This window comes from Triticum urartu, chromosome 5 (genome assembly GCF_003073215.2).
Source record: "Triticum urartu cultivar G1812 chromosome 5, Tu2.1, whole genome shotgun sequence".
Taxonomy (NCBI): Eukaryota; Viridiplantae; Streptophyta; class Magnoliopsida; order Poales; family Poaceae; genus Triticum; species Triticum urartu.
In genome coordinates, this window is record NC_053026.1 from 259,966,520 (window position 1) to 260,038,608 (window position 72,089).

The following is a 72,089-nucleotide window of genomic DNA, read 5'->3' on the forward strand; positions in this document are numbered from 1 at the left end:
CAGGCGATCGCGCTCCTGGGCTAGGGCGGCGCACTCGGCCTCCTTGGCGCGAAGGGAGGACTGGGCTCCGCTTAACTGGCCCCTCAAGTCAGCATTGGTCCCTACAAATATGAAGAAAGAAGTCATCAGGAAAAGGTCCGACCCAACTACTCGGCAGTCGGCCCGAATCTCGGGGACTACACCCAGTGGGTGCGCTGACGCGCCCCCACTCAAAAAAAACGAACGAATCACTTACTCTGGCTCTCGGTCAGATCACTGGCTTTCTGATTCAACTCCTGGGCCTGGGAGTTGAAGGCAGCTGCGCGGAGGTTTTGGTACTCCTGTAGATAAGACAAGGGACGCGAGTCAGAACAAGACGGCAATCAAGTTTTCCAAGAAGTTCCAAGCCGCCTGCTCAGCAGCCGGCTCGGAACTCGGGGACTACACCCAGTGGGTGCGCTGACGCGCCCCCACGGAAGAAATCAAGAGCAATCAACGAAGAGTAGGAGGACTCACCCGAATAACCGATCGTGTCGTGAGAAACTCCTGAGTGTACTGCTTCAGCATGGTGGCTTGGGCCTGAAGCCGGTTCCGGACGTCTTGCGCCGCCATGTTCAGCACGGCCGTCCCGCCGCCCGGCGTCCACCCGGACGAGCTATCGCTGGCCACTTCCAGGTCCTGGGCCGACAAGCCGGTGTCCATAGTTTTCTGCGCGTCCGGTGCTGAAGTCGCCTTCCCCGCGCGCCGGCGAGACGGCGACGAGATCACAAGATCCCCTCCCATGACCGGCTCGCCTCCAGCCGGCTACACGGGCGGCGCTTCAGGCCGGCTTCCTCGGTCCGCTCCAGTCGGCAGCGACGGCGCCGCCTCCCTCTCCACCTCCGGCTGGCCGCGGCCGGCCTCCTCCGGCGGGGGCACTGGGATCTCGGGAGCCGCGACACGGAGGGGAATGACGAGCTGCGGAGGCTGGTTCTGCTGGGCCTCCGCCTCCCTCTCTGCGTTTGCGGACTCCTCCTGGGCCTTGGCGGCCGCGCTAGCTCGCGCCTCCGCCGACTTAACCCGCGCCTCCCGAGCCGCCCTCCGCTCTTCCGCCTCCCGCACTTCCCGCGCGTTTCGTTCCGTCGCCTCTAGGAGGTCGGCGCGGGGATCCACATGGCGAGAGCTTGAAGACCCGCCCACGGCCCCGACTATGGAGGCGGCCGGGACCCGCCCAAGGGAAAGGGGGTCCCTGTTTGATAAGTTGAGAAAAAGGCTTGGAAAAACATCAACCGAAGAAGAAGAAAAAAGAAAGGCGTGAGAACAGTGACACTTACGCTGAGACTGCCTGCGGCTGCTTCACCACCTTGCGGAAGCGGGCTGCCTTCGCGGCCGCTTCGTCCCGCTTGGTCGCTGCCGCGGTACTCTTGGGATTCTTTGGCCGACTGCCGAAGTGGGTCGTCGCGGCCCAGCGCTTCTACGCGCCGCCATGGGCAGCCGGCCCGGCAGATGGGCCCGCGCCTTGGTGATCGGGCGCCGGCCGGCGGCGCGGATTAACTTCGGCCTCGTCGTCGTCCGGCCAGTCCTCAAAGGCGGCCCCGAGCCCGGACCCGCCTGCGTCGCCGCCTTCCCCCGCGACGTCGTCTTCCATGGCGGCCGCCCCCAGGTCCGGGTCATCTACGTCGTCCATCGTGTGGTCGGGGAGGAACTGGCGTTCCACCCCCGCGGCCCCGGCTGTTGGCGGAAGCATGGGGTTCTGTCAAAAATAAGCCGGCTGGTCAGGAGTCGGCCATCGAGAACTCGGCAACAAGCAAAGAAAAAAGGAAGAGAAGCTTACCATGGGCGGAGGATTGGCGCGAGAGTATGGCTCCTTGCCATACTGCCACTCCTCGGTGAGCTTGCAGTTGGAAATATAATTCACCATATAAGACACCTCGGCGTGAGGCATCTCCTTGGTGCTTAGCCGGCACGGGTCGAAGCGGCCACTCATCTGGCCGATCATATGAGGTCGGCCCTGAAGCGGGAGCACCCGGCGCTCCACGAAGGCGGCCACCAGGTCGGCCCCGGACAGACCCTCCGACTGGATCATCACCCGGAGCCGGGCAACGGAGGCGGCCCCGCCCGGAGATAGCGACCTGGCCCGGAAGGACCATGAAGGCTGCCTCCCAGCCGGCGGGCCGGCTACGTAAGCCGGCAGGTTGACGAAGTCGCCTTGCGGAGCGATGTTCTTCATGTAGAAGTAAGACTTCTGCCAGAGCTTCACCGACTGGATCACCGGGATGGACGGAAACAGGTTGTTATCGCTCGTCCTCCGCACGGCGATGAAGGCGCCGCATGGGGCGGGCACGCCCGCGACAACAGTGCCAAGCTTGCACTGGAAGAATTCTCCCCACAGTTCGAGGGTGGGGAGGACGCCAAGAAAACCCTCACATAGGGTGACGAAGGCTGACAGCAGCATCACCGCGTTTGGAGTAAGGTGATGCGGTTGGAGATGTTAAAATTCGAGGAAGGAGCGAAAGAACCTGCTCGCCGGCAGGCCAAAGCTGCGCAGGCAATGCGAGCGGAAGATTACCCGCTCGTCTTCCTCCGGTGCGGGCGAGATCTACCTCTCCGACGTGAGACGAACCCGCACGTAGTCCGCGCCCGGCAGCCACCGCGTCCGGCGGAGGAAGTTGACATGGTCGTCGTGGACGTTGGAGCCGTCCCAGGAGCTCGACAACGCCATGAGAACGGCGTGGCAACGAGAAAGCTGCGGCGACGGAGAGACGCGCGACCCTGCCGCGACAAAGCGACAGCGAGCCAAGGAGGTTGGCGGAAGAGCCGGGCGGCGGTGGGGAGTTGTGGCGACAGAGAAGAAGAAAAGGAAGGGGCGGGGCGAGGGCGAGCGTGCGAGCGTTTTCCGCTCCCCCTCCTCCCCCCTACTTATAGCCTCGTGCGGCGAAGCCGAGGAGGCAAGGCGTGGGGGGACGTGGGATTAACTGCGCCCACTCCCCCACGTCCTGCGCTTATTGCGCTTCCACGTCGTGCGGTAACCGCCGCTGGGAGGCACGCGGTCCGCCCAGGCCGCAGAAAATCCGAGCGTGGGCCGTGGCCCGGTAGTGGCGGGCCCCAGACTGTGGCGGCGTCCCATCACGCACGTGGGCTGGCAGGCCCTTCGAGTCACGGAGTGCCACGTGGCGTGCGGGCAACGGGCGGTCAGCCCGCAGCCTGACTCGCGCGCCGCTTGGTCCCCGCCTACAAGCTTCGAAGCCCTCCAGAAGATGGCGTACCTAATCAAAGCCGGCTCCCAATTTCCGGCCCCTCAAGACAGGAAGCTGTTTGAGCTTCTCGACTCTCTTTTTTCTGCCTCGGAGCCCAACCAGCTTCGGAGACTACTGACGGAGTAAATGACCATGGGTAGCCTAGCCGGCTCCCCCTGGCACTTCAGAAAAATTATAGGCCAATCAAGCCTTCAAGCTTCCAAGACACGGGGCCGCCTTCCTCCAGCCGACTGCCCCTCAGGTCGGTTGTGCGAGGGCGGCCCAGGTCTAAAAATCTCTAAGAAGAAAGCCCAGAGAGGGCCGGCTCCACGAAGTTGGCCACAAGAAGGCCGACTCCAAGAAGTCGGCCCCCCTCAGCATGCGGCCCAGATCGTGCCCTCAAAATCTGCACCCACATAACGGCGATGAGACAGGGCGTGGCTACAGTGAAACCTGCCACCCCCGAATCCCGGAGCACGCCTGGCCACAGTACGCCGTACGGGGCGACCATCACCCGTCCGGCGCGACACTGTTGCCATGTTGACCATGATGTCACCCACGGCGAGCCGTCAGTACGACCCGTGGGTGGCGGGCCCCATCCGTCATAGAGACATCCGAAGGTGGCCGGGCCTCCCCAGTCGGCCTGGGGTACGGCCGATTCCCAGTAGCCAGCCAGTCCACTCCCTCGAAGGAGACGCCCCATTAAGGAGATAAGATGAGGTAAGGCTACAGCAACGAGCCGCCCGACGGCAGCACTGTAGCCATGCTTACCAAGATAAAGCCCTCGTCACTAAGGGCGAGGCCACAGTAACCAGCCCCCGACAAGGCCCCCGAGCGGTGGGGCTGACCTGTCGACCAGAGGACTGGCAGCCGGCGGGCCCCACCGGTCGGCGGAGAAGCCGGCGGGTATAGACACAGAAGGCTAGGGCCCACGCCCAGCCGGATTACCATTGTACCCTAGGGGGTAGGCCTATATAAACCCCCAGGGCACCCATGCAGGGGGAGCTCGCTCTCGATAGTTTTAGACACCACAACGAGGAGAGGAACGGGCTAGTTTGGCCCTCCTTCATCCTTTCACCGAACAGCTCAAGGAGCATCCTGTAGCTGCCTGTCGAGCTAGCGATCATGCGGAGACCCCGCAGAGCAGCATTAGGGGTGTTATCTCCACGGAGAGCCCTGAAGCTGGGTAAGATTCGCCAGCGTGCATGTCTTCGCCTTATCCCGTTTCCAGGCACCGGCGATGTTTTATTGGCTCCCACAATGATAAGTCATCCGTTGGCATATGTCGCACCAACCACCCGACACTGCCGCTCCTGCTTCTGCTTTCGGAGTTGGCGCGCCCGCACCTCGGGTTACGAAGCTCTCCGGCTTCAAGCTCCCGAAGCAGAGGGACTATGTCGTGGTGGATCAGTAAGTGTCCCCGTCTTGCCTTGTTCTTGCTGATGATGCTTGTTTCCGACTCCTTTTCCTTGTTGTGTAACCAGGCTGACACCTGCGACGAAGAGGATAAGGGAGAGCGAGCTGGTGCTGCTTGAGTCCAGGTCGCCTCCTGCGACCGCGCCCCTCTCCATGAGCAAAGGTGTGGACAGTGCTCATGCTTCTCCAGCCTGATCATCCTCGTGAGGCTGGGTGGAGCATCCTCGGGAGGAGTCAGCCCCCGAAGCGTCGCTGACTCAGGAGGTGCTAGTGTCTGGCTCGGGTGTTGAGGTCCAAGAGGCTCAGGAGCTTCCTGCCTCCTAGGCCATGGTGACGACGACGCCTCTTCCTCCTTCTTCTGCCATGTTGCTGACCCCAGGTTCCTCCGCTTCTCCTGACATCCTGGAGCGGGCCCTTTTTGAGATGGCCCGGCTGCAAGAAGATCTTCAGTGTCGAACCCCTCCTGGCGGCTGGTCGCCTGGAGCTGGTCTCTGGTTGGCTCCATTCTGACGTGTCCGTTCGGATGGCGCTGAGCCAGGTCGCGGCGACCTCTGAGGGGGAGAAGCGAGCCGCAGCTCAGGCATCGGCTGCTCGTGAGGCGGCGCTGAAGGATGTCGAGGCCGCCCAAGGTCGCTGCCAGGTGCTGGAGGCCGAGCTCAAGATCCCGCGTGACGAGCGTGCTGAAGTTGTCTGTGGCCGTAAGGCGGAGGAAGAGAGGATGAAGGCCCGGGAGAACGCCATCAAGGGTCGCGACGCCGAGCTGGAGCAGCTGGCGCAGGCGCAGGCCGCTGAGCGCGGACGGCTAAAGGAGCTGGAGCAAAAGGTGTAGGTTGAAAAGGCCGAACTCGATGCCAAGGCGAAGGTTCTGGCCGAGGACCGCACGGCCTTCGCGCTTCCGGAGAAGAGGTCTCGCGAGGCCCTGAAGTCACTCTGTGACAAGGGCTTGGAGAAGTCGTTGGCCACCAATGAGGACGGCCCCGCCCAGTTGCTTCCCTACTTGGTCGAGGCGCTTGAGGAAGTCGTGAACAACATCGGCCCCATGGCAGAGGCAGAGGCTCGCGTCCTTTCTTCAGCCGCACTGACGCGCGTCTTCAGCCACCTCCATCTTCGTGATCCTGCTGCCCGCCTTGACGAGCTGCTGGAGCCTCTGGCTGATGAACACCGCGCAACCACCGCCGCAGCCATGAAAGATCAGGTGGAAGCCCTGCTGGAGAAGTTCGACGCCTTCGCCCCCGCTCCTTCGACCGGTGGTGCAGGTGAAGGCGACGCCACCCAGGAGGGGGCACCTCTTGTAGGAGCAAAAAGCAAAGAACAAAAATAAAATTTGGTTGCCTCCCAACAAGCGCTATCGTTTAACGCCCCTAGCTAGGCATAAAAACAAGAATAGATCTAGGCCCCTCTGGTATCTATATAAACCAGAGGGTTTAGTTCATAGAGGCGATCAGAACTAGACGGCTAGGGTTTAGCCATTACGATCTCGAGGTAGATCAACTCTCATAACCCCTATACTCATCAAAGTCAATCAAGCAAGAAGTAGGGTTTTACCTTCATTAAGAGGGCCCGAACCTGGGTAAACATTGTGTCCTCTTTGTCTCCCATTACCTTCAATCCTCAGACGCACAGTTCGGGACCCCCTACCCGAGATCGGCCGGTTTTGACACCGACAGGGGGCTAGGCAGAGCGCTCTAGGCGGAGGAGGCCCTTTCTCCCTCTGAAACTTGTGGATAATGTAATGTTGCTTAATCCTAAAAAGAAGCATTGCATAGGTATCAATAGTTGTTGTGGATCAATTGGCATGGGGCGAGTTTGGTTGCCCGCATCGAGCCCAACTAGGCCCGCGCGGTGCAACATCTTTTCGGACTCCGGTTGTTTGGTTCCTCGCATACACTGTTGAGCCTGCATAGTACAGTTCTTAAAGCACCCCTAGGCCTGGCCCGTTGGTAACGGTCGAATTGACAGTTTCCCGAGAGCCAGGCCCGAGCGATGCTTCGAGGCGCACGTGGGTGGCCCTCCGGAGACGTGTGTCTCGAGTTAATCCCTCTCTCTCTCCCTAATCCTCAATCCCCTCTCGCTCCCTCTACTCCAGTGCGATCCCGTCGATCCCGTCCACCATGGGAGCAGGAACTTCTTTGCACGGAGGTCGCGGAAGTATGTCCGGGGATTACCCTCGAACGCGTCGCGCGACATGAGCGCGCTGCCGCGGCCTGGAGCCACCATTGTTCGCCCGCCGCCGCGGCGGCCGCATCAGCAGCACCGGGCGAGCCAGAGCAGCACAAGCGCGGCGAGCGCGCCCGGGAGCACCACGGTGACGCCGGCATGCACCCACTGCGCGAGCATCTCCGAGCGGGTCTCCGACTGGAAGAGCTCGTCGCCCTTCTTGCCGAGCGCGGCGAGGAGGCCGGCGAGGAAGGCCGCGAGCTCGACGACCTTCTGCTTGATGAGCTCCCACAGGGGGCGAGAAAGCGCCCCGCGTCGTCGAGGTAGAAGCCGAGGCCGGCGTCGCGCAGGGACCGCGTCATGGCTCCGCCGCCCCGCAGCAGGAGCTTCCTCAATGCAGGTGCCTCCAAGAAGAAATCCATGGATCCGCTTCTTTCTTTGCTCAGGGACGTCTACTGGGTTTGGTCTTTGGTGTGAGTGTAGCGGCCGGAGCTGGCGCCGGCGCCATGCCCGAGCTAGACCGCGACGCGGCATCCGCTGTTGTCGGCGACGACGACGACGAGAGCGCGGGGGAGGCAGCGAAGACGAGGCGGTCGACGCAGAGGCTCTCCGAGAGGTGACAGACGCGGCAAGATCCTCAATAACGCCAGCTCAAGCTCATCCACGACCTGCGGCGAGCCGGACGCGACCACGTCCACGGCGGCGAGCCGGGCGCGGCCACGATCACGGCAGCGAGTCGGGCGCGTCCACGGTCGTCGGAAGCCGGTGGTGGGCACGATGAGCAGTGGAAGCTCCGACGCGCTCAAAGTGTTTGACAAAATGTCAAGCCCAATCTGATGGCTGTTAAGTTTTGTTGTTAACGCTGGTAATCATATAATGTATGCAACCAAACGCCAGGTGGAAATTGCATCTTGATAACAAGATTCCAATACAGGCAACCAATCAACTAGTCATCTACATTTTTAACCCTGTTTTTGCTTACTCAGGCCCTGCTCGGTCTAGCTCAGAAGAGCCAGGCCCCGCAGCAACTAAACACGCCCATGGTTACCCTCGGTCTAGGACGCGATGTGCTCCGGGCGCGACGACACTCCCTCTGGTCAGATCCAAACGTTCGGCTTCGAGCTTCGCCTCGCTGACAGCACAAGAGAGCATGACGTGAAAATTTAGAATTTGTCATCCCCTCTTGGTGTGACCTGCTGGGCCCGGGAAATCCCCTCGACCATTTCCCCAAGCTCCTCCCCGTCCGCCGCCTCACGCCGCCCGCCGCCCGCCGCCGCTGCCTGCTCGCGCGCGGCAGCCGCCTCCCGGATCGCTACCCCTTCACCGGCCATCGCCGCCAGCGACGACGGCTCCATGACTATGATGACCCCTTCCCCTCTCGAGGTACGTGCCCTATCTCCTCACTCGCCTGATCTCCCCGGCTCCTCTCGCCCCACTGCTCCGTTCCGATCGGGGGTCTCCTCTTTCTCCATGGGTTTACGCGCACCTCCCGGATCTGAACCCTCCCCCTCCGTGCCCCTCTCAGCAGCAGCAGGAGGATGAAGAGATGCTGGTGCCACACCAGGAGCTCTCCGCCGCAGACGCCGCGCAGCCAATGGAAGGTGAGACTGAGAGCCTCGCGATTTACCCCCCAGCATGCTTGTCCGTCTGTCACGGCGGTGTGATTGCCGGGTGTTTGCATTTCGACCTTTTACTGATCTTGCACGCGTGTTGGTCTCGGTGGTGCTCTTGTTGGCGTTGCTAGTGGTGGCGCAGACGGAGCCTACGAACACGGCGGAGAGCCAAGCACCTGAGGACCCGCAGACTTCCCGGTTCACCTGGACGATAGAGAACTTCACCAGGGTCAGCGGGAAGAAGCACTACTCGGATGTGTTTGTCGTTGGTGGATTTAAATGGTGAGTTTTGGACAACTTGCCATTTTGATTCGCCGTGAAAATGCGTCTAATGTGGGAGATGTTGGACGTTGAAGGTACTGATGGATGTGCTTGTTTTGGACGTAGGCGTGTGCTAATTTTCCCCAAGGGAAATAATGTGGACCATCTCTCGATGTACTTGGATGTTGCAGACTCGGGGAACCTCCCTTACGGATGGAGCCGGTATGCTCAGTTCAGCCTAGCCATTGTAAACCAGATCCATCAGAAGTATACAGCACGCAAAGGTATTGCTTTTCTTGGATTAATGCTGTAATCATATTTTTTAAGCCATCCGTCATGGAAGTTTCAAGGGAATATAACCTTGAAGTCTTGAGCTGACGTGGAACAGGATGAACCCATTGATCAGTTAAAATTCTGTGCATGTACTGCCGCATGTTATCCGTTTGGCTGTGCAACTGAAGCTGTGCACAGTACATGCCTAGGTTATCATGCAATAATGATGCTCGATAACACACAACCCCCTTTTTTCTTTCTTTTGGTGAGATGGAGTACATTCTTGTAGATCAAGATATACAATATTCATAACTGATGTATCACATGCAAAGCAGACATCTTTCTTGTAAAGTTTGATATAAACCTTGTCTAGTCTTTACTTCAATACTTCAATGTCTAAGGATCATTCAACTTTTATACCTGGGAGCTGGATGTTTCTCAACTGTGCATCTCTTTTTTGTGGGTTCTTGGTCAGTGGTCAACATTGTTAAAGTAATTCAATTATTGTGTGGACTCTAGTTTGACATTGTATTTCTATGGTACTGGTGGCGCTGAAATTGTTATATATATATATATATATATATATATATGTATGTATGTATGTATGTATGTATATATACAGGTAACAGTTTGGGAATTAATTTCATGAAACTTCTTTTAGGTTATCCGTAAATCACAAATCACAACATCTGCAGTTGATCGTTTTCTTTCTTTCGAGAAACTTACTGCGATACTTATTATGGATCGGAGGGAGTAGTTGATAATTTTTATAATGCACACCAGATTATGTTCTATCATGAGGAAAAAATCCTTATATTTCCACTCATATTGTTTTAGTACTTCTCGGTCAGTTATTGTTGCTTGAAGCCTGAACCTTCAATTATTTTTTATCATGCATTTAGTAATGGTATAATGATTATTAGTTTTGTTCCATGTCATCCACTCGGTTGTGCCCTCATGCTTTCAAAGACTCTTTTGGCTTGTTATTTTATGTGGTAGCTAATGAAGTTCGGTAGTAGCGGTGCTTCGGTGATATTGTGAGTTTTTAAATATTTCTGCAAAATTTCTCTGGTTAAGGCTGTATGTTGGTCCCATGTTTGGCAGATACTCAACATCAGTTTAATGCACGTGAGAGTGACTGGGGTTTCACATCTTTTATGCCTCTGAGTGAGCTGTATGACCCAAGTAGGGGCTATCTCGTGAATGATACTGTTGTTGTTGAAGCTGAGGTTGCTGTTCGCAAAATGGTTGACTATTGGACTTATGACTCGAAAAAGGAAACAGGTTATGTTGGTCTCAAGAATCAGGGTGCTACCTGTTATATGAACTCTCTTCTGCAAACCCTGTATCATATACCTTACTTTCGGAAGGTGTGAGACCTTGCTTTGTCGTACCGCACATGCTTTGTTGTGAGTTTGAATTTTGAACTAATTTTGAATCAATTCATTGGTTTTCTTCTTAGGCTGTGTATCACATGCCAACTACTGAGAATGACATGCCATCTGGGAGTATTCCTTTAGCCCTGCAGAGCCTTTTTTACAAGCTCCAGTATAGCGACAATAGTGTAGCTACAAAAGAGTTGACTAAATCTTTCGGGTGGGACACCTATGATTCTTTCATGCAGCATGATGTGCAAGAGCTCAATAGAGTTCTATGCGAGAAACTTGAAGACAAAATGAAGGTGGATGTTATACTAACAATTACCTCTATGCCAATTACTTGTCATTAACTTTGCTTTCTCCCCAGGGAACTGTTGTGGAAGGAACAATTGAACAACTATTTGAAGGCCACCACATTAATTACATCGAGTGCATTAATGTTGACTATAAATCTAACAGAAAAGAGTCCTTTTATGGTAGGACCTATAATTTGAATTGTGTTTGCATTTTATGTGCTATATCCATCTATTATTTAATGGTCACTTATGCTGGCCTTGCAGATCTACAACTTGATGTCAAAGGTTGTCATGATGTTTATGCATCATTTGATAAATATGTCGAAGTGGAGCGTCTAGAGGGTGATAACAAATACCAGGCTGAACAACATGGCTTACAGGTTCCTACAAATCATGGCTTTGAACCTGAATCTTAAGTTGCATTATCTTTGTTGTTAAATATTTTGGAATATTGGTGTGGTACATTGTACATATGAATGGCAGGGTACCTTTGCTTGCTCTATTAATGGTTACTTTCTAATGTTTCTAATGTTGCCTTGTGATCATGAGGTCACGGGTTTGAGTCCTGGAAACACCCTCTTTCAGAAATGTAGGGAAAGGCTGTGTACAAAAGACCAAAGTGGTCGAACCCTTCCCCGGACCCTGCGCAAGCGGGAGCTACGTGCACCGGGCTGCCCTGTTTTTTTGCTTGCATTAGTCAATTTTGGATAAAAGAGGTGTTAGTGTTGTAGCTGACGTTGTCTACGGAAGTTGTAGAGTGGGATACTCGGAGGACGCGCGTGCCGTCACCGTGTAGGCGCTGTGGTACAGTAGAAGGGTAGTGGGGAAAGATTGGAGAATTAGAGGGGTAGAAGAGAAGCATAGGCAGGAACTAGATATTTCATTTCTTGCCTTCTTACAAGGGGGAAACATCCTTATATTGACCCTTTAGGTACTTCAACACACGCTGGATACTTCTAGACTAGGCTGGGTCCATCTAAGAGACAACTGGACTCTACCCACAAACAGACTCTTCTACTAGGACATATACACCATGGATAATTCTAGACTAGGCTGGGTTATTCTGGGAGATAACTAGACTCCTCCCACAAACAGATACTTCTACCAGGATACACACACCCTGGATACTTCTAGACTAAGCTTGATAGACAACTGGACTCTAAGATGCCACAACAGTTAGGGTATGCTTGGATGGTGGCCAAAACTTACCCTATGAATATTTTTGACATGGCTAGTTCATTTTTCTTGCTAACGCTGGTCAACATATGGGGCAAACAAAAGGTCACCCAAAAATTTGGCTGGCCAAATATTTGGTAGGGCAAGCATTGGATAGAACCAAACATACCCTTAATTCTCTACTACTCAGAGATCCAGGAAAGCTGCATTGATGGAACCGGTCCTTTCTGTTTAATGAAGGAAATTGGTGTAATGGTTATATTTCTCTGATTTTCTGTTTTTGTTTCCTTGGCACCTGAATTGCAGTCAGTCTTTTTTGCAGGATGCAAGAAAGGGCGTACTCTTTCTTGATTTCCCTCCTGTTTTGCAACTTCAACTGAAGCGTTTCGAATATGATTACATGCGAGACACAATGGTTAAGGTTGGACTGGTTACCCTTTTACCTTTAATTGACATCTTTTGTAGGATTGACCTTTTTGAGTTTGATTCTACAAAATAATGGTTATCATAACATCATGGTGTGCATTTGGATATGGTATGAAGGACTTTTGTGTATTAGATTGATGAAACATAGAATGTCGTGTCGATACACCTGTTGCACTTACTTTTGGGGCTACTAAACCTATTTGTGCATGAATATATGACTGATTTATTTTGTAATTGCATTGAAATAAGCTTAATGTGCCAGCTTTGCTAGAATCATCGTATGCACACTTTTTTTTTCTGGCAGAATCAGGTGGTTTCTCAGGGAAGTAGGCAAATGTTAAATACACCGTTACAGCCGGTGTTTGCTTTATAGAATTTTGGTACAAAGATGATTCTGATGGTTTTCTTAGGTTGACGCTGGTAGCCTAGTACCATGCTGCTTCAATAAGCATTTCAGGGATACTTGGATATCTTTCTGGCTGAAAGTAGTCATTACAGTTCACACCTCATCCTCTTGTCTTGTGTATTAGCCATTTCTAATTGGGATGACTGTAGAAACCAGATTCACTAATTGGTAGTAGAATCCTAGCATGACCTACATGCTGTAACACACTAATACATCCAGCTTGCAGTTCCATGCTTACTTTCTAGATATTCAAATGAGTACTTGTTTTGCTGTACATACTTTTTCTCATGCCAATGCCAATGGGGTCATCTTAACACAAATGTCAAAATATACATGATATAAGGGGATCCAAACATGTAATTTTTATCTTGGGGTGTGTTTGGTTGGTGGCATCAAGTGGAATATAACTGGTCGGTTCCATTGTTGGCACCTATTCCCGCGTTTGGTTGGGCAAGAGCACCGATTGCTCAAAAGGGAATACACCCATCAGATGCGGAATGCGGTGGTTCCTCCAAATCGGCGGAATGACATGGTCCTTGGTGGATTAGTGTGCTCTCTCTCTCTCTCTCTCTCTCTCTCTCCCTCTCTCCCTCTCTCCCTCTCCCTCTCTCTCTCTCTCTCTCTCTCTCTCTCTCTGCGCCGCACCACGGAGCATAGGCGGCGGCGGGGATGGGTAGAGGACTGGTGGCGGGCTAGCACCTACAAGCAGCCCCTCCTCCTGAAATCAACTCCTCCAACGGCGGTAGCCGGGATGGCGCAGACCTGTCTCTCCTTCACCAGGGGCGGGGTGGTGGCAGCCAGGAATGGCTCATCCGAGGTGCTGTGGCGGTACGACGAGACAGCAAGCAGGAAATAGGCGTCCACCTGTGTCCTTTGGATGGCGGGCAGGCAACGGCGCCAAGCAGCAGCAGCATCAGATCGCGTGACGGTTGGCTCGTCTCCCTATCTGTCTTCCGGCGGCGGCGAAAGGGGCAGTAGCCAGCCGGCCGGTGGTGGCCACACCTGGGCAGCAGCAGCATCGGGCAGGGAACGGCTGGGGTGGCAAGCAGCGTAAGTAGCAGAGAGCAAGCAGCGGCGGTGGCAAGCAGCAAAGCTGGATCGAGTGAACTGATTGTTTTTTTCTAGCTTGGCATTGCCCTTCAATGCACGGGCAATTATCTATTGACAGACCAAAGTGGTCCGACCCTTCCCTGGACCCTGCACAAGTGGGAGCTATGTGCACCGGGCTCCCTTTTTTTGGCATTGCTTGATTACTGCTAGATCTGTGTGCTCTATGTTAACATTGATGATTTTTTTTCTGCCACTAGATAATTGCCTGTGCGTTGCAAGGGGGATATAAATATTCTAGTACCTTAGCCGTGATTTACCTGCGCATATAAATGTGATTGTGTAAATAAATGTTTATAAAATCCTGCCCATGATTTACCTACCTAAATAAAAACACTTATTTGTTAAGAATTTATTGGCTTACCAAAGGAAACATAATTTTATTTGGCAAGTCAATAAAAGGTGAGACAATTAAGACGGTTTTCAAGGAAAATTGGTGAAAAAAACCAGCGACAGGAGGGAAAAAAATCACAACGGAGAGAGGGAGAGGAGAACGTACGTAAGGTTGGAAGAAGCACTCTGCCTGGCGGGAAAAGGAACGCTATTCTTTTTTTATTTTTGCTGTCATTAGTACTTGTGTGATCTAGATTTTGTGCTTAATTAAGATTTCTTGTCTATTCTTATAATAGTTGTTGTGATGATACAATTTACATAGACATCAGATTATATACAACAACAACAACAACAACAAAGCCTTTAGTCCCAAACAAGTTGGGGTAGGCTAGAGGTGAAACCCATAAGATCTCGCAACCAACTCATGGCTCTGGCACATGGATAGCAAGCTTCCACGCACCCCTGTCCATAGCTAGCTCTTTGGTGATACTCTAATCCTTCAGGTCTCTCTTAACGGACTCCTCCCATGTCAAATTCGGTCTACCCCGCCCTTTCTTGACATTCTCCGCACGCTTTAGCCGTCCACTATGCACCGGAGCTTCTGGAGGCCTGCGCTGAATATGCCCAAACCATCTCAGACGATGTTGGACAAGCTTCTCTTCAATTGGTGCTACCCCAACTCTATCTCGTATATCATCATTCCGGACTCGATCCTTCCTCGTGTGGCCACACATCCATCTCAACATACGCATCTCCGCTACACCTAACTGTTGAACATGTCGCCTTTTAGTCGGCCAACACTCAGCGCCATACAACATTGCGGGTCGAACCGCCGTCCTGTAGAACTTGCCTTTTAGCTTTTGTGGCACTCTCTTGTCACAGAGAATGCCAGAAGCTTGGCGCCACTTCATCCATCCGGCTTTGATTCGATGGTTTACATCTTCATCAATACCCCCATCCTCCTGCAGCATTGACCCCAAATACCGAAAGGTGTCCTTCTGAGGTACCACCTGGCCATCAAGGCTAACCTCCTCCTCACACCTAGTAGTACTGAAACCGCACATCATGTACTCGGTTTTAGTTCTACTAAGCCTAAACCCTTTCGATTCCAAGGTTTGTCTCCATAACTCTAACTTCCTATTTACCCCCGTCCGACTATCGTCAACTAGCACCACATCATCCGCAAAGAGCATACACCATGGGATATCTCCTTGTATATCCCTTGTGACCTCTCCATCACCAATGCAAAAAGATAAGGGCTCAAAGCTGACCCCTGATGCAGTCCTATCTTAATCGGGAAGTCATCAGTGTCGACATCACTTGTTCGAACACTTGTCACAACATTATCGTACATGTCCTTGATGAGGGTAATGTACTTTGCTGGGACTTTGTGTTTCTCCAAGGCCCACCACATGACATTCCGCGGTATCTTATCATAGGCCTTCTCCAAGTCAATGAACACCATATGCAAGTCCTTTTGCTCCCTATATCTCTCCATAAGTTGTCGTACCAAGAAAATGGCTTCCATGGTCGACCTCCCAGGCATGAAACCAAACTGATTTTTGGTCACGCTTGTCATTCTTCTTAAGCGGTGCTCAATGACTCTCTCCCATAGCTTCATTGTATGGCTCATCAGCTTAATTCCACGGTAATTAGTACAACTCTGAACATCCCCCTTGTTCTTGAAGATTGGTACTAATATACTCCGTCTCCATTCTTCTGGCATCTTGTTTGCCTGAAAAATGAGGTTGAAAAGCTTGGTTAGCCATACTATCGCTATGTCCCCGAGACCTTTCCACACCTCAATGGGGATACAATCAGGGCCCATCGCCTTGCCTCCTTTCATCCTTTTTAAAGCCTCCTTGACCTCAGACTCCTGGATTTGCCGCACAAAACGCATGCTGGTCTCATCAAAGGAGTCGTCCAGTTCAATGGTAGAACTCTCATTCTCCCCATTGAACAGCTTGTCGAAGTACTCCCGCCATCTATGCTTAATCTCCTCGTCCTTCACCAAGAGTTGGCCTGCTCCGTCCTTGATGCATTTGACTTGGCCAATATCCCTCGTCTTCCTCTCTCGGATCTTGGCCATCTTATAGATGTCCCTTTCACCTTCCTTCGTGCCTAACCGTTGGTAGAGGTCCTCATATGCCCGACCCCTTGCTTCACCAACAGCTCGCTTTGCGGCCTTCTTCGCCATCTTGTACTTCTCTATGTTGTCTGCACTCCTATCCAGGTATAGGCGTTTGAAGCAATCTTTCTTCTCTTTAATCGCCTTCTGGACATCATCATTCCACCACCAGGTATCCTTATCTTCGCTTCTCCTTCCCCTGGACACTCCAAGCTCCTCCGAGGCCACCTTACGAATGCAAGTCACCATCTTCGTCCACACATTGTTCGCATCTCCTCCTTCCTCCCAAGGGCCCTCCTTAATGACCCTCTCCTTGAACGCTAGAGCTACCTCCCCCTTGAGCTTCCACCACTTCGTTTTAGCGACTTTGGCACGCTTATCCCGCTGGACACGAATCCGAAAGCGGAAGTCAGCAACCACCAGCTTATGCTGGGGTACAACACTCTCTCCAGGTATCACCTTACAGTCTAGGCACGCACGCCTATCTTCTCTTCTCGAGAGGATGAAATCAATCTGGCTAGAGTGTTGGCCACTACTAAAAGTCACCAGATGTGATTCTCTCTTTCTAAAGAGGGTGTTAGCTACAATCATGTTGTAGGCTAGAGCAACGCTTAAGACATCTTCTCCTTCTTGATTCCTGATGCCATAGCCAAAGCCCCTGTGCGCCCCTTCAAAACCTGTGTTAGATGTACCCACGTGGCCATTGAGGTCTCCTCCTATGAAGAGCTTCTCACCAATCGGTACACTCCTAACCATGTCTTCCAGGCCTTCCCAGAACTCCCTCTTGGTGTTCTCATTGTGGCCTACTTGCGGGGCATACGCGCTGATAACATTGAGAACCAAGTCCTCAACTACCAGCTTGACCAGGATAATCCGGTCCCCACGTCTCTTGACGTCTACCACTCCATACTTGAGGCTCTTGTTGATCAAGATGCCTACGCCATTTCTGTTTGCAGCTGTCCTTGTGTACCACAGCTTGAAGCCGGTATCCTCCACCTCCTTCGCCTTTTGTCCTCTCCATTTGGTTTCTTGGACGCAAACCTCTCCTCACCGCTGCATCAACTAGCTCCCGAAGCTTCCCTGTCAGAGACCCTACGTTCCAGCTACCTAAGCGAATCCTCCTAGGCTCGGCTAGCTTCCTTACCCTTCGCACTCATCGAGTCAAATGCGAAGACCCTTGCCCATTTTCCACTACATCCGGGCGCCGATGTAGCGCGCCACTAAGGATGCGACGACCCGATCCTCGCTCACTTGCCACCGTATCCGGATCAAGATACAGCGCGCCACCTTGGGGGTGACGGCCCGGCCCTTGCCCATTTTCCACCACACCCGGGTTCCGATGTAGCGCGTCGCTGAGAGGGTTACGCCCCAACGAAAATCTTTTGGGTTTCATCTCCATAAGAGTGGCTGAGTTTTTACGTTGGCTCGCCAAGCCTATCACAACCCTCCTCCTTTACCCGGGCTTGGGACCGGCTATGTTGAGACAACATAGGCGGAGTTAGACATCAGATTATATGTGGATGATAAATCATTGTGAAATTGAAATGTATTTTGCATAATTTGTTGTTAAACATAAAAAAGGCTCTAATTGCTCATATTGTACATATGCATGTGAGAGGTAATCTCAGAATCCATTCCATTCCAACTCTCCAACCAAACGTTGAAATATAACCATTCCATTCCACATTTTATCCCCAAACAAACTCAGGAATGGAACCAACCCATTCTGGTGGAATGGAACCATGACATTCCATTCCACTTCGTTCTCAAACCAAACACACCCTTGAGCACAGCCCATATAGTTAATCATATTTGGAACCATTTAATGTGAGATCCATGCCATCCTATCTTTCATTCTGTATGAAATTGGCGACAAGTTACTTACCCATTTTGTTCTCTTTGTAACCTTTCATTAGGAGTTCTCTCTGATTAACATTTTTTGTTTTTGTTCATTTGATCTCTGTTTGCGTTTTGGTTGCTCAAGTAATTAAAATCATATTGTTTGTTCATTTCTTTTTGTAGAAATGTTTGGAAGGATGCTTATGAGTTGCTAATAAAAATAATGCCTACTGCAGATTAATGACCGTTATGAGTTCCCACTACAACTCGATCTTGATAAGGATGATGGAAAATATCTTACTCCAGATGCAGATAGAAGTATTAGGAACCTTTACACTCTTCACAGGTAATAGGTTTTGTCTGACATTTTGGTACACGTTGTGTTGTTCAGTCATTTCTTTGAATGATTTATTATACTAAAGGGAACATCCATGAACAATAATCTTTGATGTATGTAGAAACTATTAATTCCAATAAACAAATCACTATTTTGTGCAGAACAGTTTGAAATGGTACTTTGGAAATTTACCTGTTACTTCTGTAGTTTACTTTCATAGTCACAGTTCCATACGAGTTTAAATGTTACTGCAATAAGTCTCAGATAGATGTGATCTGTATTTTGTTGGTGCTAATGTTGGTCACATGCTTTTATTCAGTGTTCTTGTTCATAGTGGAGGAGTACATGGTGGTCACTACTACGCTTTCATACGGCCTACACTCTCAGACCAGTGGTGAGTTTTATCTTTGGAGTTATCTGTCCTTGCATCTCAGTACTTGTACCTTAGGAAAAGACTATTTTGGGTACTGTTTATTTTTGTTCCTGCTGTTACACATCACCAAATAGTGTGAAGCAGCACAAGGTTGTGGAGGAGCAACTCCACCTTGCTGCTACAAAGTGTACATCACAAGTGTGGAAGGAACTACTTGAACAAGTTGCACTAGATATCGCTCTAGAGGCGGAAATAGGCCAATGTGGTAGCAGGAGTTCAATCCAAAACCCCTAGAGCACAAGATCTAGTCCAAGATTTTAGATAAGAACACCAAATTCTATTATAGGTAGTGGGGTGCATAGCCTGGTTACAAACTAGAGGTGAAGACCTCTTTTTTTGTTGGGCTTTGGGAAGCCTTCACATCTGACCTACTTATAGCTAGAACACTCTAGAAAACATTACTTAAGATTCAACATTCTACTCGTAGGAATTGACAGACTGAAGAGAAGCAACAGATGCTTTATAGGCTGGAGATAATGCTTCATAGAAATATAGTTTCCAACATCAATGACATCGAACCCATACCTTTTCTCTGGTATCTCTGCCGTTGCTCGAGTAGTTCTCCTCAGCAATTTGCCCATCAGTTGACCCTTCTGTAGCTCCTGACCCTTCAGCCTGATCCCCATCAGAGGAGGTGAAAATTACATCAGCACTATCCTGTTGTTCCGTCAGTGGTTGATCTAGTTGTCCTGAGCTGCTCCTCTTGCTCTGCTGTCCACCTCGGCACACTGGCAGGCGCGCTACCAATTTGAGTCGGTGCACCAACCTGCACATCACCAGTGTAGGACTGTAGGTCGAGGCTTGTGTCACATGAGCCAAATGAGTTAATGTACTACTGCTCTCCCCCTCTTGACCAATTTCACCAACTCGAGGAAGAAAAAGAAAGGATAGACACAGGAGAAATTCAGTCCATTTCATTTGCTCCAGGAACAACTTCAGTACATGACACTCAGTTTAACAGTATGGTCTAACCACCCTTATCATTGATGAATAGGACCCGCTTGGCAGCTCCCTGATCCCGCTCGTCATTTCTTTCTTCTCTATGGGTTTGAGATGGGTATACAGTGTACAGTGTTTGAATTAGCTTCTGTGCACACTTCCTATGGGTATACAGTGTTCGAATTAGTTTCTGTGCACATTTCCTATTTTGGCTGAGTATTCAAATTAGCTTCTGCTCACATTTCGTATTTTGGCTGCATCGGCATCTTGTATTTAGTGCAACTGAAGGATGGCTTCTGACAGAGTTACTTGCATGCAGTCTGCTTGCACCGTAACGTGTTCAACGAGCTGTGACACCAAACCACTTTGTGTTCCTTTGCGTACCATTATGTTTCCTCTCTGATTGCTGTACACCTGAAAGCAGTTCAGCAAATGTTGTGTGTTGATTTTTTCTTTCTTTCTGTTTTTTTCAGGTATAAATTTGATGATGAGCGAGTAACAAAAGAAGATACTAAAAAAGCGCTTGAAGAGCAGTACGGGGGCGAGGAAGAGGTAAGTTTTTTTTTATCAACAGTTCATCCAGTATATGACCTGTTGGTTCTAGGGATTTCGCTCATCTTTTATGTGTAATATGGAACCTTCGTCTCTCTTTTGTCTTCTTTTGGAGGGAACAGTTGCCTCAAGTTAACCCTGGTTTCAATAACACCCCATTTAAGTTCACAAAGTATTCAAATGCCTACATGCTTGTATATATTCGTGAGAGTGACAAGGAGAAAATAATGTGTAATGTTGATGAGAAGGACATTGCTGAGCATTTGAGGGTGAGTCATTATATTCTCCTCTCTTTCTAGTCAGTATGGTGTACTCCTTTTGTAATAGTGAGTCAGTTCAATTGTTCTTTTGCAGATAAGGTTGAAGAAAGAACAACAAGAGAAAGAACACAAGAAAAAGGAAAAAGCTGAAGCTCACCTCTACACCATCATAAAGGTCTTGTTAATTGCTAGTGTCAGTCATACCAGTTAGCTCTACTGGTGCACTCCTTTTAATATTTCTCTATTTGGAATAAATCAACCTTAGGTTGCTCGAGATGAAGATTTGAAGGAGCAGATTGGGAAGAATATATATTTTGATCTGGTGGACCACGAAAAAGTCCGTAATTTTCGTATACAGAAACAATTACCCTTTAATTCATTCAAGGTAATATTTCTAAAGCATAGCTCTATTTTCTACCACAAGGTTTATTTTTTTTTTGAGAACATGCAAACCATTGCATGTATGTGCATTAGATAGAAAGAAAAGGTCTTACAACAGTCATGTGGTCTACCACAAGGTTTCATCGCTAAGATTTACACGCGTACTTTTAACATAAGCTCAAGCCCTTGCAAAAACGATCTTTCGGTGAGTGCTCATGATTACGCGCTTGTTGTCCACCTTCCGTCTCGTGGTCGGACTCCACTTCTATATGTCGACTACATGATCATCACTAGCGATGACTCTTGAGTACATTGCCTTTGTGAAGGCTCGTCTTAGTGAGCAATTTCTTAGGTCTGATCTCGATCCTCTTGGCTGCTTTCTTGGGATTGAGGTTTCTTCTATCTCTGATGGCTCCTTGATCTCCCAAGAGAAGTATACCCATGAATCCATGATCTTCTTGCTCGTGCTTCTCTTATTGATGAGCGCATTGTTGAGACCCTGATGTAGATGAACGCCCACCTCCGTGCTTCTTACGGTGAGCCTATATCTGAACCGACGCGCTACCGTGATCTTGTTGGGAGTCTTGTCTATCTAGTTGTGACTCATCCCGAGATTTCCTACGCCGTTCACATTACGCGTCAGTTCGTCTCTGCTCCCACTTCGGTCCACTACAATCACCTCCTTCGTGTTCTACGATATCTTTGTGGGACTCTCTCGCCGTCTCTTCTTCCCATGCTCTAGTTCGTTCTGTCTTCAGACCTATTCGGATGCTACTTGGGCTAGTGATCCTTCAGATTGTCTGTCCCTTTTTACTTTGTGTTTTTCTTGGAGTTTCTCTCATTTCCTGGAAGACGAAGAAACATACTGGAGCCTGTTCGAGTTCAGAGGCTGAGTTGTGGTACTCTCTCGCCGCCTCTTATGACTTGGCTACGGTGGTTGCTTGAGGGTTTTGGTGTTTCTATCACCACACCTGCTCCTCTCTTGTTTGACAGTACATGTGCTATCAGTATTGTGTGTGACCCAGTGAAGCATGAGCTCACCAAGCATATTGGTGTTGATGCTTCCTTTGTGCGCATGATCAGGTGATTGCTCTTCAGCATGTGCCTTTCGAGTTATAGTTGGTGGATTTCTTCACTAAGGCACAAACTAGAGCACAACACGCCTTTTTGTCTCTCCAAACATACTGTTGTTGACCCACCATGAGTTTAGGGCGGGGGGTTCCTGTATATGTATATATACTGCCTATGGCCCCATGGGAATACAAGTTGCTATTTCTCTAACATAATCTACATTAATTTAATCAGTTACGTTTTTGGTTCATTTGGATCTCTTTTTTTCTTTTGCCAAATGTGCTGTTTGATAGGAGGAAGTTGCAAAGGAATATGGCATTCCGGTACAGTCTCAGCGCTTCTGGTTGTGGGCTAAGAGGCAAAATCATACATACCGGCCCAATCGTCCGCTGGCCCCTCATGAAGAAGCACAATCAGTGAGTGATAAACTGTTTTGAAAGATTGAACTTGTAACATTTCAATTATTTTGATGGGTGGAAAACTGTTTGTTTGGTGTTATTTGCTCGATATTTCCTTTTTCATTCTTTCTGGTCTCTTGCCGTCATGTCAATGCAAAATGGTTAATCTGATAGTTCTGTTAGTTGCGAGCACACATAAGTTGCAATTGGATGGTAAGTTGGTAACTTAAATGGAAAGTTGTACCCTTCTTACTGTAAGGGCTGTTTGTGGTCATCTCTCAAGTAAGTATATTGTGGTGCATTGGTGTATTTGGTCTCATAATCCATCAATTCAGTTGAATTGCTAAAATGAGGTGTCAGTGCAGTAAATCACTATGACTTTTTGAGGTATGATTTATTGCTCCTATGTTTGTTGCTCTTTGTATGTTCTTTCATCACAATTCATACCTATACTAGAGCAGTTTGTATGGCCTTCAGGTCTATTTAGGTTGAAGATGGTGGATAATGCCTTGGCCTTTTTACTTTCCGTTCTATTTTATTTGTGTTGTGATTACAATATAGTATCTCATTACTTGTCACGTGCTGCACAGGTGGGGCAACTTAGGGAGGTATCAAACAAGGCACACAATGCTGAGCTGAAGCTATTTCTTGAAGTAGAGCTAGGATTGGTATCGTATAAATCAGTTTCAGTTTATTGTTTCTTTTGTGTACATATTTTGCCTATTTTATCGTTAAATTAGAGATGCCTGACCATGTCTTATTGTTACCTGTGTAGGATTTGCGCCCAATTCGTCCTCCCGAGAAGAGCAAGGAAGATATTTTACTTTTCTTCAAGCTTTATAATCCTGAAAAGGAAGAGCTTCGGTATATCTCCTCTCAAGGATCAACTTCTATTTTTGATACAAAAGACTCAGACACTGACATCATTTTGTTATACAGTTTTGTTGGTAGGCTTTTTGTTAAGGCTTTGGGAAAGCCATCTGATATCCTGACAAAACTTAATGAAATGGCTGGATTTTCCCCAAATGAAGAAATCGAACTTTATGAGGTGAGTGCAATATTCAGTTATGTACAACTATGTTTTATTTCTCTTGCTATGTATGCATTCTTGTACTCATTTCGTTGTGGTTAATTGCTAAATTGTACCTTGGATGGAAGTCAATGATCTTGTGGCATACATGCATATACCTATAGTAATTATCTTCCCTATATGAATATTCTGAGCTTTTTGTCATTGTTATGCTGCAGGAAATTAAGTTCGAGCCTAATGTGATGTGTGAACATATTGACAAGAAACTTAGTTTCCGATCTAGCCAGGTTTGGGAAAAAAAACTCGTTTTCAGATACAAATTTCTTTCAGGTCTGCAGTTATAAAAGATAAACATTGGTTCCTCCACTTACTCTTTCTTGTGTTAGCTTGAAGATGGGGACATAATCAGTTTCCAAAAGCCATCTATACCAGGTGGCGATACTCAAGTGCGCTATAAAGATGTTCCTTCTTTCTTGGAGTATGTTCATAATAGGCAGGTATACTCAGATACAAGTGTAGTATTTTCAACTTGACTCATTTGCTTTGCGCCAGTCTACTCTACCGCACCAAGTGTTGTGTTTTCAACTTGACTCATTTGTTTTGCGCCACTCTATTCTACCATTACGTACTTAAGTACTTATAATCTTCTTGTAAATCTGGTATGATGTTCTTCTCTATGTAGCCGTTTACTTAGTTGGGCAAGAGTTGGGTGTTCATGGTAAGCTTGAATCTCCAAGTCGAAGTACCAAAACAGTTTCAGAACAGAGCTTTTAGAGAATCTATAGACCTTAGGGTGTTTTCATGACACTATATCCCTTACAATAATTTCTTAGATTTTTGCTATATTACGATATATCCATTTTCTGTAATAATATGATGGTATATCCATTAGGTGTGCACTTGTACATAAACAGAAGTGCCGTGTGTTCATACTAAATATGGGCATGGGCCGCCCAGCCCGACGACCCGGCCTGGGCCTAGGCTGGGTTGAGTTGGGGTTGACACCCGAGCTAGGCTCAGTCCTCAATCTGCAGCCTGAAAGACAATTTGGGCCGGGCACAGGCTCAGATTTTCAGCCCAGAATAAACCCGACCTGGCCTGAACTACCTCAGATCTAGATCCGGCCTAGTCCCCAGCTGCCATATAAATCTCCCTCTGTCGCATCACCCCCCCCCCCCCCCCCCCCCCCCCCCCCCCCCCACCCCCATAACCCTAGCCTCCACACCAGATCTGGAGTTCTGGACCACCTCTCCCCCAAACTACCCCAAACTACCGAGCACAATGTTCTCCCTCCCCACACAACCAACCTTGCAGCGGCGTCCCCCTCTGTCACCTTGGCGGTCCTCCTCACCACCTCAACCAGACAAATAGTGGTGGTCGACCTCTTGGCGCTGGGGACACAGGAAAGCCGACGAAGTTGTGCCTCAACCGGAGGGCGGCGGCGGTCGCCATCCTCCCCACCACTCCTGCTAGCCTCACATGCATTGCTGCACAGAGTGCGTTGCCATCCTCCCCACGTGCTCCTACCACTAGCCGATGCTTCCATGAGCAATGGCTTCTCCCATTGGCCTCTGTTGAGTATATGAGCAATTTTCCATTAAGTTTTCCAGAAATGCGGTAGATAAATCATGATTGTTTGGCATGAGAAACAATAAAAATAATGTGGTTATTATATTATTATCTCTCTATGCGCCAGGGGAAATAAACATTGCTGGTGTGCCAGTGTACTAAGTACACAAATAAATATAGGGAAACATGCACTTTATTGATCTCTCATTGGAGAAACAAAATTACAACACCCCTTTACATATGCGCACTCCGTGGCCATCTAGCGCGGCCGAGATGACTTGGGCGATTGTGAAGTTCTGGTTCACGGGGGCTTGGAGAGCAAACGATTAATTACGCCCGCGAGTCAAAGTCGCGGACCACCTCCGATTAAGCTGCTACAATGGTGGTCGTCTTCAAGTCTTGTCTTCTCCAAGTGCTCGGTGTAGAGGATGGTGATGATGTGGTGGACTAGAAGGGTGGAGTGGTGCATCCGTCACTCCGACGATGCTTAGCAGTATCCCTCCGGCTTTGTGGATGTTCGATGATGAAGTTGTCTCTAGCTCAAACAGATGGGCGGCCTTCGCCTTATCGGTGCTCGGCCTAGTGGTGCCCGCCTCGTAGGCTTCGAATATGGTGGCTTGCCTTTGCCGTGTCGGTGCCCGGCAAGATATGGATTACTTCATTGGAAAAAGACATGTTGGTGAAGTGGCTTCACCTCGTCTGAGCTTGGTCGATGTTGGGGATGTGTTGATGTAGAAGCTGAAGTAGACTTGAGCCTCGCCGTGTGGCGACGTTGCTTGATGATAGACGACAATGCAAGCTTGACAATGTAGACCTCGGGGCGTTGGAATTAGGCAAATGACCTCTGCCTGGTGTAGACGGTTGACGTAGAAGAATGGTGGTGTACGGGTGCAGTCGTCCGCGCGGGCGATAAGTCTGTGAATATGACGACATCATGTCGAAGTAGGTGTCTGGCGCGCGCCAATGTAGATGATGTCCTCACTAGATGAAGATTTGACGTAGATGAATGACGCCATGCCAATGTAGACAATGTCCCTGCCAAATGAGGAGTTGATGTAGAAAGATGTCAATTGGTCAGTGTAGACTGATGGTAGTGTGACGATGTCCATGTCAGGTGCGAAGTAGATGAAGATGGCAACACCATGTCGATATAGTCACCTTCGTCGAGCTGAAGGTTGATGACGACGGCACCGACGCGGTTCCGTGCGATGAGCTAACTAGCTCCTGGGTCGGTGAAGATAGGTGTTGATATGTCGAGCGTCACGGTTGGTGATGGCGTTGGCTCATGTGGCAGCTCGGTCGACGACGACATGGTAAAGTCAATATGCAGGCAACATCTTGTACCTGAAAGTATATATGTGCATGTAGTGGAAGAAACATGGTGTAACGAAGCCACGTTCTAGTGCCATCCCCTTGGTGTACTTTGCTGCCTTGTCCTCTCTCGCTTGGCGCATCGCCTCCGCACTTGTGTTGACATAGAAGTAGCATGTTGGTTTAGATGGGAGAAGGCACTGCTGGTCTGCTCGTGGATGTACGTCTGGGCATGGGTGAGAGAAGGCATGCACCGTTGGTCTGTTCCTGGTGCGCATCCGTTAAGGCGGCCATACATCCGTTATGGACGCATGTGCCTGGAGGCAGCGAATGCTTGTATCCAAGGCGAACGACAGTGGCGCCATACCTGTTATGGATGTATGGCTGCCTTAACGGATGCACGCCAAGGATGTATGGTCACCTTAACGGATGCGCGCAAGGAATAGATCGACGGGCAGGCCGCACACGAGAAGCTCCTCTATCTTCGGCTGTTAGGGCCGCGACGAGGCTGGATCGCTCGCCGGCAGCACCGTCGTATGATACATATTTGGCGATGTAGTCTGAGGGCAGAGCTAGCAGTCTGCGGCACATGGGCCAGCTCTTATAATCCCACCATCGTCTCCGTTGCTATTCCCATCGTTTGCTCGCTGGATGTGTTGAAATGAGAGAGATAGTATGGGAGAAATAGAGAGAGAGGATTAATTAGGCAGGCATTCCATTGAAAAAGATGGACGCTGTGTGTGACTTCATTCTTCTCCTTGTTGAGGTAGATGGTGGTGGAGCCTTGACACCGGCCTCCTCCTCCCGGCGCGTGTGCAGCTACGCTTGTTCACCTGATGGATGCTTGTGCTGCTTCACCGGCTGGATGTAATCCCTAGTCGCTGGCGCGTTGTCCGCGGCCACCTTGGACGCGCGCGGACGCTCGCTCAGTCTTCAATTTGTTGGGGCATGCTCTGTGTCGCTGCTCTCGGCTGTATGTGTACGCCTCCCGGCTGTGTGCGTATGCCCTTCCTTGGATGCATGCTTTTCAATTTGTTGGGGCATGCTCTGTGTCGCTGCTCTCAGCTGTATGTGTACGCCTCCCGGCTGTGTGTTTATGCCCCTCCTTGGATGCATGCTTCACTGTCCAGCTAATGGGCTTCGCATCCCTAATCTGCCTAATGAAGAAGGTAAAGAGAACAGTAGAGATATTAATCAATGTGCATGGTTCCTGCATCGACTCGGCCTTGATGCAAGTCTTGACGTCGCTGCCACTGAGGGTCTCATTGACGCCGTGGAGATGGCACCGGGGCTTCTTTTCTGAACGTTTGTTCTTCGGCCGTGTGTGCCATGCCGCAGCCTCCTCTTTGTGTTGTCCCGGCGGTGCCATACAACCATGGATTGGCTTTTGGTTCGGGCACGTGTGCCATGCCGATGTCAGTGCGTCGTCCACGGCTGCTGTGTTCCTTAGCTGCCTCTGTATGCTGCGTGCTCACTGATGGAAAAAGGCACCGTGGGCCTGTTTCAAGCCACATGCTCGTCGCCGTATGGCGTCATTTGCTGCCCCGTGGCTGCATTGTGTGCGAGTGCACCGAGTGCTAGGGCCTTTTCCGCAGGCTCCTCCCCCCTCTCCTCCCTCCGTGTATCTCTTATCCTCCCCCGCTAATCGTTCTGCTCTAGTATTTATAGGCAGATGGTAGGGCACAGGTGAGACCTCATGGTTGCAGATAAGATAAGTACGTACTTGTGAGGGTCATCGTTATCTCTTCCTGCTTATCCGGCTGGTCATTAAGTTGTGATGCGCATGTACGCAACTAAGCATGCGGTGCACCACAACTCCTGATCGGTTGGGCATGCACGAATACGTGGTCATTTGCCTCTGTACCACTTGGCCATTTGGTATATACGTATATACCAGTACTACTTCACATGTATATCTGGCCATGGTGTGCCATGCATGTATACTGATGTGTAGAAACACCACACATTCACGAATGTGATGGATGCCGTAAACAAGTGTGTTGAACTTGATGCACTTTATTTATTTATTCTTATTTGCACGTAATATGTACAAAATCTCGTTGAACAATGATGAACCATATTAATCACGATCAATATCTCATCGAACAATGACGAACATATTAAACATAATGATCGAATGAACAGAAGTACTACGCATGGTAGACATTTGATAAAAGTAACATGTCCAGATCAATTGTAGTGCCAATAGTCCAAACATAATCCCTAACAAAAGGGATAAGAACATATACAGTGAAATGGAAGAAGAGTCGTTCATATCAGTAGTTATGTCGTCTTGACGTCGGGGAAGTAGTTGTTGGGGAAGAACTTGGGTGCAGCCACGTTGAAGAAGAATCCAGCAGTCGCGCAAGAGCGCTCCTCGAAAACTTGATCGCCTCTCTCCCGTGCAGGATCACAAGAGTTGTGGTTTCAGAGGCCTGCACTTCACGGTGCACGCCATGAAGCGGAGTGAGAAAGTCGCAGGCGCAAGGTTTTGGAACTACTCCCTCCGTTTCCAAATATAAGACCTTTTAGATATTCCAATGTGGACTACATACGGATGTATACAGTCGTATTTTAGAGTATAGATTCACTCATTTTGCTCCGTATTTAGTCCATATTGGAATACCTAAAAGGTCTTATATGTAGGAACGGAGGGAGTAGGAGGCATAGGTGTGGTGTCAAATGGCTGCATCTACATTAGAGGAGCGAGCTCTTGTAGAAAAAAGTGAAATGGCTCCACCAGGGAGACAAAGAAAACAAAAACTGATCCACTACAGGGAGAGGAACAGTCCACGTTAGTTTGGATTTCCACTAGTAAAAAAACATTTCAACTTATTTCCTACATGACAAAAATAAGGCAGCACGTACATGTGGCATAGGTCCTAGTGTGGCTTAGCTTAATCACGAAACGCGACGCGTGTGCGAGGCCAGGCGGGCGGCAGAGGAGAGCGCGTGTGTGCCCTCTTCTGAAGCTCTTTTTTTTTTAACACAGTACAGACGCAAGCGCTCATATACACGCGCATACACTCACCCCTATGAACGCACGCACGCGCACCCTACCCCTATGAGCACCTCCGAAATACTGAGCCGGCATATCATCTTGAAATTTACGAAGTCACGGTAGGCACCTCGTCGTCGACAGGTACGTCTCCTCCCACTGAATGCGCATCGCCGGAAATCCTGAAATAAATCCAGGAATAAATGCGAGCACCAGGATTTGAACCCTGGTGGGCTGGGGATACCAGTCCCTCTAACCATCCAACCACGGGTTGGTTCGCCTCTTCTGAAGCTCTTAGTGGTGTGTGAAGGAACCAACCTTATATGTTGGTCCAACACATGCTGCACAACCGGGGTGGGACTAAACTTTCCACATTGTCATGCATGAATGGGCCATGTGGGCTTCTCGGATTTCCTAGGAATATTGGAAATAGTAAAATGGGCTAAAAGCCCAATAATTCCAACAGCCTCTTCTCCCCTGCTGCGGTGTCCTCCCATTGTCAGTTGCTCCCCTGCGCGGCGGTTCGTCTCGCTGGCCATGGTCCGCTGGCTGCTATATCAAGTTGATCCAGAAGAGATTGCCGATTGTACTAGGCCACCATGGTGTATTGCTGGATGTGTATGGCCCTATGGTGTATGGTGCTTGTATGTTTGGAGCTCAAATTGATCTGTACAACTTGTATCCGTGTCGTTGTTTGATGTTCATTTTTTTTGGCCAATTTCAGAGATTATTTTCATAGTATGTACCACCTGGAATTTTTTCTGCTGTCCAAGTAGAGCTCTTGGGCTTTTGGACTGGGTCTTGGGTTTCAGGCTTTTGCTTGGGCGGGGCTTGGGCTTGTACTTACAATATCCGGGCTTTGGGCACCCAGACTTGGTTGTTGAGGGTCAACTTCTGCAAGCCTGGCCTGAAACCCGACCCGGCCCAAAGAATGCCCAGGTTTAGTTGATACCTTATGTTAGTTAGATCGCAGACATGCAATACATAACTTCTTTTTTCTGTTTGCAGCTAAACTTGTTCACTGCTCTTCTTTTTTCCCAGGGTCTTGTTTACTATTACTGAGATAAATATTTGTTTTGAGTACCATAGGTTGTGCACTTCCGGTGTCTGGAGAAACCAAAGGAGGAGGGATTTTGTTTGGAATTGTGAGGGGTCACAAATCATTCCCAATTTTGTACTTACATATTTCTTTTTAGTCAACTTGAAAAGATATAATAGTTTTCTTCACTTAGGTCGAAGCTTCATACTTATGATGATGTTGTTGAGAGAGTTGCACGCCAACTTGGATTGGATGATCCATCAAAAGTTCGGCTTACGTCTCACAATTGCTATTCTCAGCAACCTAAACCACAGCCCATCAGATATCGTGGAGTAGAGCATCTATTGGATATGCTTGTCCATTATAATCAGGTTTAGCTTCATCTTTCTTTTGTTTATTCAGGAAGGCCAGTTTATTATTTAAAAGATGTAACATGACCCGATTTCATACTAATTTTCTGCCTACCTTCCTTTCAGACTTCTGACATACTGTATTATGAAGTCTTGGACATTCCACTGCCAGAATTGCAGTGTTTAAAAACACTTAAAGTTGCATTTCACCATGCAACGAAAGATGAGGTTTGTTTGGCTGCCTGAGTGCTTGGTACATGTTCTTATCTCCATCTTCAGTTGCCGCATCATTAATGCAAATGATCTGCCAGGTTGTAATTCACAGCATCAGGCTTTCGAAAAATAGCACCATCAGTGATGTGATCACTGACTTGAAGACCAAGGTTAGCACTCATCTACCATTTCAGATTATTCAGCCCTTTTTTTCTTCTGTTCGGAGCTGAAGCTAGAATTGGATAGCCTGACTGGATGCAAATGTAACCCATGGCTGGTATCTATTGAGTAGCTACTATAACCCTTTATCTCGTGGTTGTATGCTCAACAGGTTGAACTATCCAATCCTGATGCTGAGCTCCGCTTGCTTGAAGTTTTCTACCACAAGATTTATAAGGTCCGTGCATGTTTATTTGCAAATGGAGATGGTGCACTTTATACACAGTGCTTCTGTACATCCGGGCATACTCTTTCGACGTTCTTTTGGCATCACTGAATAAAATAATCTTACCTCTATCTGCAGATATTTCCACCTCATGAGAAGATAGAGAACATAAATGATCAGTACTGGACACTACGTGCTGAGGAGGTTCGTGGCATTATCTCTGTTTTGTTTGATGATGTTGACCTGTTGACATACTAGTTATGTTGCACACGTTTTTTTTATGTCATTTGTCTTGCACTACATTGTTTCTACTGAAACAGATTCCAGAGGAGGAGAAGAATCTCACTGCACAGGATCGGTTGATTCACGTCTATCATTTCATGAAAGATCCTAATCAGAACCAGGTACCACACTTTCCATATTTCTACCTTAAAAGATATTAGTCTATGGTGTGTTGCATGGAGTAGCTACCGATATGCTGGACCAATATAAGCTGAGATCGTTATCATGGCCAACAGCAGATTCAGAATTTTGGAGATCCCTTTTTGCTGGTCATCCGTGAAGGTGAGACTGCTGCAGAGGTAATGGACCGTGTGCAGAAAAAACTCCGAGTTCCCAATGAAGAATTCGCCAAGGTAATCCATACTTACATATCCTAATAATCTGTTTGGAATGAACTATTCTGCCTGCATGTATTGCTTTGGTATAGATAGAGGAGGTTTGTTGGATTTAGTATGTCTGTTGCTCCAGTTCTGCATACCCAAAATTTCCAGACGTTTCTGGTATTTCCAACCCATGTCTGTTGAGGATATGAGCGTGGAGTTGAAGTGTCAAAAACTCAAATACTTACCTACACCCCCAATCAAGATCCTTAATGGTATTTAAATTGAAATAAGTTACTTGTCAGAAAATGTTTGTGTACATCTGTTATCCAGACAATAATCTTCTATGTGTCTTGTACAAAAGTAGGAATACGCCTTTCTCCACTTTACCGTGTGCGATCCATTTCTATCCCTACTATGTTCTCAGGTGGTTATCTTTTGTTGATTCGTGTGTATGGAAGCTGAAGGTATGGTTGGAGATGGGGGTTGGTGGTCAGAACACAAGAGTGTAACGAGGTCCCCCTCGGACGTACGTCAGGGCTCATTCCTGTCCAAAGAGGCACTGAACTATTGGGGCATTTTTTGGTTTATTTATTGGTCGATGCGAAGTTACATACGAGGTCCTTTATTTACAGGACCAGCTATGTACTGGTAAACAGACGGCCACTTCTTTCCTACTATTATGTTATTATCTCACCAATTAATACATTGGACACTTAGCCGAACTAATCAGCCGAACCGACTAAATGCGGGCCATGACTATGACTCTTCAACCACTTCCTTGCCCCATTTTACGGATCATTTATTCATATTTATCTATAATTCTTGGCTTGGGCACTTGGAGAGGGACATTTAAACATATAGACTAGGAACCGGGGAAGGAGAATAAAATACTCAGAAATACGACCACCTAATTTGCACCGATATGGATGCACGTATCGGTGTAGGGCCAATTCGGATATGGGAATACAGTATTTCTGAAAAGCACCCTATGTCAGGGCACATTCCTGTCCAAAGAGGCTCTGAACTATTGGGGCATTTTTTTGGTTTATTTATTGGTCGATGCAAGTTACATACTAGGTCCTTCATTTACAGGGCCAGCTATGTACAAGTAAACAGACTACCACTTCTTTCCTACTATTATATTATTATCTCACCAATTAGCCGAACCGACTAAATGCGGGCCATGACTATTCAACCACTTCCTTGCGCCCCATTTTATGGATTATTTAGGCCAACTCCAACGCACGACCCCAAACGGACGTCCGTTGGGCGGCGTTGGCCGTTTTCATGGATGCGCTGGCCGTGCGCCCAACGCGCGTACACATCTGATCCGCCACGGCCGGCTAGTGCCCGTATGTATACATTTTTTGGTCCCATTTCTTTTATTTCATCAAAGGCATTTTGATACATTGGAGTACATTCACCAATCCTCGACTAGAATAGCAAGACCAAAGAAAACAAGAACTACAATTAGACATTTTAAAAGATATCCAACTTTCATAACTCTCCCACAAGTTGGATTAGTATCTTCTCGATATCTTCATTGTTGATCTGCAGCTTCTTGATCTTGCATACTTTCTTCTTCGATTCTAAAGAAGTAGACATTGCTTCACATCTAGTCTCATCTCTAGCCTCTATCCTCACAACGAGTGCACGAACATCTATCAAATTTCGTCCTATCAATAGATCGATGTATTCTTCTTCCAATGCCAAAACTTGCATCCATCCTACACACAAATTTGAGTATAAGCAAAGAGCTATCGAAAATGCGCCGAACCCGGGAGCACAACCGATGAACAAGCACGTACCCCATCGTTTTTGCACTTGATGAACACCCATCCGGGATGTTCCGGCGTTGTAGATACGCAATGAACGACCTGCCCTGCCATGGGCAGTCGTCGCACTTTATGAGCGGCAAGGGTGAGCCGACGAGTTGCTGGGCCAGCACCGACCCTGGACGACGGCCGGACGTGTCGTTGCCGGTGAACCGCCAACGGGATAGATCCCAGCGGCTAGAGGCGGAGTCAATACCTGCATGCGGTGTGGAGGCGTTGTCATGCGGTCCGGTACCCAATACATGGCAAGGCGCAGCCTCTCGTGGCCGGATGCGCTCAAATCCGACGGCCGGGCTGGATAGCAAGGTGGTCGAGAAAATGGCAGCGGCTATGGTGGGGGGCGGCTGGAGGCGGGAGGGGAATAGAAAAAGGGCCGTCTGTATCGCCGACGGGCGGGCCAGGGGAGGACAAGGGCACGCATCCCGCTCGTCCGCGTGTGTTCGTTTTGATGCAAACGCGGCCCAAATTTGGGTGGGGAACGGGTCAAAAGCGGACGTTTGTCCGTTTGCTCCCGCGCGTTGGGCCTCGTTTTTTGTCCGTTTACCCCCAAACGGTCGCGGCCGGACCATTTGGGGTTGTGCATTGGAGTTGGCCTTGGTCATACTTATCTCTAATTCTTGGCTTGAGCACTTGGAGAGGGACATTTGAACATATAGACTAGGAACGGGGGAAGGAGAATAAAATACTTAGAAATACAACCGCCTAATTTGCACAGATATGGATACATGTATCAATATAGGGCCAATTCAGATATGGGAATACGGTATTTCTAAGTACCAATACGGGGATACGTTTGACTATTTCAAAAAGTAATGGTAAATGTGGGACTCCAGCCCACCACCTGCTGGAGCTGCTTGGTGCCTGCTCCAGTGCACCGCCGCCAGGAGGTAGCTGCCGCTAACAGAGAGGGAGAGGGAGAAAGAGAGAGCTGAGCTGGCTTGCTCTCAGCGAGCTGCTGCAGGTTCCCTGAGCCAACCGCTGTGTCGCCGCCGGCTGTTGCATCTGGTGACGCTGCATGGCCATGCAGTCTAGGTTGGGACCTGGGAGAAAGATTCGAATCGGGTCGGGATGGCTAGCTTATGCTGCCCTTAATGGGCTGGTCGGTTGGAGGTATCCACATGTATCGTGCAAGTATCCTGCACGTATTGAGAATTAAAAATTGTTTTAATGCTATATCAGGGGATACTCAGCCGATACTTATCCAACATGTATAGGGGACGTATCGGTTTCAGATATGTACCGATATGGGTGCGATGCTCCAGTCACGTATCAGTGTTTTTGAGATAACCACTGGATGATCAGCTTTTGAACAAAAAAATTACGACTTGGTCCATGGGTTAAGTTTCTAAGCCGGACCCGGTCATTCCTTTTTTTTTTGAACCGGGCATAACCCCTTTCCATTATAAGCATAAGGGACATAAAACCATCCGTCCACCGACCAAGTTTAAAGGAAACAAAGAAAGGGGAAAGTGAGTTCAACGCATCGCCAGGAAACCCACTGGAAGTGCCCTTCATCGAAACACTTGATATGGGGTGAAAACCCGATGACACCTAACAAGAAACTATCCAAAAGGCAGGGAAAGTTCAAATGAGTCTAGGAGAAGCTCACAAGCGAGCATAGGCTACCAAGGACCCGGTCATTCCTGCCAGGGTTATGCATCCCCGCATCTTCCTCCCATCATGATTGTGCATGGTTCTAGTGAATATAATATTTTCCTCTGCCAACATGCATTTTTGACCCCGATGATTCTTATTGATCAGTGGAAGGTTGCATTCATATCCATGAATCGTCCAGAATACCTCCAGGATATTGATGCTGTGTCTGCACGCTTTCAGGCAAGTAGTTATTTTTAGCATGTAGTCTAAATATGTTCACGTGATGAGGTTTTTCTTCTGATCTTACAGAGGAGAGATGTCTATGGAGCTTGGGAACAATACCTTGGTTTGGAGCATACTGACACAACACCCAAAAGGTCTTACGCAGCTAATCAGGTAGGCAGTGCTGGCTTATTATGCAATACTTAAGAAAAAAGAGTTTTGATGTGTTCTCAAATTTTGTCGGTGAAACATGCATATTTAAACAAAACCAGATTTAGTAAAGATCTAGGCTTATATGCAGTAAATGGTGTTTTTCAGTCTATTCCATTTTGCTATTTTTTCTGAAGTGTTATTGTATTTCGTGTTACACAAGCATCAACGTCAAGGTTACGTTATGTCAAAAACCCCGTCAACGTTACAATTTTAATTAGTATGAAAGCACCTCTTTCTGGTCTAGTATATTCCTTTACCAGTTCGGGCTGGTGGTTGCCACAGTACAGGTCTTGGGTAGGGAGTCACATATAAATGGCCAGTTCCCATCCATTGTGATATTTTAAACATGTACCTTCAGACCTTAGAAAGTTTTTATTGTCCTGACTTCTTACTTCAGCAAACATCTGGCTCTCACCCATAGTTATCCTCAAGGGAAAATAGTTTTCTTGAAGCTGCCTTTATTATTTACTTTTGCAAGAGACCTTAATTGATGGAAAAGTTTCTGATAGCATAAGACTAACCTAGTGCACACATATTACATGAGCTGAAGCACACACTTCAAATTTATTTGTAGAAATAACTTCTGTATTTTAAAAAAGAAATTATGTAACGTCAATATTCAAGGGAGCATGCAGACAAATGCTTTAGCTGGGGGTGATTTTGTCCATGCGTAGAGTTTACACGACTAATTTGTGTGTTATTAGAAGCTAAGGTGACCTACTATGTTGTAAATTCACATGAACTATTGTGCCGACTTGCCCCGTCCTTTAACTGTCCTTTGCTTGGTGACTGCAGAATCGACACACATATGAGAAGCCTGTGAAGATTTACAATTGAGAAACCTTCCATCTGGGCTGCAAGCCTCGGGACAAAGGCCTCATCCGAGAAAGTATGCTAAAGAGGCCAAGTGACCTCAACAGAAGGGAAATGCTGTCAAATATATGGTCATTTGTGTGCCAAGGCCTATATTACTTGCTACTTGTTGACAGTCGGTGCTGTGGTTGGCAGAAGGATATATTCTTTGAGGCTTTCCCTCTTGCCTGCTCCCTGACAACGAAGCAAGCATGCTGATTTCGTTGTCCTGAGTGTGATAGACCCCACTAGGATAGATGTTGCTTCTTTTGTGCAGAGCAGAGCTGGTACATAAGAAAATGATTTTGGTAGGGGCATGTATACATGGTTATAGCCGAGACTGATTGCTTTATTTGCTGCTCCGGCATTGGAACAATGGGGTAGATTGTATAATGGGTTTGTGGCTGGTTCCAGTTTTTGGTGTCCATTGTGAATGTAGGCAGTAACTTCAGCAGAAAGTAGTCTCATGAGTTTCAGCACAGCCGTGTTCTTGGCATTGATTTGATTCTACCTAGGAGATACTGATGACAGTTCTATAGACGCACTAGTTTTCTCCCGCCTTGTAGAATGAGAACCAAGTAATTATTTTGAACCAAGTAAAAGGTCTCTGTTCAATAGTAGGTGAATTCTGACAAACTAAGGTATAATTTCAGTCTTGTGGAGATAATTTGAATATGAGAAATGCTGAAAGTCCATTCTTCTGTTTTTTTTTAATTGTCACCGGGGAAAAGACTCCCCACCAGAATATATTTCAAGAAAAAGTTATGGAACAAATGTAGGTAAGACGGGAGGAGATTATTTGCTGGGTAGGCGACCGGTTCTTACCGTCTATAGGGTGAGCCTGGAGATTATCTGTGTGAGGGGGTTTGGTGAAGAGGCGCGTGCGGTGGCTTTGGGTCATCTAGGTTTTTGTGGGCCTGTGGTGGAGGGGTCCTTGCTGCGTGCTTTGCAAGGTTGAGATGTGACATTGTGTTTTTTTTTTTTTGGAGAAGATTTGACGTTGTGCTTGTGTGTCGTAGGGGTGGTTGGCAGGATGGCCTCACGGATCGACCATGACTACGCTAGTGGCTTTGCTCAACACCGTATTTCCTCTTGGGGGCGTCGTGGAGTTGGACTCGGTCAGAGGGACTCATGCATCATGAAGGTGGTCGGCGACGGCTAGCATGACTTCTTCGTGGGAGCGGGAGCAGAAGAAGCATTGTCCATATGCGAGGTGTGTTAGACAAGTTATGTCGACCAATCTTGAGGGACCAAAGCGACACATGTTTGCTGAAAGTGCTATCAAGCACTTAAAGATAATTTTGGTGTTGATGACACACATGTTGTTGGACTAATACAATTCACAAGTATATCTCAAGTATTAGGTCCATGGTTGATGGTTGATGGATGATCGTCGTCCCCCTAGAAGTTAAGGAGCGAGTTGTGGATCCTCGAAGGCTTAGGGTAGTCTTTTGGCCTATTTGTTTTCCTTGATGGGGATCTTGCATTATTAAGGGGGGCTAGTAGTGAGGTGACAAGTTAAGCTCATTCACATTTCAACCATCCACTCATATGATCACTCATATATCATAGCCACCAAATAAAGAGACATCAAAATAACCAAGCTGAAAAAGGTGCACCACCGAACTGTTTGGTCCAGGTGTCCGACAGTTCAAATTAGCCATGCCAACACGGTGGTTGCCACTTGATCGACCAGATTGTCCCGTGCTTCGGACTAGACTGATCGATGGGGCATCCAACCGCCCGGTCCACTGAGTGGACTATCTGGCTGCTTGCTCATAGAACTGTGTTCTCTCCTAGACAGACCGGACTGTTCGGTCCCCTGGACCAGATTGTCCGACATGTCAAATTCTTCTCCCTTGTTCTAGACAAACCCTATATTCAGTTCTACTACATGACTGTTTCATCTAGGGCTACATGATCTGGCAGACTGTCCGGTAGTGCATTCTTGGGCTGTAACGGTTGGATATGAAGCTCCACCGTATATACTCCAACTCAGTTAGTAATAGGGCTACCCTCTAAGCATACTTCGTCCATAGCCGCCACATTTTCTTCACCTACTCTCCCAAGCCCTATTTCCTTTGATTCTTGGAGAGATTCAAAGGGGAACCACCCATCAAAAGCAAGATCCACTCATTCCCCACGCTTTGACTAGTCACCTTGTGTTTGAGCTTGATTTGGATCCTTGGCACTTGTCTTGTTACTCTTGGAGGTTGGAGACTCCTAGGAGGTAGGAGTTCTTCGGTGAGGGTGACTCCTAGGAGGTAGGAATTCTTCATCTAGTAGTAACAATAACAATGCTAAAACCAATATTGTTGCTTCTAGTAGCTCTCTTGATTCCACTAAAGATTCTCTTAGCCAAGTTACATTTGAGCAAGAAAATAGTTTATTGAAGGGAATTGTAGAGAAAGGTGTTTACAAGAGTCTTGCCAGGAGTAAGCAATTTTAGGAAATTGTACGCAAGCAAGGAAGACACCGGAAGAATCAAGGTATTGGTTTTGAACGAAAGTTCAATGCCAATGGAGTTGAATGGGAAGAAGATCAATATCCCAAGACGAAGTTTGTTCTTCAACAAGAGAAGTATGACCCAACTTCCTTTAAGGGAACACAAGCTCAAGATGATCTTCCACCACAAGACCACAAGCTAAAAGGCAAGGACAAGCTTCAAGAAGAGTTTGACTCATTTGAAGAAGCACCTCAAGCCATGGTCAAGTGGGTTCCCAAGACTTCATCGAGCTCTACATCAAGTTCAACCACAACTCCAAGAATTCCCATCAAGTTGATGTGGGTCCCAAAGAAGAAGAACTAGAGTGTTCTTGAGGGTGACTCCGCCTACAAACTTCACTCACATTCTGTTTGGCAAGGACTTGTGCAAACAACTTCAACATCTTGCACTAGTTCGTGGAGTCACAAACCCTCTTGTTGGTAAGACAAGGACAAGATATTCAATGCATTCATGGACATCATCATATGTGTATTCCACTCTATGTCTATGGATATCCTTGTGGGACTAATCCATGTAGTTACTGAAAGTTCCCAAATCCAAAGGATTGCTCCCAACTCTTGATGATCCTCATCAATATTGAGCATCCACATCTTCAACATCTACATGAAGTCACCATCGACAAAACCCAAGGTTAGTTCATCCCTCTTTGGGGGATATCACATCTAGGGGGAGCTTTGCTCTAAGACTTGTGCTTAAACAATGCGTATGACCTATGATCAAATGTTTTTATCTGGCTCCTAAGTCAATATACTCATATATAGATGACCTAGTCATCGCCCGTTGCTTGATAGTTGCTAGAATTGGTTGTGCATGTTTGGCACATATTTCATTTGCTACCTTATTGTGTGAGCATGTTGGCATGCATGTTTTCTTCATTCGAGGACATCCATTTGTTGTTTTGCTTGTGTTTGTTTTTCTCGCCAAGTGGATGTACAAGATGCCTAAGCACCTTCTCTAGCTATTTATTCTTTCTTGTCTCAAATTCTATTCTTGCTACATTACAAAAATTGAACAAGTCTTTTTCAGACCCTCTGGGTGAGGTGCAGTCGGAGCCACCGATCTGGCAAGGACTGAACTCCAAAACCTTCTGAATGATTTCGGTTGGACCAACTCACTGTCATTCGGTCGTACTGAAACCATTTAGACTGATCTGAGTTTTCCTTCTTGGTGTCATCGAGTTGAACCATTTCGGAGTCACTGATGTTCTATACTGCCAGCAGTTACACATATCGATGCCACCGAGTTGTTTCAGTCGGAGCCACCGACAGCTGATGGGTATATATATCCAGCGAGACCGTACAGTTGAGATTTCTTGACTCGTTTCGACCTTGCGCCCCACAGCTGCCTTCGCCAAGTCTCTGGACATTCGCCTTTGCATCTAGCACGCCCACGCCGCCGGATTCTGTCACCATCAACGGGAATCTCTCCCTCCGTTGCCGTCGTAGAGGATTTGTGCCAAGTTAGGGTAAAATCCGATCCCCTCATGCTTCAATTTCTGATTCAATGCACTACGGTTTGCGCCATGATTCATGCCATAGTTTGGAATATCCATTCCTCATGAAACTCCTTAGATTAGATTCGAGTAAAAGTTTTAGGTTTAAGTTTCTACAGAATGCATCTCGGACCGACCGGTTTGAAATTTTCGGAGTCACCGATTTGGCCTTGGCCATTGCACTAGTAAGTCTCGCTACCACCGAGTTGTACTAATCGGTGAGGCCGAAAGTAAGTTTCTATGAAACCTTAGCATATCAAAGACACCGAGCCACATATTGGTCTGACTTAAACCGTGTGCCAAGTTTCTGTTAAGTGCTTCAGTATCACTGAAATTATCAACTTGGCTGATCCGAAATGCCTTCTATGAAAATTTGAAACTAAGATTTGAACTCAATTTTCTTTGAAATCAACTGCTTTTTGTGATGACTCATCTACTCTGCCCATATCCAACTATTCACAGGGTTAGTCGACAAGATGTCAGATGCCGGTGATAGTCAGAATGCCTTTGAAGCAAATGTTGACCTGAGTATAGGGTCAAGCCCAGCTGAAAGCTTTGATGAAGGTAGCAGGAGCACTCCCAGCAACCTGCCTAAGGCTGCCAAAAGAACAAGGAAAACTAAGGGCTCAGACATAGAAGATGAGGACTTTCAGCTTGAGGAAGTGACCTCAAAGAATAAGAAATTGGTGCTTGCAAAACAATATGGCACAACTGCACGCTCTAGGCCATCTGCTAGCTCCAAGGAGAGGACAACAGTGAGGAAAGTTCCTATCTCCAAGAAAGATAAAATCTCAGAAGCTGTAGAGAAGGAACTAACCAAGAAAAGGAAGGAAGGAAGAGGACAGTCTATGTAGTTGGCAGAAGACCTTCCATGGTTGTTGATCCAGAAGAAGAGGAAGAGCCAGCAGCTAATCCTGAAGGAAATATGCCCTAGAGGCAATAATAAAGTTATTATTTATTTCCTTATATCATGATAAATGTTTATTATTCATGCTAGAATTGTATTAAACGGAAACATAATACATGTGTGAATACATAGACAAACAGAGTGTCACTAGTATGCCTCTACTAGACTAGCTCGTTAATCAAAGATGGTTTTGTTTCCTAACCATGGACAAAGAGTTGTTATTTAATTAACGGGATCACATCATTAGGTGAATGATCTGATTAACATGACCCATTCCATTAGCTTAGCACCTGATCGTTTAGTATGTTGCTATTGCTTTCTTCATGACTTATACATGTTCCTATGACTATGAGATTATGCAACTCCCGTTTGCCGGAGGAACACTTTGTGTGCTACCAAACGTCACAACGTAACTGGGTGATTATAAAGGTGCTCTATAGGTGTCTCCAAAGGTACATGTTGGGTTGGCGTATTTCGAGATTAGGATTTGTCACTCCGATTGTCGGAGAGGTATCTCTGGGCCTCTCGGTAATGCACATCACATAAGCCTTGCAAGCATTGCAACTAATGAGTTAGTTGTGAGATGATGCATTACGGAACGAGTAAAGAGACTTGCCGGTAACGAGATTGAACTAGGTATTGAGATACCGACGATCGAATCTCGGGCAAGTAACATACCAATGACAAAGGGAACAACGTATGTTGTTATGCGGTCTGACCGATAAAAGATCTTCGTAGAATATGTAGGAGCCAATATGAGCATCAAGGTTCCGCTATTGGTTATTGACCGGAGACATGTCTCGGTCATGTCTACATTGTTCTCGAACCCGTAGGGTCCGCACGCTTAAGGTTTTGATGACAGTTATATTATGAGTTTATGCATTTTGATGTACCGAAGTTTGTTCGGAGTCCCGGATGTGATCACGGACATGACGAGGAGTCTCGAAATGGTCGAGACATAAAGATTGATATATTGGAAGCCTATATTTGGATATCGGAAGTGTTCCGGGTGAAATTGGGATTTTACCGGAGTACCGGAAGGTTACCGGAACCCCCGGGAGGTATGTGGGCCTTAGTGGGCCTTAGTGGAAGAGAGGAGAGGTGGCCAGGGCTGGGCCGCGCGTCCCTCCCCCCTAGTCCTAATAGGACAAGGAGAGGGGGCCGGCGCCCCCCTTCCTTCTCTCTCTCCTCTTTCCCCCCTCCCGAATCCTATTCCAACTAGGAAAGGGGGGAATCCTACTCCCGGAGGGAGTAGGAATCCTCCTGGTGCGCCCTCTCCTGGCGGGCCGCACCCCCCCTTTGATCCTTTATATATGGAGGCAGGGAGCACCCCTAGACACACAAGTTGATCCACGTGATCATATTCTTAGCCGTGTGCGGTGCCACCTTCCACCATAGTCCTCGATAATATTGTAGCGGTGCTTAGGCAAAGCCCTGCGACGGTAGAACATCAAGATCGTCACCACGCCGTCGTGCTGACGGAACTCTTCCCCGACACTTTGCTGGATCGGAGTCCGGGGATCGTCATTGAGCTGAACGTGTGCTAGAACTCGGAGGTGCCGTAGTTTCGGTGCTTGATCGGTCGGGCCGTGAAGACGTACGACTACATCAACCACGTTGTGCTAACGCTTCCGTTGTCGATCTACAAGGGTACGTAGATCACACTCTCCCCTCTCGTTGCTATGCATCACTATGATCTTGCGTGTGCGTAGGAATTTTTTTGAAATTACTACGTTCCCCGACAGTGGCATCCGAGCCTAGGTTTTATATGTTGATGTTATATGCACGAGTAGAACACAAGTGAGTTGTGGGTGATATAAGTCATACTGCTTACCAGCATGTCATACTTTGGTTCGGTGGTATTGTTGGACGAAGCGGCCCGGACCGACATTACGCGTACGCTTACGCGAGACCGGTTCTCCCGACGTGCTTTGCACAAAGGTGGCTAGCGGGTTACAGTTTCTCCAACTTTAGTTGAACCGAGTGTGGCTACGCCCGGTCCTTGCGAAGGTTAAAACAGCACCAACTTGACAAACTATCATTGTGGTTTTGATGCGTAGGTAAGATTGGTTCTTGCTTAAGCCCATAGCAGCCACGTAAAACATGCAACAACAAAGTAGAGGACGTCTAACTTGTTTTTGCAGGGCATGTTGTGATGTGATATGGTCAAGACATGATGCTAAACTTTATTGTATGAGATGATCATGTTTTGTAATCGAGTTATCGGCAACTGGCAGGAGCCATATGGTTGTCGCTTTATTGTATGCAATGCAATCGCGCTGTAATGCTTTACTTTATCACTAAGCGGTAGCGATAGTCGTGGAAGCATAAGATTGGCGAGACGACAACGATGCTACGATGGTGATCAAGGTGTCGCGCCTGTGACGATGGTGATCACGACGGTGCTTCGAAGATGGAGATCACAAGCACAAGATGATGATGGCCATATCATATCACTTATATTGATTGCATGTGATGTTTATCTTTTATGCATCTTATCTTGCTTTGATTGACGGTAGCATTGTAAGATGATCTCTCACTAATTATCAAGAAGTGTTCTCCCTGAGTATGCACCGTTGCGAAAGTTCTTCGTGCTGAGACACCACGTGATGATAGGGTGTGATAGGCTCTACGTTTAAATACAACGGGTGCAAAACAGTTGCACACGCGGAATACTCAGGTTATACTTGACGAGCCAAGCATATACAAATATGGCCTCGGAACACGGAGACCGAAAGGTCGAGCGTGAATCATATAGTAGATATGATCAACATAGTGATGTTCACCAATGAAACTACTCCATCTCACGTGATGATCGGACATGGTTTAGTTGATTTGGATCACGTGATCACTTAGAGGATTAGAGGGATGTCTATCTAAGTGGGAGTTCTTAAGTAATATGATTAATTGAACTTAAATTTATCATGAACTTAGTCCTGGTAGTATTTTGCAAATCATGTTGTAGATCAATAGCTCGCATTGTTGCTTCCCTGTGTTTATTTTGATATGTTCGTAGAGAAAATTGTGTTGAAAGATGTTAGTACCAATGATGCGGATTGGATCCGTGATCTGAGGTTTATCCTCATTGCTGCAAAGAAGAATTATGTCCTTGATGCACCGCTAGGTGATAGACCTATTGCAGGAGCAGATGCAGACGTTATGAACGTTTGGCTAGCTCAATATGATGACTACTTAATAGTTTAGTGCACCATACTTAAGGGCTTAGAATCGGGACTTCAAAAGACGTTTTGAACGTCATGGACCATATGAGATGTTCCAGGAGTTGAAGTTAATATTTCAAGCAAATACCCGAGTTGAGAGATATGAAGTCTCCAACAAGTTCTATAGCCAAAAGATGGAGGAGAATCGCTCAACTAGTGAGCATGTGCTCAGATTGTCTGGGTACTACAATCGCTTGAATCAAGTGGGAGTTAATCTTCCAGATAAGATAGTGATTGACAGAATTCTCTAGTCACCATCACCAAGTTAGTAGAACTTTGTGATGAACTATAGTATGCAAGGGATGACGAAAACGACTCCCGAGCTTTTCATGATGATGAAATCGATGAAGGTAGAAATCAAGAAAGAGCATCAAGTGTTGATGGTAGACAAGACCACTAGTTTCAATAAAAGGGCAAAGGGAAGAAGGGGAACTTCAAGAAGAACGGCAAGCAAGTTGCTGCTCAAATGAAGAAGCCCAAGTCTGGTCCTAAGCCTGAGACTAAGTGCTTCTACTGCAAAGGGACTGGTCACTGGAAGCGGAACTGCCCCAAGTATTTGGCGGATAAGAAGGATGGCAAAGTGAACAAAGGTATATTTGATATACAGATTATTAATGTGTATTTTACTAGTGTTCGTAGCAATCCCTCGGTATTTGATACTGGTTCAGTTGCTAAGAGTAGTAACTCGAAACGGGAGTTGCAGAATGAACAGAAACTAGTTAAGGGTGAAGTGACGATGTGTGTTGGAAGTAGTTCAAAGATTGATATGATCATCATCGCACACTCCCTATACTTTTGGGATTAGTGTTGAACCTAAATAAGTGTTATTTGGTGTTTGCGTTGAGCATGAATATGATTTGATCATTTTTATTGCAATACGGTTATTCATTTAAGTTAGAGAATAATTGTTGTTCTGTTTACATGAATAAAACCTTATATGGTTACACACCCAATGAAAATGGTTCATTGGATCTCGATCGTAGTGATACACATATTCATAATATTGAAGACAAAAGATGCAAAGTTAATAATGATAGTGCAACTTGTTTGTGGCACTGCCGTTTAGGTCATATTGGTGTAAAGCGCATGAAGAAACTCCATGCTGATGGGATTTTGGAATCACTTGATTATGAATCACTTGATGCTTGCGAACCATGCCTTATGGGCAAGATGACTAAGACTCCGTTCTCCGGAACAATGGAGCGAGCAACTGACTTATTGGAAATAATACATACTGATGTATGTGATCCGATGAGTGTTGAGGCTCGCGGCAGGTATTGTTATTTTCTGACCTTCACAGATGATTTGAGAAGATATGGGTATATCTACTTGATGAAACACAAGTCTGAAACATTTGAAAAGTTCAAAGAATTTCAGAGTGAAGTGGAGAATCATCGTAACAAAAATAAAAAGTTTCTACGATATGATCGCAGAAGTAAAATATTTGAGTTACGAGTTTGGCCTTCAGTTAAAAACAATGTGAAATAGTTTCACTACTCACGCCATCTGGAACACCACAGCATAATGGTGTGTCCGAACGTCATAACCATACTTTATTAGATATGGTGCGAACTATGATGTCTCTTACCAATCTACCACTATCATTTTGGGATTATGCATTAGAGACAGCTGCATTCACATTAAATAGGGCACCATCTAAATCCGTTGAGACGACACCGTATGAACTGTGGTTTGACAAGAAACCTAAGCTGTCGTTCCTTAAAGTTTGAGGTTGCGATGCTTATGTAAAAAAAAACTTCAACCTGATAAGCTTGAACCCAAATCGGAGAAATGTGTCTTCATAGGATATCCAAAGGAAACTATTGGATACACCTTCTATCACAGATCCGAAGGCAAGACTTTTGTTGCTAAATTCGGAAACTTTCTGGAGAAGGAGTTTCTCTCGAAAGAAGTGAGTGGGAGGAAAGTAGAACTTGATGAGGTAACTGTACCTTCTCCCTTATTGTAAAGTAGTTCATCACAGAAATCTGTTCTTGTGACTACTACACCAATTAGTGAGGAAGCTAATGATGATGATCATGTAACTTCAGATCAAGTTACTACCGAATCTCGTAGGTAAACCAGAGTGAGATCCGCACCAGAGTGGTACGGTAATCCTGTTCTGGAAGTCATGTTACTAGACCATGACGAACTTGCGAACTATGAGGAATCGATGATGAGCCCAGATTCCGCGAAATGGTTTGAGGCCATGAAATCTGAGATATGATCCATGTATGAGAACATGTATGAGAACAAAGTATGGAATTTGATGGATTTGACCGATGATCGGCAAGCCATAGAAAATAAATGGATCTTCAAGAGGAAGACGGACGCTGATAGTAGTATTACTATCTACAAAGCTAGACTTGTCGAAAAAGGTTTTTTACGATGAAATTTTCTCACTCGTAGCGATGCTTAAGTCTGTCCAAATCATGTTAGCAATTGCCGCATTTTTATGAAATCTGGCAAATGGATAAACAAAACTACATTCCTTGATGGATTTAAAGAAGAGTTGTATATGATGCAATCAGAAGGTTTTGTCAATCCTAAAGGTGCTAACAAAATATGCAAGCTCCAGCGATCCATCTATGGACTGGTGCAAGCATCTCGGAGTTGGAATATACATTTTGATAAGTTGATCAAAGCATATAGTTTTATACAGACTTGCGGTGAAGCCTGTATTTATAAGAAAGTGAGTGGGAGCACTACAGCATTTCTGATAAGTATATGTGAATGACATATTGTTGATCGGAAATAATGTAGAATTATTCTGCAAAGCATAAAGGAGTGTTTTGAAATAAGTTTTTCAAATAAAGACCTTGGTGAAGCTGCTTACATATTGAGCATCAAGATCTATAGAGATAGATCAAGACGCTTGATAAGTTTTTTCAATGAGTACATACCTTGACAAGATTTTGAAGTAGTTCAAAATGGAACAGTCAAAGAAAGAATTCTTGCCTGTGTTACAAGGTGTGAAGTTGAGTAAGACTCAAAGCCCGACCACGGTAGAAAATTGAATGAGAATGAAAATCATTCCCTATGCCTTGGCCATAGGTTCTATAAAGTATGCCATACTGTGTACCAGACCTATTGTATACCCTACACTAATTTTGGCAAGGGAGTACAATAGTGATCTAGGAGTAGATCACTGGACAGCGGTCAAAATTATCCTTGGTGGAATAAGGATATGTTTCTCGATTATGGAGGTGACAAAAGGTTCGTCGTAAAAGGGTTACGTCGATACAAGTTTTGGCACTGATCCGGATGACTCTTAGTCTTCATCTGGATACATATTGAAAGTGGGAGCAATTAGCTAAAGTAGCTCCATGCAGAGCATTGTAGACATAGAAAATTGCAAAATACTTACGGATCTGAATATGGCAGACCCGTTGACTAAACTTCTCTCACAGGCAAAACATGATCACACCTTAGTACTCTTTGGGTGTTAATCACATAGCAATGTGAACTAGATTACTGACTCTAGTAAACCCGTTGGGTGTTGGTCACATATCGATGTGAACTATGGGTGTTAACCACATAAAGATGTGAACTATTGATGTTAGATCACATGGCGATGTGAACTAGATTATTGACTCTAGTGCAAGTGGGAGACTGAAGGAAATATGCCCTAGAGGCAATAATAAAGTTATTATTTATTTCCTTATATCATGATAAACGTTTATTATTCATGCTAGAATTGTATTAACCGGAAACATAATACATGTGTAAATACATAGACAAACAGAGTGTCACTAGTATGCCTCTACTAGACTAGCTCGTTAATCAAAGATGGTTATGTTTCCTAACCATGGACAAAGAGTCGTTATTTAATTAACGAGATCACATCATTAGGTGAATGATCTGATTGACATGACCCATTCCATTAGCTTAGCACCCGATCGTTTAGTATGTTGCTATTGCTTTCTTCATGACTTATACATGTTCCTATGACTATGAGATTATGCAACTCCCGTTTGCCGGAGGAACACTTTGTGTGCTACCAAACGTCACAACGTAACTGGGTGATTATAAAGGTGCTCTACAGGTGTCTCCAAAGGTACATGTTGGGTTGGCGTATTTCGAGATTAGGATTTGTCACTTCGATTGTCGGAGAGGTATCTCTGGGCCCTCTCGGTAATGCACATCACATAAGCCTTGCAAGCATTGCAACTAATGAGTTAGTTGTGAGATGATGCATTACGGAACGAGTAAAGAGACTTGCCGGTAACGAGATTGAACTAGGTATTGAGATACCGACGATCGAATCTCGGGCAAGTAACATACCGATGACAAAGGGAACAACGTATGTTGTTATGTGGTCTGACCAATAAAAGATCTTCGTAGAATATGTAGGAGCCAATATGAGCATCAAGGTTCCGCTATTGGTTATTGACCGGAGACATGTCTCGGTCATGTCTACATTGTTCTCGAACCCGTAGGGTCCGCACGCTTAAGGTTTTGATGACAGTTATATTATGAGTTTATGCATTTTGATGTACCGAAGTTTGTTCAGAGTCCCGGATGTGATCACGGACATGACGAGGAGTCTCGAAATGGTCGAGACATAAAGATTGATATATTGGAAGCCTATATTTGGATATCGGAAGTGTTCCGGGTGAAATCGGGATTTTACCGGAGTACCGGGAGGTTACCGGAACTCCCCGGGAGGTATGTGGGGCTTAGTGGGCCTTAGTGGAAGAGAGGAGAGGTGGCCAGGGCTGGGCTGCGCGCCCCTCCCCCCTAGTCCGAATAGGACAAGGAGAGGGGGCCAGCGCCCCCTTCCTTCTCTCTCTCCCCTCTTTCCCCCCTCCTGAATAGGACACGAGGACTACCGTTTTTGCCCCAGCTGCTACTTCATCAGTTCCACCGCCAGTGTCTACTCCACCAGCCCAGCAGACGTCAGCCGAAGCTTTTGCAGATGCACTTCTCTCCACGCCATCGATGCACACCGGAGCTGCCAGCCAAAGATCTTCACCTCTAGGAGCTGCCGGAGAACGTGCCTAGAGTGACGCATAGCTCTATACCTATTAGAGCTTTTTGGTACTTGTTGCCAAAGGGTGATAATTTGTTAGATCATTAGACTTCGAGAGAGAGAGAGCGTCTTGCTGTTGCTCATTTGATTTCCCTTGAGTTATTGCTACTATTTGGTTTGTGCTACTTTTCTCGTTATGTTTGCGAGATACTATGTCGGATGTTCTTGTGCTTGATCATACGATGCTTCATGCTATGCACACTGCTTATCAATATCATTATCTATGCATGATCATTCACTTGTGCTTTTGGTGATGCGTGCTTATTAGTCCAATCATATCATTTTGTGCGCTCCACCAAGTTGTATGTGACATGGAAGAGTGACCCATGATCCTAATCGATTGTGCATTTGCATTCAAACACAAATTTTTAATAATGCACAAATTTAGGGGGAGCTCTTGCTTATCACATACTTCTCAAAGCAACGATGTATTTTATTCATTTAATCATTTTTTGAAACTTTGATCTATATGTTGTCATCAATTACCAAAAAGGGGGAGATTGAAAGTGCAACTAATTCTAGGGTGGTTTTGGTAATTAATAACAACACATATCTCATTGAACTAATATCCATTCAAGTTAAAGATTTCAGGAAGTTCAATGATTGGCATGGCAAGGACTAGTGAATGTGGACCCCTCAAAATGCTAAGGACATGGATTGGCCAAAGATCAAGACTCTACATTTTTGTTAAGTGATCCAAGATCACATTGAGTCCATAGGAAAGACAATACTATTAAAAGGGGATAAGGTTTTGATGATGATCTGGTTGCTCAAGTGCTTAGTGATATTGATCCAAAACCCTCAACCACTTTATCTAACCAAATATGTCCAAACCCTATAAGCCAACTCGGTCCCACTGAATTCTACCCGGACCCACCTAGTTCATCTGGACACTGCCACAGCCAAACCCTAACAAATTGGATCCACTGATATGGATCTCGGTCTCACCGAGATGGCCTTGCCAACTCTCTGTCATCTATTGCAATTATTTTGGTCTTACCGAGTTTTGCAATCGGTGCCACCGAGATGGCTTGCCAACCTTCTGTTGCCTTATTGCTTCACATCGGTCTTACCGAGATGATGCAGTCGGTCCCACCAAAGCGAGGTTTGCCCTACCATTGCACATCAGTCGCTCTGAGATGTTCCATTCGGTCCCACGAGACCTCCAACGTCACATCTTTTACATATGTCGGTGCCACCGAGAATTCTGATCGGTGTCACTGAGTTGGGTCAAATGTGTGTAACGGTTGGATTTCGGGTGGAGTCTATATATACCCCTCCACCCACTCTTACTTAGTAAGAGAGCCATCAGAATGTTACTACACTTCCACCATTCATTTTCTGAGAGAGAGAGAGAACTACCTGCTCATGTGTTGAGATCAAGAAATTCCAATCCTACCATTTGAATCTTGATTTCTAGCCTTCTCCAAATTGCTTTCCACTCAAATCCTTCTTCCACCATGGCCAAATCTGAGAGGACTTCATTATCTACACACCATCTATTACCTTTTGGAGAGTGGTCTCTCCTAGATTGGTTAGGTGTCACTGGGAGCCTCCGACATGATGTGGAGTTGAACCAAGAAGTTTGTAAGGGCAAGGAGATCGCCTACTTCGTGGATTCGCACAGCCGTTACCCTCTGTGGGTTGAAGTCTTCATCAACGTGGACATATGATAGCACCACCTATCAGAAACACGCCAAAATCATCATGTCTCCATTGCGCTTGCTTTCTCCAAACCCCTCCTTTACTTACATGTGCAATGCTTTACTTTCTGCTGCTACATTCTTTTGCATGTGTAGGGTGATACATGACTTGCTAGAATTGCTAAAATTTGCCTACAACTAAAATTGGGAAAAGGTTAGGTTTTATTTGGTCAAGTAGTCTGTCGGTGCAACACACATTCATGTTTGCTACCCGAACTCATGCACATGCGTGCTGGCAATCATGCATCCAGTACTAATGCATGACACAAAAATAAGTGAGCGAAACTGCTCTTTGTGAGATCAAGGAGAGCATTAAGAAGATTAGGCTGGAAGGAGAACACCTCAGGGAGACCTCCCTTGCCGGGCAGGCGAGCCTGGCCGAGTCGAGGCTCCACCTGAGGAACAAGACCAGTTCGTCCCGGCAAGGTTTTCAGGGCCGCCAAGACCAGAACCTGCCAGGCTCCTTGCCGCCAGGCCTTCCCCAAGATGCCACCGCTCCACCTCATCATACCCAAGTCATTAATCAGTGTGATGTCAAGCTATCAAGCAACTAGGTGGATCCTGTCAGGCACGTGACAGCATGGTGAGGAAGAGATTAGCTTTATGGACACCCATCTAGGAGGCGTGTCATGCTAATAAGGAGAAGATGGATAAGCGGTGCGGTAGGCTTGCCGGGCTTCAACCTCAGCACGACACCTAGCAGTGCATTTAATGCACTTTGTCCTAACTGCTAGAGTTAGGTATGTGTAACACCCCGCTAATTAAGCTACAGTAACCTCACCCTAATGTGCCATGTCATCGTGTTTTATTAAGCCAAATTGCCACGTTATAAAATTCGAAGTCAAATTCAAAATTCAAATAACAAGTCAAATTATTTTTCTTCAAACTATAAAACCAAAAGGTTTGAATTTTAGTATAAATTCCCTTGATCGTTCGTCATGTTGAAACCAACATCATTTGGCTCTCCTATTAATCTCTAGTAAAATATAAAGTGATCCAACTGCAACAGATATAACCATTACAAAATAAACAAATCTTTATGAGTTTCCAATTGACTCAAAACCTTAGGTGCCACTCCAAAATATTGTGCTTAAATTTTGGGCCAAATCCCAAGTTTAACTAAATTCTTTTGCTATAGCAATTAAATAGAAAACAAAAGAAAAGAAAAAAACACAAATAAAATGAAAATGAAAATAAAACAAAGGAAAGCCTTCCCCCTAGGCCTTGGCCCAACTAGCCACCAGGCCGGCCCAACTAGCCCCATGGACACAGAACAACCCCCCCTCCAAACTCTCTCCTCCCCCCTTTGCTCCCTATCCCCAAGCTCGACCGAGAGAGCCGGAGTGCGCCGGCTTGAACTGGCAGCCACGTGCTTCCCACACGGTGGATGTCTAGGAGCCCCGGCAGGGTCTTCTTCATCGACTACACCAACAGATCGACGTCGGGGTCACTGGTGACGCCGCTCACGTTGCATCCGTCACGCTCCACCCCGTCGATTCCTCATCCTCGTTGTCCCCGGCCCCGTCGACCCTCCGCGACCTCACCAGTGAGCATCGTTCCCCGCTTTCGCCTCTGCTCGTGCCGTCACGTCCCTACCCTCGCACCCCGGGCCACTCTCTAGCCACGCCGCCAGCCGCTGACCGCGCGTCCCCAAGGCCGTGTTCTGCACACACCACCCGTTCGCGCCTAGGCTATGCACCGGCGCACGCGCAGTCCCGCCTACAAGATGCCGCAGCCGCTCGCTATCGTGCACGACTGTGCTTGTCGATGCTCTGCGTTGCGTCCGCAGCTAGCGCTGCGCGCCTCCCCCTTGCTCCGCACATCGCCCCTCGCTGCGGTTTCCGCTTCTGCTCTGCGGCCGGCTCATCCTGCGCTTGCTTGGCCGTTAGCTTTCTAGTGGTTCCGCCCTCTGTTGCGCTCCCTGGTCGTGTCTGCCGCGTGGGATGTCATCTCTAGCACCGCGGCCTTTCATTACTAGGAATAAGGCTAAATAGGATACTAGTAATGGCGCACCAGGAGTGGGTACACCATTAGTGTGGAAGACACTAATGGCGCACCAGGCAAAAGGTGCGCCACTAGTAAAACAATTTTTTTCATTTTTTCAAACATACTAATGGCGCATCTGGGCAAAGTGCGCCATTAGTAGTTAGAACTACTAATGGCGCACCGGCGACAAAGTGCGCCAGTAATTTGTTTTTTTTTACTTTTTGTGCAAAACTACTAATGGCGCACCGTTGCACAGTGCGCCATTACTAGTTTAAACTAGTAATGGCGCACTGTGCAACGGTGCGCCATTAGTATAAAAATTATTTTTTTTTACTTTTTTGCAAAACTACTAATGGCGCACTGCATTAGAAAATCGTGTGTCCTCTGGATTTACCACACGTGAAATACCATGTGTGCATGAACAATTGCATCATTTATCGGGACGAGCACACGGAGTCTACCATATGTCCGGTGTGCGGCGTCACTCGATACAAGAAGAGGAAGAAAGCTCCTCGAAAATCGGTGTGGTACTTTCCGATCACTCCTCGTCTGCAGCGGTATTTCGCAGACCCTAAGGTAGCAAAGCTCCTGCGTTGGCACGCGGATAGGGAGGAGAAGAAGCGGGAAGACGACGGAAACGATCCGGAGATAAATAAAAAAGACAAGATGCTGAGTCACCACCCTAAGGATGCGAGCCAGTGGTGAGGACACTCGATCTCGATCCCCCTCCATCGCCGCCGACGAGCACCCGGCCCCCCGCACCCTCCCCCGCTCCACCGCCGCCAACGGGCACCCCCCGCACCCTCCCCCGCTCCACCGCCGCCGCCAATGATATTTTCAAGTAAGAAATTTGAACATATTTTTAAAAAAATTATTACTGGTTTTATAAAAATTATTACTGTTATGATTTAAACAAGTTTGAACATATTTAAACACAAATAAATATCAAACAACATTTAAAATGCAAAAATAAATAAATTGCGAAGCCTAGGAATCGAACCCAGGACCTCCTGGTGTGTGTGCTGCATGCTGACCAGTCGGGCTAGTGGGCGGGTTCTAATGTGGATTGGGTTAGGTGCAATATAACCTGTGCTCGAACTGTAATAAAAAAAACATTCTAATGGCGCACCGCTGTGGGGTGCGCCATTGCTATCTAAAAAAAGATCTCTAATGGCGCACCTAGGAGTGGTGCGCCATTAGTAAGCTATCCTCCCTCTCCCTCGCTAGATCCCCTTCGACCCTCTCTCCCTCGCCACCAGATCCACCCGCGCGCTGCCCCGACCCACGACGCCGCCGCCCCAACCCTCACCGGACTCCACCCCCGCGCCCCCGCGCCCCCGCCCCGACCCTCGCCGGACTCCACACCCCCGCCGCCCCTGCGCCCCCACCCCCGCCGCCCCGACCCTCGCGCTAGGGTTCCTCGCCCCGCCGTCCGCTCCTCTCCTCCACCTCGGACGAGCGAGCACCTCTTCCGACCCCTGCAGCAGCCGGCGACCTCGGCCCCGATGCACGCGCCCACCCTGCCGCCCCCTGCCGTCCTCCGCCTCCGGTCTCCCCAGCTGCAGCCGGCGAACCAAGGACGGTGCCGTGACCATCGTCGCCACCTCCCACCGTCTCTCCCTGCGCGTGGCCGGCGGCTGCTCTCCTTCGACGCACTGCCCGTGGTGAGCCCCTCTTCCTTACTCACCATCATGTTCCTTGTTCATCTCTCTGTTCCCTGTTCCTCTCTTGTCCATGCTGCTATTTACATGGATCAATGGATGTCGGATAGATGGATGTGTGTTGATGTTAGGTAGTAGATGGTTTGCTTGATGGTTGGTTGAATTGTGCTAGTTGCTTGCTAGATGGATGGACAAATGGTGCGAGTATGTAGACATCTTTTGCTACTGTGAAGGGTCAGTGCTAGTGTAAAGGGTAGTAGTAATTCGTTCCCTTTTGCTTCTGCCTGGTGCTAATTTGCTGCTGTTAGCTTTGTGTGGCTTCTTATTATTCTCTAAATCGTTCTTCAAAGCAGGCTTTGCATCGCTTTAGGTAGTTTTCTCCATGTTTTATCAAGTGACATGTTAACAGCTTGCTAGTTTAGGATACATAATTAATGCCTTTAAATGGTGCACTCTGTAAATGCCTTTAAATATAACCTTGCTAGTTTAGGATACATAATTGCAGAGAAATAATCACATCAATGCCTTTAAATGGTGCACTCTGTAAGAAATTAATAACCTAGCATCACAATTCAGAAATACTCATGCTACTCATGTAGGTGCCGCATGAGTTTTTTTTGTTTTGTTACTGCTAGGTAGGTTGATAAGGAGAACTGCATATTTGACAGGCACAATGTCCTGTTTTTTTAGTAGGAGCACATTTTACATACAGTTTGGAGTACTAGCTCAGATACTGGTTCAGATTTTGATGTGCTTGCTTGTTACTGTAAGTGAGTTTATAATTGCACCCACTTGCTTGTCCTTATATTTTCTGTAGCCATGAAATTTATAATTGCACCCACTTGCAGCAACTAGCTGGAGTAGATTATGGCAAGTGAAAGCAACAAATTCTCTACAATTCGAAAGCTCAATATCCTTGCAGTAGGAAGAGCTTGCTTTAACTGAATTTGGACTTGGTGCACTAGCTTGGCAATTTTGCTTGCTTGCACCGCTTGAGTAGTTCTCCATCTAATGTAGTCAATAGATGTTGTCAAGTGATTGTGTCATGGTTTTGGTTCTGTTTTTAAAAAGGAAAGCCACTTGTTCAGGCTTCAAGAAAATATTTTCTCAGAATATTACTGCTAAGCCCAAGCTTGTTAATCAGCATGTACATTTCTGTCATATATTGCTAATGTCTGCTCAGATGTGTGCTTGCTATTGTCACCTATCTTTTTTTCTTCTACATGATATGGAACCTTATGATACTGCACCAATAGCCTTTGTGCATCCAAGTTATCAAACTATGTGAACTAGAAACAGAAATAGAGAGAATTGATCATTACTTTTCTGAACTGTCGCAGAAGCCTCAGTAGTTCTTTCAAGTTCGTACATTGAAAGGCTTGTTTCACAATTTCTGAATTACTTGTGATGCCTCTGAATTACTTGTGATGCCTGTTATCATGCATGTTTTATGATTTGTTGTAAGGGTACTAATTGGTCTCTTCTGCTGCTTATCAGAGATGGCGGGAAGCAGCCACCGCCGCTCTGCGACACCGCAATACGAGTTGGATGCTTTCGAGTTCTTCACTATCATACTTGGGACTTCAGTATCATCCATGACGCAGGTATACAAAACGAGAGATCTCCCCTTCACCCATATCATTATGATATCTGTTGTTTGCTACAGCACTCATTGTCCCAAACTGCAGAGGCTGCCTGACAGTTTTATGAACATGCTGATGGGTGAAGATCCGCCAAATAATGTGAAGCTGCGACAGGCCGACAACGGGTTTCGCAGGCTGTGGGATGTGGAGTTGGTGATCAAGGAGGGCCACATGTACTTGTCTCGTGGGTGGGAGAAGTTCTACCGTGCCTACGACCTGCGGCTGGGGTACTTCCTTCTCTTCAGGTACGACGACGACGCCACCATGCTCATCGTGAAGGCGTTCAACGCGACTATGTGTCGCATGCGCTACGCTAAAGATTATGATGCCAGTACGTTCTGCCTCTTCTTATTCCTCTACATTTGGCTTTGTCTCACATCGATTGTTAACGGTCATTGTTGCATTTGGACAGGTAATGGGAGCAGCAGCAGCGACAATGGCTACAGCCAAAGCAGCAGCGACTATGGCTGTAGCGAAAGCAGCAGCGATTCTGGCTGTAGCAAAAGTAGCAGCGATTCTGGCAGCAGCATAGACAACAAGAAGGATGATCCGGACTGGAGTGCGGGAGAAGAGGAGTAGAGTGGGGATGAGGAGCTGCAGGATGACGATGGGCATCAGGCTGAGGATGACCTAGCGCTGGTGGTGGCTGACCAAGGGCAAGAGATGGTGGTGGCTGACCATGGGCAAGAGATGGTGGTGGCTGACCATGGGCAAGAGATGGAGGTGGCTGAGGATGACCTAGCGATGGTCGTGCCTGAAGGTGGCCTCGCGATGGTGGTGGTGCCTGACAATGACCACGCACCGGTGGTGGCGCCGGCGATCCCACAGCTGGGCGACATGACCACGCCAATTGAGGTAGAAGACTACATCCCACTGCCTCCACCGCCTCCACCGCCTCGCCGCTCTTGGCGCATCAGGCTGAGGAAGGAGAAGGAGAAGAACAATGCATGAGAACTGAACTTTGTCAGGTATGTCAGATCTCCAAAATGATATATATATACTTAGTTACCTATGTTATCTCTAATATGCTTACTTTCCTATGGGTTAGCTTCATTTTACCTAAGTTGGCTCTAATATGCTAACTTAGAGCTTATATGCTTAGTTTCCTATAGGTTAGCTCCAAAATAACTTATGTTAGCACAAAATGATCAAGTTTACATAATAAGCTTATAGTCTTTTTCTTATTCTTCTTCTTTTCCAAAATGACATAGGTTAGCTTCATTTTACCTAAGTTGGCTCTAATATACTAACTTAGAGCTTATATGCTTAGTTTCCTATAGGTTAGCTCCAAAATAACTTATGTTAGCACAAAATGATCAAGTTTACATAATAAGCTTATAGTCTTATTCTTATTCTTCTTCTTTTCCAAAATTCTTCTTATTCTTCTTCTAGTGTTCTTCTTCTTCTAGTATTCTTCTAGTCTTCTTCTTTTTCTTCTTCTAACTTCTTGTTTATCATTTTGCAGATTTGATTTAATTCACGGAAGCTTGCATGGATGGAGTGCTTCTTTTACATTTGTGTTTTTATTTTGTATCAATGTGAAACTTTTGTGAATTGATGGATAACGGTGGTGGATGAACAATGTGAAACTTTTGTAATATGTAACGGTGGAACTATGTGTTGGCTATGTATGTATATATGATGGAACTTGTGTGTTGGCTATGATTGTTATATGGATGCTTGTTGTATATATATGTGTTGGATATCTCATAGGTGAAATAGTGACCTGAGATTAAGAAAAAAAAATTAAAAAAATTGTTACTAATGGCGCACTACCATGTGGTGCACCATTAGTATAGCAGACACTAGTGGCGCACCGTGAGCAAAACTAATGGCGCACTGCCTGTTTATTGGATGGTGCGCCATTAGTATACCAAATACTAATGGCGCACCAGTGGTGCGCCATTAGTAAAAATTACTAGTGGTGTGCTACTAATGGCACACCGGTGATGCGCCATTAGTAGGCAAAACCGGTGCGCCATTAGTAGGCCTTTTCCTAGTAGTGCCCCTATGGCCCCTGGGTCTATGACCAGTGGGCCTAGCCCTTGAGAACGTTAAAAAAAGAATATAAAAAGGTAAAATAAATAATAATTAAATTAATTAATTAAGTGAATTAATCCTGTTAATTAACATGTTAACTACTTAATTAGTCTAACTAATCCTGTTAGTTATCTAGGCAGTCAATGATAGGGGGCCCCAGGCCCCCCCGGTCCCACATGTCAGCCAATGTACATTTTTGTGTACACTGTGCTAGGTACATATAGCAATTTGACATTTAATTTTTGAATTAAAATAAATTAGAAAATGAATTAAAACTTTAAAATTTAATATAAAATAATCTATAACTCGGATGAAAATACTTTGTACATGAAAGTTGCTCAGAACGACGAGACGAATCTGAATACGCAGTCTGTTCGTCCGCCACATGTCCCTAGCATAGAGAACATGCAACAATCCACCTCCGGTTCGTCTGTTCAAAAATGTCAAACACCAGGAATACTTTCCCGGAAGTTTCCCCCCCTTCGCCTATAGCACCCACTACCATGTTAGGGAACACCTAGCACCGCTAAATGTCATGTCATGCATCTTAATGCATCTGTTTGCATTGTATCCATTGTTTCTTCCCCCTCTTCTCTCCGGTAGACTACGAGACTGACGCCGCTGTTGCCCCGGTCGACTACGGTGTTGACGACCCCTCCTTGTCTGCCGAGCTTCCAGGCAAGCAAACCCCCCTTGATCAACCAGATATCGCCCACTCTCTTCTCTCTTATTCTTGCATTAGGTTTGCTACTGTTGTTGATTCGACAACTCCTATTCTATTGCATAGCCTGTCATTGTTGCTACTGTTGTTACCTTTACCTGCAATCCTAAATGCTTAATATAGGATGCTAGTATTCCACTAGTGGCCCTACATTCTTGTCCGTCTGCCATGCTATACTATCGGTCCGTGATCAATCGGGAGGTGATAACGGGTATATACATGCATTCATATTATACAGGTTACATGATGTGACTAAAGTTGGGTCAGCTCATAGAGTACCCGCTAGTGATTTTCGATGTGGGGGGCTGAAGGGGCAGGTAGTGATGGGCCTAGGTTCCTGAAGGCCCACCGACTGTTACTTTATGGCGGAGCGACAGGGTACGTTGTGACCACCTAGGAGACTGGTGGGCCTGATCCCTGGCCGACGACCGCGGATACTTCAAAAAACACGCTTAACGAGATCTGGGTATTTGATCTGAGTCTGGCTACGAGCCTATACGCACTAACCAATTACGGGGGAACAATTATGGGCTCTTGGCGTCGTGGTATCAGCCGAAGCTCTTCAAGACGTTAGTGACTGAGTGGCGCGCGCCAGATTGGACCGGAACACCTGCACTTGTATTAAGGGGGCTAGGTCTACTTCCGACCGCGTTCGCAATGTGTAGGTGTGCAACGGGCGGGCCCAAGACCCCTGCACGCATAGGATTTAGACCGGCGTGCCGACCTCTTTAAAGAGTCTAGGTGGGGCTGCGATGTGTTGATCTTCCGAGGCCGGGCATGACCCTGAAAAGTGTGTCTGGCCAGAGTAGTCAAGCGTGTTGGGCAATGTGGTGTACCCCTACAAGGAAGTTTATCTATTCAAATAGCCGCGTCCCTCGGTAAAAGGATGACCCGGAGTTGTACTTCGACCGTATGACAACTAGAACCGGATACTTAATAAAAGACACCCCTTACAAGTTCTAGATACAACCCGGTGATCGCTCTTCCACAGGGTGATGAGGGGAGCATCGCTGGGTAGGATTATGCTATACGTTGTTACTTGGTGAACTTACCAGTTACTCTCTTCTACATGCTTCAAGATGGAGGTTGCTAGAAGCGTAGTCTTCGATAGGACTAGCTACCCCCTCTTATTCTGGTATTCTGCAGTTCAGTCCACAGATACTACCCATTTCATTGATACCGATGCATATGTAGTGTAGATCCTTGCTTGCGAGTACTTTGGATGAGTACTCACGATTGCTTTGATCCTCCTTTCCCCCCTTTTCCTTTCTTCTCGGATGCCGCAACCAGATGCTGGAGCCCCGGAGCCAGACGCCACCATCGGCGACTACCCCTACTACACCGGAGGTGCCTGCTACTATGTTCAGGCCGCCGACGACCAGGAGTAGTTTAGGAGGATCCCAGGTAGGAGTCCTGCGCCTCTTTCGGTCTGTATCCCAGTTTGTGCTAGCCATCTTATGCCACATTGTTTAACTTATGTTTGTACTCAGATATTGTTGCTTCCGCTGACTCATTTATGTTCGAGCACTTGTATTCGAGCCCTCGAGGCCCCCGGCTTGTAATATGATGCTTGTATGACTTTATTTGTGTTTAGAGTTGTGTTGTGATATCTTCCCGCGAGTCCCTGATCTTGATCGTACACGTTTGCGTGTATGATTAGTGTACGATTGAATCAGGGGCGTCACAAGTTGGTATCAGATCTGACTGCCTATAGGAACCGCCCTTCCACACTCCTTGGACGAAGTAGTCTAGACATTGCAAAACTTTTACTAACATGGTTGTGTGCCTTACGGGTTCATGTCGCCATTTGGGTGGTATTAGGATATTTTATTCCTCGACCTATACTCTAGGACTCTGATCTCTCTTCTATTCAGGTTAAATGATTCTACTAAATCTGACTAGGTTCTCGTAACTACTTTCTCCTTGAGAGCCCCTTATTACAGATGACCACCTGCTGCACCAGGAGATTCAGAAGATACTCTATGCTGTTCTCTTGAGACTTTGTGCCATCGTTTTAGCAATTCCCTTCCATCGATAAACTCCTATGGATAACCACGTACACTTGTCATTCTTACAATCATTCCCCGCTGATCTTGTTATTAGATACCCTGAAATTGTCTCTATTTCTCCGAGAATACTTTGTTCTACTGCCTTGCAGATCTTTGCCATATGAATACCCCTACGAATAATTCCTCACGTTTATCGAGGATTTGTTCATTTCTAGTTGTTTGTGTCTTTCACAAAGTTCTTTGAAAAACTATTTGATCTTTTGAAAATCCCCAGCAGCCTATTGATCCTGAATTCCTTGCCTTCCTGCATTATGGTTAATTCCATATTTGTAGTAATCTCCGTTGACATGCTTTGTCACTACCATTTTGAGTCTCTTGATTCAATATATTGTGAATGCTCACAATCCTCAATCAGATCCTAGAATTCAGCCTTTCCGGCTTAGACGTCGTTTTAAACATGGGCTGGATCTTGACAAATCAAATTGCCATTCATTGTACCCCTAAGCCTACCCAACTTATCCATCCTTAAATCAGAGCGTTTTCTTCTGATCCCTTAAATTTGGAAATTTTAATTCCTTTGCCTTTGAGCTTTGAATTAGTCGGTTGTTTCTATAATCCGATGCCTTTGCATTCCTTCTTCCTATGAATGAGTACTGATACTCGCACCAGCCCCGTTGTGGACTGCCAGACCCATTGCTGGGTTATATCCGACAGTGTCCTTCACATCCAAAATTCTTGTGAGTTCTTTCCCTGATACATAATGCCTTTGGTAAATTGTATCCTCAACTTTTTTCAACCATGCTATGCTTTTGAGCTTGTGTTATTTACTCCTGAAGTTCGTGGTATATGTTTCTAAGATGCCCCTATGGGTTGAACCTATGCCTTCTTTAATCTGCGTGAACCCGGAGTTTATGCGGGTTATATCTACTGGTGTTTGGTCGGATAAATTTTCAACTCTACAACTTCTTCGAAGACGGGAAGTGAATGAAAGGTTAGCCAGTGAAGAAAGGGAGTCGACCTTGAACTTTGTGTTCATGCCCATGGACACGATGCAGATCTTATCATGGAAGCTTCTCGTAAAAATAAATACCCCCTTGTTATAAGTTCATCTAGTATCTATGGTTTGATCATTTGCATATGTGGTTCCGGCCATATTGGTATTGATTCTTTTTCTCGAACAAGTTAAAGTACATGTCTTCTGCAGATCAATACACCTATCCAACCTTTATTCTGTCCTACTTTCAAGTATTACCCTTTGGCAACTCGATAATATCACAGAACCTTGTTTCTTATTACGAGTCTTCTCCAAGAATTGCATTCTCACCGATTTGATTTTTTTTTCACGGGCTCTGAGTTATTAAATACTCAAAGACACCGATAACTGAATCGAGTCTGCACTGCAATTAAACAACTCTTGGTAACCTTCATTACTTACGAGTTTGAACTCGATCATGTCATTTCTAGCCTGCTTGGCTATATCATTATCATGCCGAACTGCGCTACTTGGTCCTTAATGCCGGAGCAAAACTTTCGATGATGAGCTGAGCTTACGTCAATTTCCTTTCTTATCGTTCCACCTCAAACAACAAGCTTGATTCCGAGTTGGTGTCGTATCCGTGGATCCCATAATCTTTTGCTGCATCAGTCCTTTTGCTTGATGCAGTCGCTCTTCGATTGCTTCTTCGTGGAGCCTCTCGACAAAAATTGCCCTGATCATCATCAACAACTTGACTCCTTCTAGGATATCAATTGAATTGATGATGATAAGTATCATCCTTGTCCCTTGGTAATTGAGTTACCATTGACAACATCCTTATCTTCCTTTCATCACAAACTTGTTCATGTTATGGATGCACCTTGCTATCCAGCTTGCATTATGTTCTACCTTGATGTATTACTGTCTTTATTGCCAAGGATGTTGTGAGGATTGTTCCACCTCTCAAGAATTCTTGGTATAGTGATACTTCTCACCATCACCATTCTTTCTTGGTCCCCGTGTTGATTCTAATCGGGATACCAACAAGTGAATGGTGCTTTTTGGATTCTGTACTTCTAGCAACCCTATGGCTATGAAGTTAACGATCGACAATTCGTTCTTAGACTATTAGTTATTGAAACATCATTCTAACATTGATCATGCTACGTAAGCCCATATCTCAGGTGCACCTTTCAACCAATGTTTAATTGTATATGTTTTTCTCGAGCATACATCATTATATCATTTTTGATCTAACAAATGTTATCACCTTGTTCATATAATTGTGGAAATCCATCTTTTGGAAATCTCGATGAATTGTCGCTGAGTTCATCAGCCACCTCCTCATCCTCTCCTTGGTTTAATGATGATCTCATGATTCGGAACTTGCTTCCATAGTTCATTTCCTGAGAATCTTGCAACGCCATCTCGTCAACTTGTGTTGCACCCCTTTCTTCTCAGGCATCTTGAGTCTGAGGTATCCTGACACCAATAAGATCTGAATCTTGGTCAGATATGATGGCCGGAACATATTTCCAAGAGTTATAACATTGGTCTTTGGCCCGATTGTTGGGGAACTTAGTATTTAATTTTTTTCCTACAAACACGCAAGATCTATCTAGGATATGCATAGCAACGAGAGGGGAGAGTGTGTCTACGTATCCCGTGTAGACCGAAAGTGGAAGCGTTTAGTAACGCGGTTGATGTAGTCGAACGTCTTCGCGATCCAACCAATCAAGTACCGAACGCACGGCACCTCCGCGATCTGCACACGTTCATCTCGGTGATGTCCCTCGTACTCTTGATCCAACTGAGGCAGAGGGTGAGTTCCATCAGCACGACGGCGTGTTGATGGTGATGATGAAGTTGCTGACGCAGGGCTTCGCCTAAGCACTACGACAATATGACCGAGGTGGAAAACTGTGGAGGGGGCACCGCACACGGCTAAAGGTCAACTTGTGTGTCTATGGGGTGCCCCCCTCCCTCGTATATAAAGGAGGGGGGGAGGAGGAGGGCCGACCTCAAGGGGCGCGCCAAAGAGGGGGGGGATTCCTACTCCTAGTAGGAGTAGGTTTCCCCCTTTCCTATTCCAAGTAGGAGAAGAAGGAAGGAGAGGGAGAGGGAGACGGAAAGAGGGGGCATCGCCCCCACCTATTCCAATTCGGACCAGCCCATGGGGGGCGCACAGCCTCCCCTTGTGGCCCTTCTCTCCTTTCCACTAAAGCCCAATAAGGCCCAATACTTTCCCCGGTGAATTCCCATAACTCCCCGGTTCTCCGAAAATACCCGAATCACTCGGAACCTTTCCGATGTCCGAATATAGCCTTCCGATATATGAATCTTTACCTATCGACCATTTCGAGACTCCTTGTCATGTATGTGATGTCATCCGGGACTCTGAACAAACTTCGGTCACCAAATCACATAACACATAATACAAATCGTCATTGAACGTTAAGCGTGCGAACCCTACGGGTTCGAGAACTATGTAGACATGACCGAGACACATCTCCGGTCAATAACCAATAGCAGAACCTGGATGCTCATATTGGCTCCTACATATTCTACGATGATCTTTATCGGTCAAACCGCATAACAACATAGGTCGTTCCCTTTGTCATCGGTATGTTACATGCCTGAGATTCGATCGTCGGTATCATCATACCTAGTTCAATCTCGTCACGGGAAAGTCTCTTTACTCGTTCCATAATGCATCATCCCACAACTAACTCATTAGTTACATTGCTTGCAAGGCTTATAGTGATGTGCATTATCGAGAGGGCCCAGAGATACCTCTCCGAAACACGGAGTGACAAATCCTAATCTCGATCTATGCCAACTCAACAAGCACCATTGGAGACACCTGTAGAGCATCTTTATAATCACCCAGTTACGTTGTGACGTTTGATAGCACACAAGGTGTTCCTCCGGTATTCGGGAGTTGCATAATCTCATAGTCATAGCAACATGTATAAGTCATGAAGAAAGCAATAGAAATAAACTAAGCAATCATAGTGCTAAGCTAACGGATGGATCTTGTCCATCACATCATTCTCTAATGATGTGATCCCGTTCATCAAATGACAACACATGTCCATGGCTAGGAAACTTAACCATCTTTGATTAACGAGCTAGTCAAGTAGAGGCATACTTGGGACACTCTGTTTGTCTGTGTATTCACACATGTACTAAGTTTCCGGTTAATACAATTCTAGCATGAATAATAAACATTTATCATGATATAAGGAAATATAAATAACAACTTTATTATTGCCTCTAGGGCATATTTCCTTCACTGATAAGGTGATGTCATGCCTAGCACACTTGGCCGGAGGACCTATTGTTATGGTTCATCCTTTTTAACAAGGTTAACCATTCTTCCATGAGGGAATTATATGACTTATTTTATAAGTTGTTCCTGATGGATCCTTTGTGTATCCAAAGTCTGACCTTTGCTTGAAGACCATGCCAATGCTATCTCGAAGCATGTATGTGGTACTCCGATCTTCAATAAGATCATTTGAAGCACAATGCTAAATTTTCTTTATCAATTGTCCAAACACCATTGTATGGGTAACATCATGAGTTTCCTCGTCCCTTTCCCTAGTTGGTTATCTTCTTGTAGTCTTGCCATGATTATCCCGCTCTGCTTGCTCTTGGGAAGGAGATACACCTAAAACTTGTGTATACACATTTTCCTTTCCATTGTTCTATTTAATATGATAATCACATTTTCCTTCCCATTGTTTTGTTTAACCTTTCTTACGATCTATATGATATAAGCAGTAATAATTCCCTGCTTATGTAAGCACCTTGGTGTACAACTCTATTAGTAAGACCCTATTACTACTGATGATGACATTCCGGTAACCACCGATGGACGAGAACTTTGCCTATCGGTCCGCCTCGTTTCAACAAGCAGGAAAATGGTTCTCTTCGTCCCTCACCCTTGGTACCAACGTAGTTGCGAACATAACTGACATGCTATCCTCTGACATGCTTTGCTATCATGAACGTACAAGATGTCACCGCTCTTCCAACTCTTAACCCACACGGTGGGCCCATAAACCACAGTTCCACAGGATCGAAACCTGACTGTTCCATACGTCCCTGTTTCCAAAAGTTATTCCTCACACACTGACCTAATATGCAATTTAGGAGCCACCTTTCCAGTGATCTACTCTAGTATCAAACACAATAATTGTTTCGTTGTTCGGAAACCCCTCTCACCTTCCGATTAGGCATCGAACGGTTGCCTGCCCATTCGAAACCTCTCATGGTACCTTCTGAATTTTCTCTCGATATTTCTTAAGTTTCAATTCGGGAGTTACTTTCCGGCACCTTCCCTGATGTTATCTACTAGATAAGCAACCTTGTAGATGTCCGTTCTCCTGAAGCTGCCCCTTATCCTTTTCGTAAGCACGATGGAATTCCCGAACAAAGGATGACGACTTCATCCTAATGGCCTAAAGCAGAGAAATGAAGACATCAATATAATGGATCGACCTCTTCAGGAAGAGCAACCAGGACTGAGAAGATCCGTTAGAATTTTGTAATCGGAACTTTCCCCCTTACTCAACCTCTTAAAATCTCGGGATGATATTTCTTGTAGTGGAGGAGATTTGTAACACCCCGATAATTAAGCTACAGTAACCTCACCCAAATGTGCCATGTCATCGTGTTTTATTAAGCCAAATTGCCACGTTATGAAATTCGGAGTCAAATTCAAAATTCAAATAACAAGTTAAATTATTTTTCTTCAAACTATAAAACCAAAATGTTCAAATTTTTGTATAAATTCCCTTGATCGTTTGTCATGTTGAAACCAACATCATTTGGCTCTCCGATTAATCTCTAGTAAAATATAAAGTGGTCCAACTGCAACATATATAACCATTACAAAATAGACAAATCTTTATGAGTTTTCAATTGACTCAAAACCTTAGGTGCCACTCCAAAATATCGTGCTTGAATTTTGGGCCAAATACTGAGTTTAACTAAATTCTTTTGCTATAGCAATTAAATAGAAAACAACAGAAAAATAACTAAAAATAAAATGAAAATAAAACAAAGGAAAGCCTTCCCCCTAGGCCTTGGCCCAAGTGGCCACCAGGCCGGCCCACCTAACCTCCCTCATCCCCTTCCTGTTCACCTCACCCCCTTCGACATAGAACGATCGTCCAGGCCACCGATGGCCACGCGCCAAGCATCCCGTGACCCCCTTGACGGATATGTTGGGGAACACAATATTTCAAAATTTTCCTACAACCACGCAAGTTCTATCTTGGAGATGCATAGCAATGAGAGGGGAGAGTGTGTCTACGTACCCTCATAGACCGAAAGCGGAAGCGTTTAGTAATGCGGTTGATGTAGTCAAACGTCTTCACGATCCAACCGATCAAGTACCGAACACACGACACCTACGCGATCTGCACATGTTCAGCTCGGTGACGTCCCTTGTACTCTTGATCCAGCCGAGGCCGAGGGTGAGTTCCGTCAGCACGACGGCGTGTTGACGGTGTCGATGAAGTTACCGACGTAGGGCTTCGCCTAAGCACTACGACAATATGGCCAAGGTGGAAAACTGTGGAGGGGAGCACCACACACGGCTAGAGATCAACTTATGTCTATGGGGTGCCCCCTCCCCCGTATATAAAGGAGGGGAGGAGGAGGCCGGCCGGCCACAAGGGGCTCGTCCAAGGGGGGAAATCTTACTCCAAGTAGGAGTAGGTTTCCGCCTGTCCTAGTCCTATTAGGAGAAGAAGGAAGGAGAGGAAGAAGAGAAGGAAACGGGGGGGGGGGGCGCCCCCTAGCCCTAGTCTAATTCGGTTTGGGCTAGGAGGGCGCGTGCCACCTCTTGGCCTGCCTCCTCTCTTCCACCACTAGGCCCTTAAGGCCCAATAACTTCCTGGAGGGGGCTCCGGTAACCCCTGGTACTCCGAAACATATCCGAAACGACCTGAACCATTCCGGTGTCCAAATGTAACCTTCCAATATATGAATCTTTATGTATCGTCCATTTCAATACTCCTCGTCATGTACGTGATCTCATCTGGGACTCCGAACAACCTTCGGTACATCAAATCACATAACTCATAATACATATCGTCATCAAACGTTAAGCGTGCGGACCTACAGGTTCGAGAACTATGTAGAAATGACCGAGACACATCTCCGGTCAATAACCAATAGCGGAACCTGGATGCTCATAGTGGTTCCTACATATTCTATGAAGATCTTTATCGGTCAAACCGCATAACAACATACGTTGTTCCCTTTGTCATCGGTATGTTACTTGCCCGAGATTCGATCGTCGGTATCATCATACCTAGTTCAATCTCATTACCGGCAAGTCTCTTTACTCGTTCTCTAATGCATCATCCCGCAACTAATTCATTAGTCACATTGCTTGCAAGGCCTATAGTGATGTGCATTACCGAGAGGGCCCAGAGGTACCTCTCCGATACACGGAGTGACAAATCCTAATCTTGATCTATGCCAACTCAACAAACACCATCGGAGACACCTGTAGAGCACCTTTATAATCACCCAGTTACGTTGTGACGTTTGATAGCACACAAGGTGTTCCTTCGGTATTCGGGAGTTGCATAATCTCATAGTCATAGAAACATGTATAAGTCCTGAAGAAAGCAATAGCAATAAACTAAACAATCATAGTGCTAAGCTAACGGATGGGTCTAGTCCATCACATCATTCTCTAATGATGTGATCCCGTTCATCAAATGACAACATATGTCCATGGCTAGGTAACTTAACCATCTTTGATTAACGAGCTAGTCAAGTAGAGGCATACTAGGGACACTCTGTTTGTCTATGTATTCACACCTGTACTAAGTTTCCGGTTAATACAATTCTAGCATGAATAATAAACATTTATTATGATATAAGGAAATATAAATAACAACTTTATTATTGGTCTAGGGCATATTTCCTTCAGTCTCCCAGTTGCACTAGAGTCAATAATCTAGATTACACAGTAATGATTCTAACACCCATAGAGTCTTGGTGCTGATCATGTTTTTCTTGTGAGAGAGGCTTAGTCAATGGTTCTGCAATGTTCTGATCCATATGTATCTTGCAAATCTCTATGTCTCCCTCATTGACTTGATCGCGAATGGAATTGAAGCGTCTCTTGATGTGCTTGGTTCTCTTGTGAAATCTGGATTCCTTTGCCAAGGCAATTGCACCAGTATTGTCACAAAAGATTTTCATTGGACCCAATGCACTAGGTATTACATCTAGATCGGATATGAACTCCTTCATTTGCTGCTTCCGAAGCAACTATGTATTCCGCTTCACACGTAGATCCTGCCACGATGCTCTGCTTAGAACTGCACCAACTGACAGCTCCACCACTTAATAAAAATACGTATCCGGTTTGTGACTTAGAGTCATCTGGTCAGTGTCAAAGCTTGCATCGACGTATCCATTTACGACGAGCTCTTTGTCACCTCCATAAACGAGAAACATATCCTTAGTCCTTTTCAGGTATTTTAGGATGTTCTTGACCACTGTCTAGTGATCCACTCCTGGATTACTTTGGTACCTCCTTGCTGAACTAATAGCAAGGCACACATCAGGTCTGGTACACAACATTGCATACATGATAGAACCTATGGCTGAAGCATAGGGAATGACTTTCATTTTCTCTCTATCTTCTGCAGTGGTCGGGCATTGAGTCTGACTCAACTTCACACCTTGTAACACTGGCAAGAACCCTTTCTTTGCTTGATACATTTTGAACTTCTTCAAAACTTTATCAAGGTATGTGCTTTGTGAAAGTCCAATTAAGCATCTTGATCTATATCTATAGATCATGATACCCAATATATAAGTAGCTTCACCGTGGTCTTTCATTGAAAAATTCTTATTCAAGTATCCTTTTATGCTATTCAGAAATTCAGTATCATTTCCGATTACCAATATGTCATCCACATATAATATCAGAAATTCTATAGAGCTCCCACTCACTTTCTTGTAAATACAGGCTTCTCCAAAAGTCTGTATAAAACCACATGCTTTGATCACACTATCAAAGCATATTTTCCAACTCCGAGATGCTTGCACCAGTCCATAAATGGATCGCTGGAGCTTGCACACTCTGTTAGCACATTTTGGATCGACAAAACCTTCTGGTTGCATCATATACATCTCTTCTTTAAGATATCCATTAAGTAATGCAATTTTTGACATCCATTTGTGAAATTTAATAATCATAAAATGCAGCAATTGCTAACATGATTCGGACGGACTTAAGCATCGCTACGGGTGAGAAGGTCTCATCGTAGTCAACTCCTTGAACTTGTCAAAAACCTTTCGCAACAAGTCGAGCTTTGTAGACAGTAACATTACCGTCAACGTCAGTCTTCTTCTTGAAGATCCATTTATTCTCTATGGCTTGCTGATCATCGGGCAAGTCAACCAAAGTTAACACTTTGTTCTCATACATGGATCCCATCTCAGATTTCATGGCTTCAAGCCATTTTGCAGAATCTGGGGTCATCATCGCTTCCTCATAGTTCGTAGGTTCGTCATGGTCAAGTAACATGACCTCCAGAACAGGATTACCGTACTACTCTGGTGCGGATCTTGCTCTGGTTGACCTACGAGGCTCGGTAGTAACTTGATCAGAAGTTTCATGATCAACATCATTAACTTCCTCACTAATTGGTGTAGGAATCACTGGAACTGATTTCTGTGATGGACTACTTTCCAATAAGGGAGAAGGTACAATTACCTCATCAAGTTCTACTTTCCTCCCACTCACTTCTTTCAAGAGAAACTCCTTCTCTAGAAAGGGTCCATTCTTAGCAACGAATATCTTGCCTTCGGATCTGTGATAGAAGGTGTACCCAACAGTTTCCTTCGGGTATCCTATGAAGACACATTTCTCTGATTTGGGTTCGAGCTTATCAGGTTGAATCTTTTTCACATAAGCATCGCAGCCCAAAAATTTAAGAAACGACAACTTGGGTTTCTTGCCAAACCACAGTTCATATGATGTCGTCTCAATGGATTTCGATGGTGCCCTATTTAACATGAATGCAGCCGTCTCTAAAGCATAACCCCAAAATGATAGCGGTAAATCAGTAAGAGACATCATAGATCGCACCATATCTAGTAAAGTGTGGTTACGATGTTCGGACACACCGTTACACTGTGGTGTTCCAGGTGGTGTGAGTTGCGAAACTATTCCGCATTGTTTCATATGAAAACCAAACTCATAACTCAAATATTCACCTCCACGATCAGATCATAGAAACTTAATTTTCTTGTTACGATGATTTTCCACTTCACTCTGAAATTGTTTGAACTTTTCAAATGTTTCAGACTTATGTTTCATCAAGTAGACATACCCATATCTGTTCAAATCATCTGTGAAGGTCAGAAAATAACGATACCCGCCACGAGCATCAACACTCATCGGACCGCATACATCAGTATGTATTATTTCCAATGAGTCTGTTGCTCATTCCATTGTTCTGGAGAACGGAGTCTTAGTCATCTTGCGCATGAGGCATGGTTCGCAAGCATCAAGTGATTCCAAAAGCCCATCAGGATGGAGTTTCTTCATGCGC

General features: G+C 46.3%; 1 protein-coding gene and 1 pseudogene across 5 annotated transcripts; one reads left to right on the forward strand and one right to left on the reverse strand.

Annotated features, from left to right (window-relative positions):
* Positions 1 to 5,679: 5,679 nt before the first annotated feature.
* On the reverse strand, positions 5,680 to 7,189 carry LOC125506977 (annotated as a pseudogene).
* A 651-nt stretch (positions 7,190 to 7,840) lies between these two features.
* On the forward strand, positions 7,841 to 37,069 carry LOC125508540 (ubiquitin C-terminal hydrolase 12-like). Of its 5 annotated transcripts, none has more exons than XM_048673270.1 (32): positions 7,843 to 8,150; positions 8,293 to 8,368; positions 8,512 to 8,662; positions 8,768 to 8,925; positions 10,019 to 10,284; positions 10,377 to 10,595; positions 10,661 to 10,769; positions 10,854 to 10,969; positions 12,088 to 12,186; positions 18,241 to 18,350; positions 18,661 to 18,735; positions 20,187 to 20,265; positions 20,388 to 20,534; positions 20,620 to 20,700; positions 20,791 to 20,910; positions 22,271 to 22,393; positions 22,966 to 23,043; positions 23,151 to 23,239; positions 23,315 to 23,423; positions 23,624 to 23,692; positions 23,792 to 23,902; positions 30,373 to 30,428; positions 30,516 to 30,693; positions 30,799 to 30,900; positions 30,984 to 31,055; positions 31,217 to 31,282; positions 31,409 to 31,474; positions 31,591 to 31,674; positions 31,789 to 31,905; positions 35,472 to 35,546; positions 35,616 to 35,702; positions 36,537 to 37,069. In XM_048673270.1, exons 1-32 carry the CDS (start codon positions 8,121 to 8,123, stop codon positions 36,576 to 36,578), a joined length of 3,360 nt encoding a protein of 1,119 aa, XP_048529227.1. In that variant the 5' UTR covers positions 7,843 to 8,120; the 3' UTR covers positions 36,579 to 37,069. The 5 variants fall into 5 exon arrangements, with proteins under 5 accessions (XP_048529226.1, XP_048529225.1, XP_048529227.1 ...); XM_048673272.1 differs by having other exon boundaries at positions 31,792 to 31,905; XM_048673271.1 differs by having other exon boundaries at positions 8,296 to 8,368.
* The last annotated feature ends 35,020 nt before the right edge of the window (positions 37,070 to 72,089 follow it).

Bases quoted from the DNA above. Each gene is read 5' to 3' on its own strand.
- LOC125508540 (XM_048673268.1), top strand. From the start codon at position 8,121: ATGACTATGATGACCCCTTCCCCTCTCGAG. The intron at 8,369-8,511 runs GTGAGACTGAGA...TGGCGTTGCTAG, and splicing joins CGCCGCGCAGCCAATGGAAG to TGGTGGCGCAGACGGAGCCT. The intron at 31,283-31,408 runs GTCCGTGCATGT...CTCTATCTGCAG, and splicing joins TCTACCACAAGATTTATAAG to ATATTTCCACCTCATGAGAA.